The sequence below is a fragment of the Carassius auratus genome, chromosome 32, assembly GCF_003368295.1.
Source record: "Carassius auratus strain Wakin chromosome 32, ASM336829v1, whole genome shotgun sequence".
NCBI lineage: Eukaryota > Metazoa > Chordata > Actinopteri > Cypriniformes > Cyprinidae > Carassius > Carassius auratus.
This window is the reverse complement of record NC_039274.1, coordinates 17,615,184-17,669,165: the sequence shown is the minus strand read 5'-3', so window position 1 is coordinate 17,669,165 and position 53,982 is coordinate 17,615,184. Positions and strand designations below refer to the sequence as shown.

Below are 53,982 nucleotides of genomic sequence, written 5' to 3'. Positions count from 1 at the left end.
GTTAAATATTTTTGGCCATTTTATAACAATTTCAATCAGCAACGAGTATTTGTTTTGCATATCAACACTCTGGTGTCTAGTAAAATACTATTTAAACAAGATTGATTATTTTATTTTTTCTTTCTTTTTTGTTTCATTGGGGAGTGTTATTTGCTTGTTTAAAGTGGAAAGCATAGAAAAATGGACTTTAAATAAATGACACAGTCATTTTACTTTATAGTGTATGAATCACTTTGCAGTATTATGTGACAGATTTATAAGTCACATTTATTATTTAGTTAGCATATACTGTATTCTGAAAGGGCTTTGAAAAAGTCACATTTTTTACAAGAACCAACGATTTCTGGATATCTGTTTGATGGCACTCGTAGCATTAATCAAACCCCTTTGCTTTAATAGTTGTTGTTACAAGAAGCCATATCTAAATGATAACTTTCAGCGAAGGTAAATGTTTTTGTCTGTTTTTCCAGTTCCCCTCAAGTATATTTATTTTTTTTATGCTAAAGGCTTTAGCATACCACACTTTAATCTTCAGTTGCATATACCATGCTATAGCAGAACATCAATCATGATGACAATGTGTGTTTGAACTACGCTGTTGGGCTATTGAGTTCATTTCTGAATCCTGAATCCAGTTTACGCCAAAATTAAATACACTAAAGACTCAATATTTATACATCATTAATTCAAAGGAGTTCCCTTCCCCATGCACTGTTGAAAACATTTCACTTGCATTACAGAAAAGGCACAGACAAACAATTACACATATAATGATATTTCTCAGCAAAATATGCCTGGTATTTTATTCTAGCCGGTTTTCAGCATTTTGGCACACAGGTGGCATGTCTAGTGGAGTACCAGAAACATGTTAACAACTAAACTAAATTATTAAATTTACTATATAACTATATTTACTAATTTTCATCTGAAAGAAGAACTTTTTTTTTCAGTAAGCTATGTGTTTTCAAGGCTTCAAGGTTTTATTGAATGCTATCTCTATACAAGTGCAAAGTAATGCATTCTTGGTCAGTCTTTTATTTTGTAATTTTAAGAGCAATAAACATATATTGCAATGTTAAGGAATTCATGTTTTTTTTCAATCAGATATGTAAATCAACATGTATAAATTTCTAGAAGTCAATTAATGGGGAGATAATTGAAATCGAATCGGTCTGGAAAAATGAATCGTGAGATTAATCGATGCATCTAAAAAATAATCGCTAGATTAATAGTTTAAAAAATAATAGTTTATCCCAGCCCTACCCCATACTTGGCTGTATGTCACGTTCACTTAAATGCAGGACTAATATAACAAATATTTGATTGGTTTTCAGATCAAGCTAGAAGACAAGTATAAAACCCAAACGTGTGGACTTTGTGGAGACTTCAATGGAATTCATGTGTACAATCAATTTGGTTGCACTTTATTTTACAGTACTTGAATTTAGATGTACTTATAGTGTACTTACAGTGTATTTATCTGAGGAAGTTCTGGTAATACAAGGTAACTACATGGGGTAGGGTTAGGTTTAGGTTCAGGGTTATTATCTAGTTATTACATCGTTATTGTAATTACTTTAATAAGTAAATACATTTACACGAGGAACAGGATTGTTAAATAAAGTGCTACCATTGTCCCCATTACACAAACATCTTACTAACTCCATTCCAGTGAATACAAAATCCTCTTCATTCTCAACCACTTCAGTTTTATGTTGCTTTGTGAATGGCACACATTTTCAATCAGGTATAAAATTCACATTCGATTTTTTTATTATTTAATAATCAGGAGAAAAGCAGAAATGTTTAACTCTGTAACCGTTTTTTTTTTAGGTGATATCATACAATATTACTGATGGCTTTGGTTGGTTCCTTCACTGCTTACTGTAACGGGTCATGATTTTATTAGATTTTGCTTTGGATTCATAATTATATATATATATATATCTCAGGTAAAATGAAATGTTGCTTGATTATATATTTTTATTTAACTATACTTCAACACACTTAAGCACAAGGATTTGTAACTGCACAGTGCAATGTGCGTCATATATTTGACAATATCACTGGACAATTCTTCCCATTTTACACAGCTTAACCAATATTCGGTGCTTGTAATGGTTTGTGCACAAAAGAGTCATTAAAATAACGACATTAATTCTGATATGCTCTTGTATCTCTTTAATAATCTTCAAAATAAATTATATATCATGTGCATTTATGTAACTAAATTCATTCAGATAAAAGCATAATATATCAAACATCTTTAAGACACGGGATCACTACAACACAGATGTGGCATACTGCCCTCAGCAGAAAATCATCCTACATTCTCTATAACGTTCAATCCTGAATGCTGATTTAACAAAGACAATTAAAATGTTTGTTAGATTTACTTGCTACTGTTAAGGGTTGATAGTGTGCTTATTTACAGGCTCTTTTTGGTATAAAGTTTTACATTGTTGGTAGATTTAAGTGCCAGATCTGCAGTTAAAGCTCCTCGGCCATCTGTAGCAGGGAGTTAATGGCAGCTTCCTTGTTTCCCTGTTGGGCCTCCAGAACGGTGCGGATCACCTCCTTGTCCAGGTTGGGGAACATGTCCTGAAGGGCTTTAAGGTCTTCTTCACCGCAGGGGACGCTCTGTGACGTTACGGCAGGCACAACTGGCATTCCCATGGACACCACACCTTGGTTATACATCCCAGGGACACCTACATTCACATTTGGACAAAAGAGAAGAATCTGATTAAGAGTGAAAGTACGTCTGGTGTATCGCCAGAGCGAATCTTAATGGTAACCTATCAGTAAAGACTGTATGCATGAAAGAGGCTTATATCTCCAATAATACGTCTTAGTGAGATGCTATTTAAATGCTTACTGTTATGATCAAAACATATAATGCAATGCAATACCATTATGAATGCCTGATGAACATATTTGAGAAAAAAATAATAATTCTGGATAATCAAAGTGAATCTAAGCTGCTTCAGTCCAGTAAGTGCTCATCTGGAAATATAAAGTTATTCTTGTGTTTACTTTATAAAAATCAGTGAAGATTTCACAACAAAAAGACAAATGAAACAAGCTGAAGGCAGACGGTTGTACAACTATACCAAAAGGCCTTTTACTTGCTAAAAAAAGCATGTGTCAGATTGAGAGAAATAGGCATTTCAGCTAAATTTTGATCTATGTTGATCATTTAGAGGCTTTAATAATTTGCATGCCAAATATGATACAGAAGGGTTAAACATAATGAAGGGCCCTAAAACTGCATTTATAGACACTTCCTGAAAATAAAGCCGTTGTCGATCGATTGCGTCATCCCTAGTTATCGTCACAGTGTTAAACAAACCTGCTATGGGCACGTATCCAACGCCCTGTTGATAAACTGTAGGCATCAGAACCACAGGCTGCTGCTGCATCATCATTCCTGCAGGTATCGACTTTGACAAAAAAAACAGGGAAAAGTTCATATAAGCTAACATGCTGTTTTTTTTCTGTGCTTTATAGTATTTTACAGAGCATGCAGTTTCTGAAGTTTCATGCACCAGGTCATTTACTGTCTGCATTGAAAGCTCTGCATGACACAACTGCAGGAAGTGAACAATTACAACTTTACGAGCAAAAACCAACAGCTTTATCTTTTCTCTCGTAACACCTGGTCAAGACACGGTGATTCTCGGTTCATGTGTCTAGAAGTATTTTGTGAGTGAGGACTTACAGCAAAGGACATGACAAGATTAATCATGCCTTCTTTGTCATCCCCCTGTCTCCCGCTCAAGCTGTACCACTCGTCCACGACGGTTCCCTCTCGCAGGTTCTCTGGGATCGTCACGTGTGTCCAAGCGATGCGGTCGTCCAAGGAAAACGCTCTCTGTCCAGCAACACAGAACAATCATCACTGAAGAGCACTTACTGCCAGAAAAGTCTCCATTACATGTCATCATTTTCAGAGTTTTGTTTGTGTTTGCTTGCTGAAGTTTTTAACTGTTTAATTTAAGATGACAGTGCAGTTACACAAATAAGTACTGTGTAATAGTATTAGCTACATTTACTTACTAAAGGGTTAACGTACGATATGATTTAGGGTTAGTTTCCGTGTTAAATCTCTACTTTATAGAGCATAAAATCAGTCATTGTTAATCAATGTGCTGCATAACGGTTCAAGACATCAATAAATAACATCATAAACAAAATAACAGACAAGAGCATCAACATACAATAAATCATCTATGATTCAAACCAGAGAAAACAGATTGTGTTGATATAAATCACATCTAACTACATTACCATAAAATAAAGTGTAAAAGCGACTATGACGTGACTAAAATATGAATAGTTTTTAATGAACTAAACTAGACTACATTGCCGAGACTTTTAGTTAAGTGAAATCTGACTAAGAAAAAGTAAAGGTTGACCGAATTTTAATAAAAAAGGACATATGACAAGACTAAATGGAAAAATATAAAAATGTATTTATTTTTTACACCCATTAAGATTGCTTCAAGGAATTTGTGTAAAAAAAAAAAGTTGCATTCAATATTTATAGCTTCGGATGAGAAAGACAGAAGACTGAAGTGGATAGATTGCAGTGACGCTTGCACCCTGAGCAAAACTGAAAGGGTTTTGTAAGTGATAAGAAGTAGTTTGAGTCTGACCTCATCGAATATCTCCAGGTAGAAGGAGTCGACCCCCGGCGGGGCGGTGCACTGGATGACTTTGTTCCAGCGAGGGTTCTTTGCTCCGTTGTGTGCGGTAGGAGTCTCATAGACGGCGTAGCCAAGTCGAATCCTGCAGTAAGGGTCCATGCGTGTCATCCCATAGTTCTTCGCAAGCTTCGCCTGTAAAGAAAAGTCTAAGATAATGCCTTGTAATGTAAAGGCCTGTGCATCTCCTTTCAAATATCCAGAATAATTATTATTACACACCTAAAGTCACAGATAAGACAATGAACCATTTATGTAGAAACACAATGTTTTTAACGGAAGTGCATTGCTCAAGTAACTGCACAATCAGAGTAGCAACCACAGAAAGATGTAAATAGAACCGAATAACTTGTCACCTGACGGTGTAATTATTATTATACTTTATATATTATTATACCTTCAACCAGGTTAGTCTCTGGAGAAAGCAAAATTATGGATAGAGGACTTGTTTCAAGTTGTATACACATTTTTATCAGCTCCCATTCACTGCAGAGCATCCATTGGAGATTGTAGCGTTGCATCAGTGTCTCATCAAACTCATCTACATCTTTGGCGTTCTGAGGGCGAGTTCATTTTCAGAACATTTGCGGGAATGCGTTCCCCGTCCACCATTAAAGCAGCACTGTGACGCACCTGTACCACGGTGATGCTGAGGCGGCCAGCTGTCGCTAGAGATCCTCCGAACTGCAGCTGTCGGGCCGCCTGGGCGTCGAGCTGCACCTGCTCCTGCTGCTGCGTCGGCCCGATTCTCAGGAAATCCTGAGGCAGCTCACCAATGCACACCTGAACAGAGAAGAACGACACGTCTGGGTTCTGTGCAGTCAATTATAATACTTCAGAATCACACTTTTGACATGTAATTACAGTCATGGTTTCTTTGATTAACTCAAGTGATTACTGACTGCACAAGTACATCTAATAACGGAGCTTTGGGTGGATGATTAATAAAGACAGACATTATTTCTTTAGATATTATAAAGAACATCCCTGGAGCAACATTTGCCTCCTGGTATGTAATTAAAACATTTGAATAAAGAGATTCTATAAAGTTTAAAAATGAATCTGCAAATAAATAATGCTAATAATTGAAAATATTAAGGTTGAACAGAACACTAAAAGCACAGCGCTGTTGAAAACCCTACATTTAATTATAAGCATGTTAATCTAATAATGCGATTGGTCTAAAATGTGGAATTTTTTTGGGGGGGGGGTTGGGAAAAACAGTCACAAACTCTTAAAAAATAAATAAATAAAAAGAGGGAATAAATTTCGCTTTAGAATTAATGGAAATTCCTTTTTTTTTTTTTTTACAGTGTATAATACCTTGTTTCACATTGAGAGGAAATGCCATATCTCTTGCTTCTTGTAACAACAAGGAAATTATATTTTACTAGTCTTTTAATAATTCCCAAAAGGACTCCATTCAGCTTGAATATGCAGCTATACATCTCACAGTAAACGCTTACAAAAAATATGCTGCCAATTTAAAATATATTAAAGTGTAATAAATAAACAAATAACATAAAATTACAAATAATTTATAAAAAAAACATTATGCAATTCTAATTTAAAAAAAAAAAAATTTTTAACTGAGTTTGACAGCCCTGATTTACAGTATTTGTTTGTTATTGCCCCCGTGTGGACTCTTTACTATTTGATATTTCCTAAAGATGAACAAAACACGGTTGAACATGCTACTGTTTTCGGCCTAACGTTAATACAATACTGATATATCTGTCTGTCACGATTCGGTTGTTATGTGTTCCCAAATTTACGACAAAGAACAACGTTCAAGTAAATGAGGAAATGAATCTAGTGTTGACCTGTTTTTAGAAACTTAAGTCTATGGTGTTGACGCGCACACAAACGGCATCAAACATTGTGTTGTTCAGATCCCACTTGATCTGTAACATCTATAACGTTAGATGAATATTGGTGCGTTTGTGACTCTGTTCTGCGCGACTTCCTATGTTTGTTTTTATTTGGAAAAATCATTCTTATGCTACTAGAGCAAGCTAGCATTAGACTGTATTAAACCCCCTCTCACCTGTCCCCGCTGCGTGATTATTGTTGTCGCCATTCCGAGGTTATTAGATGTCGGACAAGGCCTGACTTATTTCCCAAATTTCCCAAAACAAAATGCAGGAATAATTACGTCAGAATGCAGCGATCTCTAACGATATGTAGCAGCGAAGATCACTTCCGGAAATAAGCAACCACCCTCTCAGACTCCGCCCCCTTCCGAACTTCAGAATAAAAGTCTCTTCGGCGTGAAAATACACAGAAATAAATAAATGAATGAATAAAATGTTGTTGTGTTATATTTGTACTTTCCAGAGCAATAGCTAATTTATTTTCATGGTCTATTTACTAGATGAATGCTAAATAATCTATTGAGGTACAGTTTTGTTCATAAAAGTACCTAAATGTGTTTAGAATACATGAGAGTGATTGAAGAGTAACACAAATCATAGAGGATTTACAATAAAGTAATTAAAAGTACACTATTAGCATATTAGTTGAGGATTTTATTCAGGACCAGTAAGGAGAACATCAATATTTCACCATTAAAAACCACCATGTGAAATTAGGAGTAAGTACATTGCATTACTCATAGCTCCGAAATGGAAAAGTAGAGCATTTGTGGCAATTTTAAACACACACTTTGGAAGGATGTATACAACTGTTACCCCCATTTCGTATGAAATCGTTTAATTCTAGAAGAAGAAAAAAGATCTAATTTGTGTATATAATATTAAAATAAGTTATTTTTATACATCAATTCAGATATTTAAAAATACCACCCCATCTTAAAGCTTTTAAAATTATAAAATGTTATTATTATTATTATTTTTGTAAATATAAAACAGAACTGATCTACTTTAGACTGATCTACGTTTTTGTTGTTGCGTGACTTAAGTCTGCACTGGACAGGTATCTCATCAATAATAATTTGCCCGTTTTGTTGTATTGTAATAAAAAAAAATGAAAATTAAAACACCTTTTGCTTTAATTTCAAATGTCTGATGCCCAGGAAGGTGAGTCTTAAGCATGACATCTGCACGTATTTTGTATTTTTTGTTACAATTTACAATTCGAGGATATTATTACCATACAGTAGGAAAATGTATATGATTAATATGAAACCGCTCCATTATTATTATTTTTTTATTCCTGCATATGATGCTATAAGCATTAATATGATTGTTGCCCTTCATATCTCATCGTAAGATCTGATTTTAAGCAGTTTTATGATTTTGCAGATGGGTGAGTATATCTCTTTAAGAAATCTCACGCGGAACCCGGAAGTTGTACTCATGCCCAGTGCAGAGCATCTTCGCCGCGAAATGTTATTGTTGTCATACAATAACTAATGTTCATTTGCACTGTTCCTCTTCCTTAACACCTGAACCATGAACAGGTCACAACCCAAACGCTCCAAAATATTAAGAATGGCTCTCTCGGACTCCACTCGGTCGGGAAAAGACGAGTCCTTTATCCTGAGAGCGACTAAGATTGCTGTGGTTGTGGCTCTTTACTGGTTCATCTCGATTTCTATGGTTTTCCTGAACAACTTCCTGTTAGACAGCAAGGAGCTGGACGCGCCGGTCTTCATCACTTTTTTCCAGTGTGTTGTTAGCGTTATATTGTGTTGGATCTTGCACTTTCTCTCTAAGTTATGTCCTGGATTCGTGGATTTCCCGTCTTTGAAATTCAACTTGAGAGTGTCCAGAGAGATCATGCCGCTGACCGTCGTGTTTATCTGCATGATCACATTCAACAACTTGTGCCTGAAGTACGTGGGAGTTGCCTTCTACACCGTTGGCCGGTCGCTCACCACCGTGTTTAACGTGGTTCTATCCTACGCGGTTCTGAAGCAGACCACGTCCTTCTACGCGGTGCTGAGTTGCGGAGTCATTCTCGGTGAGAGGAACCGGCCAATTAAAGGGACAGTTCACGACAAAATAAACATTCTGTCATTTACTCGTTCTTGTGTGGTTCCAAACCTCTATGAGTTGCTTTCTTCTGCGGAACACATTAGAAGATATTTTGAAGAATGTTGGTTAACGCAACAGTTGTCGGTACCCATTGACTTACATAGTGTGGAACAAAATACTATGAAAGCCAATGGCTACCGTCAGGTCTTTGGTTACCCACGTTCTTCTGTAACTCTATAGTTCTCCCTGATAGCACACGCACGTCACAGAGACATCTATTTGACGTATGCATTTTCACATTTATTTTAGTTTTTTTTCTCGTCTGCAATTTGTCAGTAGGATGTTTCAAATCAGATGGCGAATAGACTTTTCGAAGACATATTTAAGATGTTTATGATATGAAACTAAATGCTTTCTAACTAAATGCTTTAATGCTTTCTGGATGAAGAGATCTTTAACAGACATATTGCGGACATACGTGTGCTGTCTGGGATAATTCTTTGATTTTAGTCCAACAACAAAAAGTGCACTGTGCAGTAAACATTTAGCATAAACAATCATTTAAAAAAATATAGAATAAAATATCGTTCCTGATGTGAACGGGCCTTTATTTTTCCTAATTGCAATTTAAAACCGCAGATGATTTATTTTTTTCCAGCTAATGAACAGTTAAAACTTTGACAACCAATCACAATCCATACACTTTTAACGAGTTTGAGCATATAATGATATAACTGCAGCACAGGCTTAGAATAAACAAAGCATTACCGTCCATTGGTGTGAATTCTAATGTAGTTATAGTTATCTTGGTTGCACTTATTTTACAGTATGTGCACTTACTACCTAATTAAGTTCTGTATGTACATGGGTTAAGCTTAGCTGTAGAGGTTGCTCTTTATTTTAGAGAATGTGCACTTACAGGTGCATCTCAATAAATTAGAAAGTCGTGGAAAAGTTGAAGTGAAACTTGTGTTTTAAATCATTTCAGTGCACACAGACTGTTTTAAGTCTTTGGTTCTTTTAATTATAATGATTTTGGCTCACATTTAACAAAAACCCACCAATTCAATATCTCAACAAATTAGAATACTTAAAAAAAAAATTGAATTGTTGGCCTTCTGGAAAGTGTGTTCATTTACTGTACATGTACTCAATACTTGGTAGGGGCTCCTTTTGCTTTAATTACTGCCTCAATTCGGCGTGTCGTGGAGGTGATCAGTTTGTGGCACTGCTGAGGAGGTCTGGAAGCCCAGGTTTCTTTGACAGTGGCCTTCAGCTCATCTGCATTTTTTTGGTCTCTTGTTTCTAATTTTTCTCTTGACAATAGCCCATAGATTCTCTCTGGGGTTCAGGTCTGGTGAGTTTGCTGGCCAGTCAAGCACACTAACACCATGGTCATTTAACCAACTTTTGGTGCTTTTGGCAGTGTGGACAGGTGCCAGATCCTGCTGGAAAATGAAATCAGCATCTTCAGAAAGCTGTTCAGCAGAAGGAAGCATGAAGTGCTCCAGAATTTATTGCTAAATGGGTGCAATGACTTTGGTTTTCAAAAAACACAATGGACCAACAACAGAAGATGACATTGAACCCAAATCACAGACTGTGGAAACTTAACACTGGACTTCAGGATACTTGGGCTTTGAGCTTCTTCACCCTTCCTCTAGACTCTAGGACCTTGGTTTCCAAATTAAATACATAACTTGCTCTCATCTGAAAAGAGGACTTTGGTCCACTGTGCAACAGTCCAGTTCTTCTTCTCCTTAGCTCAGGTAGGACACGTCTGATGTTGTCTGTGTTTCAGCAAATTCCTTCACACGTCTATGTGTGGTGGCTAGTGATGCCTTGATCCCAGCCTCCGTCCATTCCTTGTGAAGTTCACTCAAAATCTTGAATTAATTTTGCTTGGCAATCCTCATAAGGCTGCAGTTCTCTCGGTTGGTTGTGGTTTTCTTCCACACTTTTTCCTTCCACTCAACTTTCTGTTAACATGCTTGGATACAGCACTCTGTGAACAGCCTGCTTCTATGCCAATGAATGTTTGTGGCTTACCCTCCTTGTGAAGGGTGTCAGTTCTGGACAACTGTCAGATCAGCAGTCTTCCTCATGATTGTGTAGCCTAGTGAACCAAACTGAGAGACCATCTTGAAGGCTCAGGAAACCTTTGCAGGTGTCTTGAGTTGATTCGCTGATGTCTCCATATTCTAATTTGTTGAAATGTGAATTGGTGGGTTTTTGTTAAATATGAGCCAAAATCATCACAATTAAAAGAACAAAAGACTTAAACTACTTCAGTCTGTGTGCATTGAATTTTTCACAATTTGAGTTGAATTACTGAAATAAACTTATCAGTAAAGTAAATAGTTGTTGTTTTGTAAACCAGGAACTAGATTTTTGTGATCCCATCACGGTGATTATGAAGATCCCGTTCATCAACACAGTGGAGCCTGGAAGTGATATGCTTACAGTTTATGCTTTGTTTTTGTTTGTTTGTTTGCCTCCAGGTGGATTCTGGCTGGGTGTGGACCAAGAATCTATTGCAGGTTCCCTTTCTTGGACCGGTGTCTTTTTCGGCGTAATTGCTAGTCTTTGTGTATCTCTCAATGCCATCTACACAAAAAAAGTGATGCCGGTGGTAGATGGAAATATCTGGAAGCTCTCCTACTACAACAACCTCAATGCCAGTGTACTTTTCATTCCACTTATTGTCATTTTAGGCGAACTGAAAAGCGTGTTGGAGTTTAACCGACTGACACACTTACATTTTTGGGGCATGATGATTGTGGGTGGAGTCTTTGGCTTTGCCATCGGTTACGTGACCGGACTTCAGATCAAATGCACGAGTCCATTGACACACAATGTGTCTGGCACAGCCAAATCCTGCGCACAGACCGTGCTGGCAGTCATCTACTCTGCCTCCAGTAAGAGTAAGCTCTGGTGGACAAGCAATATGATGGTGCTGGTGGGATCCTTCGCCTACACCTGGGTCAGAGGAGTCGAGATGAAGAAAGTTCAAGTGCCTCCGGAAACACAAGCCACAAACACTCTGAAAACTAAAGAGGGTTTAGCGGTGTGAAAGTAAATTTTAGAATAAATAGAGACTGATTAGCAGGTCTATATATAGGCTACATGTGTATATTTATATGAACATTTGAATGTTTGATGTATATACATGTATTTTCTAGTGTAAATGATCATTATTAAAACCCGTTTTTAAGGGGACATATGATGTGATTTCAATTTTTCCTTTTCGCTTTGGAGTGTTTCAAGCTCTTGGTGCATGAAGATCTGTAAAGTTGCAAAGACTAAAGTCTCAAATCCAAAGAGATATTCTTTATAAAAGTTAAGACTTGTCCAGACCCCCCGAAACGGCTCGTTCTAAAATGCCCCCACATCTCTACATCACTATGTGGGAAGATTTGCAGAACGCTGCTCAAAGAAACAAGGTGTAGCTTTAATAGTTCTCTCTTACACTATTAAAAAACAATCAATACAATAGTTTTTTTATAGTATTATTTATGCATTATTATGTTTTTATTTTATTATTTTGAATAAGCTTTGATTGTTATTTTTTAAGTTTTCTTTTAAACTTATTTATTATTTTGCAAATTTGTTATGTGTTAGGAGTCTTATTAGTTTTTTAAGCCGATTACTATTTTCAGTGCTTATAGAAAAGAATCACCCCCCTTTGAAATTATTGCATTTTGTTTCTTTGCAGCCTGAAATTAAGACGGACAAAGTTTTATATATATTTTTTTACGTGGTGCACACATTAAATCCAAGTGAAAGATAAAACACCAACATCACAGAATAAAAAAAAAAAAAAAAAAAAAACAATCACTGAGGTGGAAAAAGAATCAGCCCTCATAAAAAATGACTTGTAATCACCTTCTCAATGGCACACAAAGCCATTTATCTTGTGGTTATTCTGATCAGTTCAGCATAAAAAGTGCTTTTCTGGAGTGTTTCACACCTAGGTAGTGCAACTGAAGCAAACAAGCAGCTACGAGTGGCAAGGCACTGTCAAAAGATCTGTGGGATAAAGTTGTGGACAGGCACAAGTCAGGAGATGGAGACAAGAACATTCCAGAAGCAGCTGCAGGACTTCATGACAAAGAGTGCTCATTGTGTGCATGAGGAAAATCTGCTGCACTCTGCCAGAAAGTTGTCAATGGGAAGAAGGTCTACTTTCCAACACAACAATGAGTCCAAGCACACAGCAAAACTGAGCACAGAGTGGTTAAAGGAGAAAAGCTGAATGTTGTTGTATGATCTAGTCAGAGCCCAGACTGAAAGCCTACTGAAAATCTGTGGAATGACTTGAAGACTGAAGTCCACAAACACTCGCCTTCACATTTAACTGAACTTGAGTGAGCAAATATTGCAAAGTTTAGATGTGCAAAGTAAGTAGAAACAAATCCCAGACGATTAAAGGCTGTAATTAAAGCAAAAGCTGCTTCAGTGATTCCTTTTCCAACTCACTGGTTCTGTTTTATTAATTATTATTATCATTTTTTTTTTCTGAAATGTTGGTGATTTATTTTTCACTTGGTAAATGCAGTAAATACAGCTGGATAAAACAAAAACTGTATCCTTCTTAATGTCAGGCTGCAAAGCAATGAAATGTGATTATTTTAAAGGGTCGATTCTTCCCACTGTAGGTTTAATTAATTTTTATTGCCTTTTTAAGTCAGTAATTTTTGTAGGCTTCTTCAACTTATTTCAGTTAGTTACCAAGGCAACATTTCTAATGAATCTTTTTTTTTTTTTTTTTCACTTTCTTTTCGGTACCTTCTTTTCAGCATAAATCGATCATTGTCACGTGACTTGGCAGATATGCTATTTACATGCATTAATTAGAAAAAGGGTCAGCAAAAAAAGATATATAAATTTGTTTTAGCATTTTAAACGTGTGTGTGTGCGCGTCTGTGTGTGTGTGTGTGTGTGTGTGTACTTGCATTGTGTTTTGGATTTTTATTTGTTTTACAGACTTACTGAATAACGACCCTGGTCTTGTTCTACTGATTTTGTCTTTAGGATTCACAGTTATTTAAACATTGCTGTTTCATCCTATTATCAGCGAATCATACCTCATGTACTCTGAACATGAAAAGAAAAGTTTCAAAGTCTCAAAATACTTGCAACAGTGCTATCTGGTGGTTATAAATGTTACTAGGACAGAACATGACGTGTGGTGTCCCATACTCTGAATTTGTGCTCTGCATTCAACCCATTCAAGTGCACACAGACATTTCAGGGGTTCGGTGCCCTGCTCAAGGGTCTCACCTCAGTCCTGGTTTTGAGGGTGGAAGAGAGCACTAGTCCATCCACTTACAATCTCTGTCAGTACCGAGACTCGAATCTGTGACCTCTGGGTTACAAATCCGACTCTCTTACCATCAGTCCACAAATGGAGGTGGATAGACCTGTTTTGAGGGAATGCTTCGCAGGTTTGTGGATCCACTGCACGTGTCAGAGCCTGTGAATCAGCATGAGTGCAACCAATTATGCAAGGACACTAGACCTCTTTCAAAATGTGCGTCTGCATGAGTTCAGCAAATTGCAAAACTTCAGGCGGTTAAACATCAGCTCACACTGTAAAAAACAACAACAACAACCTTTAATGTTCTGCTGTGTTCGGCATTTAAAAGATTTGCTGCTGTGCTGACGAGAAGAGCTTCACTCATTGAGCAATAGCTGTACTTCTGTATCTTCTGACGTGTAGCTGTTTTGATAACATTCAAGAGTTAATAATACTCACTTTTTTTTACCTTATTAGTAGTTTAATGCATGTTAGGTAAGACAAATGTAAAACCGTGTATTGTCAACCTGTGCTAAATGTTTGCTAAATGTATGCTGCACACACAGATTGCCGTCAAAACTCTCTGCAGTTAGATCCTATGAATTATACACTGAAGCTTTGTCCTTTACGTTTTTTTTTCTGCAATATGCATACTTTAAGACAAGATTGATCAAGTAAGGGACAAGATCGAGCAGGTCTTTCTTGCACTGCATCAGCCAAGCACATAAAATGCTGAGGTATATTCAAAGCATATAGTTGCTTTATGTACGCTTTCTAGACTGTATATTTATTTTTACAGACTGTAAAATATATAGAGACTATAAAACTAGCAAGACACAAATTGTTAGTGTAAAAACTCATTTATTGGTTAACTGTACAGTAGCTACAATAAATACCTTACCATATATACAGTAATAAAGTCACTTTTCTTTCTCTTGTGTTATTTTACTTTAAAATACTGTGTTTTAGTGAAAACTATGCTTATTACCCGTTAATGGTGGGAAACAATAAAAGGGCATTCCCAGAAGTAGCATGTGACACATCACATATGATTATATTTTGTATAATTTTTATTGATTATTTTAATATTGAATGTGAGTTGCCTTTAATGTTGTTTTATCTTTATGTACAGTATAGTGCATGGACAGGCCACTTACAGCCATGAACTCCTGAACAACCTGTGATTTTACAGTGGCTATCAGTACATTTGGGTGTAAACAATAATAATAATTGAACTGAAATATACAGTTATATGCTGTAAAATATGATCCCGTCAAATAGTTTCTGTTCAAGCGGCTCTCCTGTGATATTTGAGTGTCACGTGACTGGCAGAAAGCGAGAAAAGTACTTTACTCCATCAACCCTCGGTTATTCTTAATCGGTGCGCGTGACAGACCTCCGACAGGAGAGGGCGAGATTTCATCAAAATCAGTCAACAGGTGAGACAGCGCGTACAAAATCGGAGTGTGCTCGTGGGACGCCGCCTTTATCCGGAGCATGTCGCTCTCTCCCTCTAGTGAAACTAATGGACCGCCTTCACGCGCCTCCAGCTCCAGAAACAGGGAGAGATTGCTTCACACACGCACTTCAGCCTCCTCCGCGTTCGCGTGTGCGCGCTCCCGCTAATTCTCCAACCCTGGGGGATCGAAGAGGAAGACACTTGTGGCACAGAGTGATGAAGAGCAGCTGCTTGTATTCACCACACAGTGAAACCATTCAGATTTACTGAGCGCTGCACTCGGATCTCCAAAGTTTCAAAGAGCCGACCGATGTGGACAGATGTGCTGATCCCGATCTGAATGTTCTTCAGTCCATCATCAAGGTGAGCGAGTCTAATTGGACATCGGTGCGCGCGCGCAGCGCACTGCGCTTATTTGGGGGTCTGAACTCATTCGTGTTATTACGCATTATGCAATATCAGGTATGTAAGCACAGAGCCGGACTGAAACGCGTTTATCTGTGAGAGAAAGAGAGAGAAACTCCTCTCACACCATGAGGCTATTTTAGTTAAATACTTGACACTTCTAGTGTGCGTTTGCGAATTTTCCGTAAGCTCGCCTCTTCTTTACACCCAGAGTGTGGTGCAATGCTGACAAAGCGTCTAAGCTGTTCTGATCTTAAAGGAATGCTTCACCCTCCCAAAAAAATCAGTCATCATTTACTCATCTTTATATTATTCCAAACCAGTATGCTTTGTTTCTTCTATGGAACATCCTATTTCAATGAAAGTCAATGGAGTAGACAGTAGTTTTTGGAAATGTGAATAATGGTGAATAAATGATCATACAATTCTAATTTTCATGTGAACTAGCAATTTAAGCATTAACCATACAATTAATTTTTTTTAAGGGAGCACAAAGTCTATGTTAATGTCTGTTAAACTATTTAATATACTGGATGTGAATTACACATTTCCCAATTGGGGGTGGGGGGGATGTTGATGTGGATCAATGATGATTCAGAAAGAAAACCCTCCGGGAGCTTGCTGTTGTCATTCATGCACATCTGATTGACACATAAACCACACACTCTTATTTTAGTGTTGTGGGAATTTCAGCAGTTTGCTTCGTGCATTCAGTTTAACAGTATAAAGTTAAAGAGGTCAAACTTTATCATTCAGCTGAACTGCATCATAGACACTTATATTTAGCTGTTACTCTGTCCATGCTATAAATCCACATTCATGAATGAGAGGGTTTTTTTCTTGCAACTAGCCAGGTAACATTGTCTCATTTCAGAGGCAGCCAAAATTAGAATTTAAAATCATATTGTATATTTATATTTATTTAGAAGTTAAGCCCCTCCCCCATGTTTCACACCCTGTTTGTGACCTCAAAACACTGTTACTGCAGCACATGATTTGTGAACTAATGCATTTTGATGTTTGCATCACATGCAGCTCCATATGTTTGGCTTTTTCTGGCGTGGTAAACTTGCTCGGGAGCGCACCCGGTACAGTGTGGCGCAAGTTCCCGCAAAACATGAGTCATAGTAAAACATTGCAGTGACTTGTAGAAGCAAGTTTAAATGGCATGTCTGCTTTAGCAAATGTGTTTTTAACTCATGCTTTCTCATATTAACACTATCGTACGGTTTATGGCAGGGTTTAGAGTGGATACATTATTTAAAAAAGCAACAGAGCATGACCCTTTGAGCAGCGCTCTCTGTACAACATAATAAAACAATGTTTCATTCACACTCATCTGTTTTGGATAAAACTGAATGTGCTTTTGGTGCCACCCCATAGATTACCTTTAAATGTGAAATATGCAAGAAGCAACTAGGAAGCAATCATTTTGCAGAAATGTCGGCACATGCACGTTTTTCCAATAAGCCTGATCTGGAATAATCATTGGTAATTAAAGCAGGCTCACGGGCAGTGTAACGAGTTATTAGCTCTAAGAAGAGCAATAAACATGGATTATTCAGCCACATAGAAATAAAATACTGAACTGGGGAAAATCAATCCCTCAGCCTAGAGACGGAGAAGCAAGTAGATCAGAGAGCAAAGAGATGCAGATGCAGAGAGAAAATAAAGTTCACGAAAGGAATGGTTTGGAAGCAAAAGGATTTTCTTGGACCTGAACTTATAAACAAAGATAGAATAAGTAATATAAATGAACCTCCTGTTGAGAAACATGCACATATTTGTCTCTGACAACAGTAAGAGTCAGACAGAGAAAACAGCAGCATGTTGGAGGTGAAAGCTGGATTAAGCTCAAGATTCAAAAAAGAAATGCCGCAGAGCTTTTTTTAGAAGAAAGATATGCAGAGAGGAGAATTTCAAGACGTGACTCATCAGGAAGACTGATGAAATCGTGTTATGTTTCACAGGAGAAAGTTGTCTGCCAGTTTCCAGTCTGTCAGGGTCACTTTATACACTGGTTCAAGGCAGTGCGGATCAGCTGAGATTCTAGCACAATTAAGACAGTGTCTCTCTAGATGACTTGAGACAAACCTGCAGACTCCTCTTCTGTCACGGGTCTGTCACATTCCCTTCATTAAGAGTAGACGATTTTCACAATACACACACATTGGTTAGACTGTATTTTAAGGTGTCCTTGTTGTTATAATAGATTTAAGTACTATATGAGTAATATTAATTAACTAATGTACTTACGTAATGTATAGTTAGGGTTAGGATTAGTGTTTGGCTCAGGGTTACTTGCATGTAATTAAGCATAATTAATAGTTATCATAATAATAATTACATGCAAGATGACGTACATAAGATGATTCTCTTGCTGTCACTGTCAGGAACTTTTTGTTTTGCAGAAGGATGGCATTTTTAATGAACTTTCTTCAAAAAAGTAATGTATCAATACATAGATTTTTGGTTTGAATATTAGTATTGTGTGGTAACCGTTTTCTAAAAGGTTCTCGAGGCGTGCTGTATTGTGAATAAGTAATGGCACGGAGCAATTCACAATACAGCACGCCTCGAGTGCCTTATTGCTTACATAACTTGCTTTAGTGAGTTAATCAACACATCTAAATAAGTGGACTTATTTAAACCACATCATAAGATTATTAAACGGTTTAAAAGTGTGTTACTTAAGTATGTTAAGTGTGTTAAGAAATAGTCATGAATGTGTCTCTCTTTAAGTCACTTAAGTGTTGTTTTTGCTTTGATATTATATTATCTGCAAGTACAGTTTTCAAACAAATATACTTTTAAGATGAAGTACGCTACAAGCGCACATTACTACAATTAAGCGCACTTCTTGTGAGTTATGAAACGTATTCTCTTGCACAATCACAAGATGGCTTACATTGCCCACCTCTAAAAATGTATACTGCTTGAACATTATTTTGTAATTGTTTAATTCCTGTTTGCATCATTTTATAAAAGCAGGACAACAGCTTGGTATCCTCGACAGGAAAACATGACTGCTGTGTGAAGTGAAAATACTTACTCTGAGCTGTTACAATTGTCCGAATATACTCAGGAAATCAGTCTACACGGAGACGCAGTTATTCAAACTTTCACACACATGCACACAGACGTTTGCATGCATGCAACATACACAGATACGTATCACACTATTAGCAAAAAACGAATGCAGCACTAGTCTGCATGTTGTTTCAGAAAGATTACAACAGACTTAACCCTGTGCTGTTCATGCATATCACTCACAGATACATGCACATGCAAATATTTCTCTCAGCATGTCTAATCTCAACAATATAAGGCTGTATAGAGTACTGTCTGGCTCTGTTAGTGAGCCTGGGCCTCTGACATACATCACATACTGTCAGTTGGGGTAAACAGGAAGGCCATGGATTTAAGGTGTACTGGAATTTTAGGGATGTCTTCACTTAATTTCTACTAGGAGAAGGATGAGAGATGTGCATATGAGCAGGCACACACACACACACACACACACACACACAGTTTTAGATGAGAGCATTTGCATTTCTGGTTTAATAAAGCAGCATTGTGTTGCTGCTGAAAGACAGAAGCTGGGCAGAAAGAAAAGCAAGTCTTCCTGTCTGCTTGTTCAGTTCACCAGACTTGTACAGTAACCTCAGTGCAGCAGCAAGTAAGAGCAGATCGGTTTCAGTTTTAGTGTGGTTTGTTGGCATGACTTCACTAAAACTGTACTTGTGCTGCCCAAGTGTTTGTTGCATAGCTGTGTGCACTGACTAAATATCAGAAGTGCACATAAGTAATATTAACTGAAATAGATCTTTTTATCTCATTTGTACTGTGCTCTTAAAAATAAAGGTGCTTCACGATGCCATAGAAGAACCTTTAATGGTTTTATAAAGAACGTTTCACAAATGGTTCTTTGTGGCAAAAGAAGGTTTTTCAGATTATAAAAAAGGTTAGAAAGAGTTTTTTTTTTTTAAAGAACCTTTGACTGAATGGTTCTTTGTGGAACCAAAAAGTGGTTCTTCTATGGCATCGCTGTGAAGAACCTTTTAAGCACTTTTATTTGTGAAATAGTCACATAAACAGTAACTTCCGCCATTTGTTAAACTGTCAAACTGCTCCGTTTTCAGCACAACAGGAAGCATCTGCACTGAGATAGAACAACCAACCGAGAACATTCCCTCTTTCTTTCCTTCTCTCCCCCTTTCACACACACACACACACACACACACACACACACTGACAGACAGAGGGCCACGAGTTTCACAGAAGGTCACAAACATGTTAAATGTTATGAAGTGAAACTGGAATATGCAATAACAATCTGCTTTCCATTTAATTTACAGATCCACAAGTGAAAGCACAACGTCAGAGATGAGCAAAGGCTGAAAGTATGAACGGCAAACAAACTCACAAAAACAAACAAAAGATTAAAAATAAATAAATCAAGTAAATTACCTTCCTGTCTGAATGTTATTAGAGTTTATAGAGTTACCTATGCTAGATCGTCTGATCTTTCTAATTAAGCTCTGGCTAATTTGGTTCCTCAAACACTTCATGCATATTTTTCTGTTTATTACATAGGGCAGATTTATCAGTAGTTGAAACCAAAATTTGCAATGCAGTCACCACTCTCTCAAAAAAGTACGCCAAACAAACATGCACACCCACGATGTACATGCATTCATATACTATTCATGGCTCTGAATATATTTTTAGTGAGTGCAACTAAACTTATGAACACAATTCTTAAATTCTGATGGAAAAAAAAAAAAATATATATATATATATATATATATATATATATATATATATATTATTTTTTATTTTATATACTGCTTTTTAAAGTTGCTTTCTCTAGGCACTTCACACATAAAATGCAAAACACAGAAAAAAGAAACAATAGACCACAAAATAGACACCAGAAAAATGTGTGTGTGTGTGTGTGTGTGTGTGTGTGTGTGTGTGTGTGTGTGTGTGTGTGCGTGCGTGTGTGTGTGTGTGTGTGTGTGTGTGTGTGTGTGTGTGTGTGTGTGTGTGTGAATTAAAAGCTCTCCTGAAGCTTCTTATAATAGACTCTTGTTCACAATTATTTCCATTATTCATCATATCTATCTCCACTACATCACAGGCTTTATGTATTCATTTCAATGTCAAGAGATGTTTTTATTGCACTGAGCAATTCATGTTATTCACTCTGCGAAGCGGCTCTGCTGCCCGATTATCTTCCCACGTAAAGCCTGTGTTCTTACATCGCTTGAAAACAGCAACAATTTAGATAATTCCCGCAAGGGTCAAGAACACTTGGCACGGCAGACTGCACTTTTTACCAAGTTCTCCACATCTCCTGTGCCGCAACCGTGCACCGCCCGCAGACCAGCTGTCTCTGTTCAGACTCACACACAACTCTACAGCTAATGTGAAACTCCAGTGCAATCATAAATAATACGCTCTCAATGAGTAAAATCAGTTACACATCATTATTATTAGAGTCAAATTAATATTCAATAATAATAAACAAAATAAAATTCCAGAGACACACACACACAAACATACCCACAGTAGTATAAGTCTGTAAAAAGAGTACAGAGAGTGAGAGAGAATAAAAACACCTGCACATCCACATGAACAAACAAGTCTGCCACATTACAGAAAAGTCATTTTCTGCATCACAATGGCCTCTGCTGTGGTTAAAAACAGCCACAAACAAAAAGCAAGCTCATTTTCACTTACAGATGCAGCTACTTTTGTTCAAGAGTTTGAAACGATGATAATATGGAAAGGAAACGTGTAACTGTAACGAAGCATGAAATCAGATATTGAAAGACTGACTTTCAACACTTTCAACACCATTACAATGGACCAAAGTGCTTTACATGGTAGAAAGAAATCATTATATAAGTCATAAAAAGTATGATCATAAAAGCACATCAAACTAACAATTTGATAAAAGTATAAAAATACAATACACATTAACACACACAAAAAAAACAACAACCAATCATACAGCAAAAGCCTTAGAAAAAAGGAATATTTGGAGAAATGTAGCATCACATCACTTGCTCATCAATGGATGCTCTGCAGTGAATGGGTGCCGTCAGAATGAGAGTCCAAACAGCTGATAAAAACATCACAATAATCCACAAGTAATCCACACCACATGTCTTGAAAAGAGAAAAGCTGTGTGTTTGTAAGAAATAACTCCGTAATTAAGGTGTTTTTTATCTTCAAACTGTTGCTTCCTCCAGTGAAAAAGTCAATCTCCTGTTATTTCGCACATCAAAATCCATCCACATATTAGTTTAGAGCTGTTTTCATGAACTGTGCCTTATCTGTGCAGATTTCCCTCCTGATTCAGAAAAAAAAAAAAAAAACTTTAATTGAATCGTATTTTAGCTGGAAGAAATAGGTTTAAGTTAAAATGTCTTGATGATTTGTTTCTTACAAACACACAGCTTTTCTCTTCTCAAGACGTGGTGTGGATTACTTGTGGATTATTGTGGTGTTTTTATCAGCTGTTTGGACTCCCATTCTGACGGCACCCATTCACTGCAGAGCATCCAATGATGTGCAAGTGATGCAATGCAACATTTCTCCAAATCTGATGAAGAAACAAACTCATCTCCATCTTGGATTATCTCGAGGATGAGGAAACTTTCAGTGAATTTAAATGAATCATTGTGACTTTCTCAGTGTTTCAAATGATTGGCTTCTTACACGTTTATTCACAAGCATGGCAGTGTTAATCATAAACCTTGAGTTGGAAGAGAAGCATATAGAATCTTAGTTAGATATGTTTTATTTTGTCTTCTTGAAACCAGCTAACCCAGAGTTTGATGCCATTCCTCTAGCATAGAGTGCCTCTCACTTCTCTTTACGCTTGTTTCTTTTCCCACGACAGTGAGGAGCCACGCTCTAACTTTGACAGCAATGATGAAACATCCAATAACGATAGTGAGATTAATAGTATCACTGAGATAGGCATCATTAGTGTTGAGCTGTGTCTGAATGAAAGCTTCTGTGTGAATGCTGTTATTTCCTCCTCTAATGAGTGTTGTGTATCTAATTAGATCTGGACCTTTATTGCACAGAGTCATAACAGAGAAAGATGATGTATTCCATAGCTGAAGTTACTCTCTCGATTGGAGTCAGACTTCATTATGTTGGGTTAGAAATATCATTGAAGCCCTGAGCCTTCAGGACACACACTCTGCAGGAGAAACTGAAATATTCAAAACACCTCTGTCATAAAACACCGGACAAACACACACACACACACACACTTCGATTAAACCCCTGTGAGGATCAATAGTTCTGGGGTTCTGTCACCAAGCAACAGAAGCTTCAGAAAACAGCTGCTTACTGACGACAACTGCACACATCCAACACACAAACACTCGCAGGTCTGTGAGTGTTTCATGAGTGTTTTAATTGCATCAGAGACAAACTAGAAGAGCTCAGAAGCAATTTTAGTCACAACTTCTTTACACTTCCGCATTCCTTACAAGAAAGGTGTTAGAAATTCCAGGTTATATTCAGCTATTTCATTATCGATCACCACAATCCAGCGCAGTAGTTGCTTGAATTTGTTATGAGAAATGCTAGATAGGAAAAAATGCATTTAATTAATTTGCATGTGAGCGATAAGCTCAATGCTTGTACTTAAAATCGACATAAATGGAGGTTTTTATTGGTTCTCATATCTGTTCACGTCATCACATCTAAGTGCGGATATTTAACTTTGTAATTTATTTTAAATTACAAATTTTATTTTTACTTAATTTATTGTAAGTTAATAATACAATTTTCATTTGTATTTGGGTGACAAATAAGATTGTAAAGAAAATGAAATATCCTTCAAATGGGGTTTTAAATCACAATACCAAATTCTTGGAAATTTAGTTTTTTATTCATGATGGTTTCATAAGTTTTTGAAAAACTTTTACACCATTTTCAGGAAAAGTACAAATAAAATGCCTCTAAAAATGCCATGTGCTGTAAAAAACAACATGATAATCATTATTATTATTTAGTTTTTATGCATATTGTTCACAGTGAAAAGTATTGTAACAAATATATATATATATATATATATTTTTTTTTGGAGATAATAATTCATAAATATAGTTTTTGGGTAGTCAATCCACACGACATTTTATAAACATGGTTCAACCCCTACTTGGCCTTACTCATTAACTTGTGTTGATAAGCAGTGTATATGCTTTTCATTTTGTATTTCCTGAGGTTGAAGTGCGGCCATTTCTCTGCCTGGCCACATAAAAGCTGCTACATTATTTTTGCATAGTTGGTTGCACCACATGACATTTCATTGCACCACAAACTGTGTTTTCTTCTCCGCATGTGTGTAGACTTATCTCAAACTGACTTGGCAGAGCAATAATTTTAAAATGCACCATGGTCCACTTTGTAGATTATTTTGGACAAGAACACATTCATGTTTTTAGATAAAATGGTTATACCAGGATATAGTGCATTATTCTCAATTGGCAATCAGTGCAATCTTAATATTTTACAATAAACAACTTATGAGAGCTAAATTGATGGGTTTATGATGTCAAGTGTGTTCACTATATAGTTTTGTTTTAATATTCGCTTTGATACTTTTTTTAGCAAACTGACAAAACACTCTCATATAACAATTTTAACTGTTATATGAGATATATAATTTCATCAAACATTGTCATGCAATCTGTGGTTATACTTTATTTTAAGGTATCCTTGTTACAGTGTAATTATATATTTTTGTACAGAGTAATATTAATTAACTACATGTACTTACTATATGGTTAGGGTTAGAATTGAGGTTTGGCTTAAAGTAACTTGCATGTAATTAAGCATAATTGATAGCAAGTGCATGTAACATGTAACAAGAAAACATTAAAATAAAGTGTTACCCAATCATCTTATGTCCCATTGATGGCTATATTCAAGGGTGGATCATCCTTATGTTTCTTTCCCAAAACTTATTTAATTTGTCCAGGGACATTACAGGAATGTAACATTCATAAAACTCTATAATAAAAGTTAGCATACATTTTAATAGTGCATATCGAATGGTGGGTAAGTCATGAAGAGGAGAACACTACAAGTTCCAACAGAGAAAAATGCATTTATTAATTTCAACCCCAAACAACAGACCAAAAGTAAGCATTAAATAAAAAAACTAAAAGCGTTACAGCGGGTGGCAAAAATCCTAAACTAATAAACTAACACATCAAAGTAAACTACGTGAAGCCCAATGTACAGTATGTAACGTGACATCTTATCGTGCTCTCTCCTCAACAAGTGAACAAAGAGCACAGACACACTCCACACTCAAATCAAATAACAAAATTAAATACAAGGGGTGAAACGAAGAAGGAAACTGCTTTACTGTACATGTACTCAATACTTGGTAGGGGCTCCTTTTGCTTTAATTACTGCCTCAATTCGGCGTGACATGGGGGTGATCAGTTTGTGACACTGCTGAGGAGGTCTGGAAGCACGGGTTTCTTTGACAGTGGTCTTCAGCTCATCTGCATTGTTTGGTCTCTTGTTTCTCATTTTCCTCTTGACAATAGCCCATAGATTCTCTCTTGGGTTCAGGTCTGGTGAGTTTGCTGGCCAGTCAAGCACACCAACACCATGGTCATTTAACCAACTTTTGGTGCTTTTGGCAGTGTGGACAGGTGCCAAATCCTGATGGAAAATGAAATCAGCATCTTCAGAAAGCTGGTCAGCAGAAGGAAGCATGCTCCAAAATGTATTGGTAAACGCGTGCAGTGACTTTGGATTTAAAAAAAAACAACACATTGGACCAACACCAGCAGATGACATTGCACCCCAAATTATCACAGAATGTGGAAACTTAACACTGGAGTTCAAGCAACTTGTTTTTTTCAAATGAAATTCATAACTTGCTCTCATCTGAAAAGATGACTTTGGATCACTGGGCAACAGTCCATTTCTTCTTCTCCCTAGCTCAGGTAAGACGCCTCTGACGTTGTCTGTGGTTCAGGAGTGGCTTAACAAGAGGAATACGACAACTGTAGCCAAATTCCTTAACATGTCTATATGCCTTGACCCCAGCCTCAGTCCATTCCTTGTGAAGTTCACTCAAATTCTTGAATACATTTTTCTGACAATCCTCATAAGGCTGCGGTTCTCTCGGTTGGTTGTGCATCTTTTTCTACCACAGTTTTTCCTTCCATTCAACCTTATGTTAACATACTTGGATACAGCACTCTGAACAGCCAGCTTCTTTGGCAGTGAATGTTTGTGTTTTGAGTTGATTAGCTCAACATAGCAAGATACATGCAAACTCCATTGGTGACAGAATTGAGAAAAAAACCTGGATCTGTATCTGGGGCTCTAGTTGTCCTGGTCTCCGCTGTCTTTCAGGGATGTAGAGGTCCTTTCTAGGTGCTGATCCACCATCTGGTCTGGATACGTACTGGATCCGGGTGACTGCAGTGACCCTTTGATCTGGATACAGACTGGATCTGGTGGCTACGGTGACCTCGGAATGAGAGAGAAACAGACTAATATTAGCGTAGATGCCATTCTTCTAATGATGTAGCAATTACATCAGGTGAAATTACATTAAGTGTTCCCGGTTCTGGTTTTCCTAATTAATGCAGCCTAAAAATCCTTTAACGCATTTGAATAATAGAAATGTGTTAGTGTGTTATGTGAAAGCTAGATAAAGAGGTGGGTCTTTAATCTAGATTTAAACTGACAGAGTGTGTCTGCCTCCCGAACAATGTCAGGTAGGTTATTCCAGAGTTTAGGAGCTAAAATCTATACGATGTTTGATAGGGAGCCAGTGCAGTGTTGACAGGACCGGGCTAATATGGTCATACTTCCTGGTTCTAGTAAGAACTCTTGCTGCTGCATTTTGGACTAGCTGGAGTTTTGTTTATTAAGCGTGCAGAACAAACACCCAATAAAGCATTACAATAATCTAACCTTGAAGTCATGAACGCATGAATTAACGTTTCTGCATTTGACATTGAGAGCATACAGTGGGTGTTGCACTGCATCGGTCCTTGAGAAGCTCATCCATTAAAAAAGTGTCTCACATGGCTCTGGGGTGTGAACAAAGTCCTCCTGTAGTGAATCTGCGCTCACAGTTGTAAACAAAGCTGATCCAGGGGAATGACGTATGAGGTCAGTTTTGGTTAATTTTTCTTACAAAAACCCATCGATTTGCTACAGAAGGCCTTTGTTCACCCCGGGTGAGACACTTTTTTTTTTTTTATGGATGCGCTTTTTATTAAACTTCTCATGAGCCGATGCAGTGCAACACCCGCTGAGTGGCATCAAACAACTTTAAAGATCAAAGACTCTGACTGCATTGTATGAAAGAAGAAAGTCATAAACACCTAAGATGACTTCAAGGTGAGTAATTCATGGGCTAATTTTAATTTTGGGGTGACCTAACCTTTTAAGGCCTGCTGTTTAACGGCTAGTCAGTTAATAATAGGCTGTGAGCAGTTAGAGGAACTTGCCAAAATGTGCATCCATAGTCCACACAGAACACAAGTCAAAAGGACGTTTATCAGTTTCTCAGGATTTGTAGAGAGCAGTCCGACCATGGCTCGCGATTCAGGCCTTGAGTCAGTAGGGTTTTGTTTTTTTTGAGACAGAGAGTCTTACTGCGGCTCCTCTATTAAATCTATTATTCTCTTCTCTCTCTCTCTCTCTATGAGGGCTGTAATTGAAAGTGTCCGCCCACCTCTCTGCAGCAACACACACACACACACACACACACATTCCACCATACAATGAGATCCTATATAAAACACGCTTCATGTAGCTTAATGGAGGCTTGTGTGTGTGTGTGTGTGAGTGGCCATGCATAATTTCCCAAGATGCCTTATTTAAAGATCCACTACTGTCTACAGTGTTTTCTTTGTATTTTCGGTGGTTTCTGACAAACAGAGAACTGAGACTAAATTATTAGACAGACAGAGGAAATGGCTGGCTGGGTGTTTTCATTTTATATTTATATTTATTAATAATATAATATATTGTATGTTTCTCTCTATCATCCGTATTGTTCTGTGCATTTCATTCATGTGGAATTCTCTGTAGTGGAATATAATTTGTGTTTCCATATGGAGAGGTTGATCACAATGGGATCAGAGTTTGTTGCCATGGTTTCCTGCTGGCCACCTTGCTACGACTGCATGAGCATGTGTGTGTGTGTGTGTGTGTGTGTGTGTGTGTGTTGTATCAATACAGGAAAGCATAGTGAGAGATAAGTGTGTGTGTTGTATGAAGGATAGACTGTGGTTTGGTACTTGTATGACCATTTCTATTTTAGGATGTGCTAACTTGAGGCTTTTTGTTTTCTGAAGAGGTCAGTTCCTTGGCAGTCTGAAACTCATTATGACATTTATGTGTGTGTGCGCATTATGTTGAATGAGTTTATCACTCGGGACATTTGGTTCGTCTGTCATCCGGTCACTAATATCTCAGAAATAATGTCGTAATCAGCGGCTTGTTTGGTCAAAGATCAAAAAGCCTTTTAAACACACACAAACACAAGCAATCAAACAAACAACACATTGTTCTACAGCATCAGCAGCTCTTTTATATTTTGTCTCAATGAAAATATTAATAAAATATACTGAAGAATAGCATATACTGAAGTTCAAACTGAATGTAATGTTTTTGACACTTAATTGCATGCTAATTGCAAATGAATGAATGCAGTCCACTTAAGTAGGACACAAGTACATTTCATATGTAATTTCATAAGTCTGTTGTAATTGAAATTTGAACGCTGAATGTACTACTAAACTAAAATATACTTTAATGTAATTTCTAATTAAACTTATTTTAAATGTTGTAATTACGCATTTCTAAGGCTGAAGTTGTAATTTAGTACATTTAAAATAATTATTATTGCAAAGTGCACTTTTTAAATGTCTACATGCATTTGAGATGTCTGTTTCTTAAAGGGGGGGGTGAAATGCTATTTCATGCATACTGAGTTTTTTACACTATTAAAGAGTTGGATTCCCATGCTAAACATGGACAAAGTTTCAAAAACGTTGTACGTTTGTACGTTTGAAGGAGTATTTTTGTTCCCAAAATACTCCTTCCGGTTTGTCACAAGTTTCGGAAAGTTTTTTTCGAGTATGGCTCGAATTTCCTTATATGGGTCCTAAGGGCACTTCTGCCGGAAGAGGGCAAGACAACCCTGCACAGATTGCCAAAAAAAAACAGCATGAAGGGACCAGTGGATTGAGTTTATTTTTACAGAGCATCAACGGAGTTGTGCAAGTGTTTTTGTTTGTTCCCTGCATTTCAAAGATGCTTGTTTTACAAACAAGGCCCAGTTTGACGACGGATTTGCGTATCGTTTATTTCTTAAGGATAATGCAATCCCATCGAAAAAGGGTCAAGATCGTGTGTTGGAACCGCATGCGGTGAGTAAAACTGCTTCAAATATCTCTGTCTCCTTGTTAGTGCGTCCCCTCCCATGCCGGAGACCCGGGTTCGAGCCCCGCTCGGAGCGAGTCGTTGCTGCTGCTGCTCTCGTTCAGTTTTAGCCTCTGGATCTGATTCTGGATCATAAATAAACGGCTGAATCTGACTGTAAGCCATGGTTTGTTTTGGATGATGGTTTTTCCCTCACGGTGTCACAGCTTCCACATGCTCTCAACGCAAAAACCTACTGGCGCTCGTGATTCTTTAGCTCCGCCCACACGTCACGCCTCCAGGCGCTCGTGTTTTTCCGGGAAAAATCGGTACAGACTATCTTTCTCTTATGAATATAATAAAACTAAAGACTTTTTGGAGTTATGAAGGATGCAGAACTACTCTATAGGTACTCAAGATTAACAGGATATTGAGTGAAAACGAGCATTTCACCCCCCGTTTTAAGTGCACTTAAGTGACCTCACGTTGTGTCAATCATGTGTACACACTGCCTCCGAAACTTTGGTCCGACATACAACAAATCGGATCAGGTTCTATTGTCTGCGTTTTCGCATCTGTAGCATGCATTTCGATAGGAAAGGATGGTGAATACGAAAAAACTGAAAAACGCATGCGTACATTTCGGTCTCGGTGTGCAAAAACCTTCAAAATAAATTGAATCTGCAAGTACAGTTTTGTTCAATTTATACATTTGAAGTACACTATAAACGGCACTATAAAAAATTTTAAGTGTTAAGACACTTGAGTACACTTAAGACACTTAAGTACTCTTTTTAAGTACACTTAAGTGGCCTTTTATGCCATTAATACTAAATTAACTGCAAATACTAAATACGTATACTTTTATTTTTTATGTACTTTTAAGATACGAAGTATACAAGTGCACATTCAATACTACTAAGCGCACTTCTTTTTCACAAGGATGTTCAATGTGATCTTCTCCTTACAGTAACAATCTCTATTGACAGACAAAAGAGAAGAGGAAGATCACTGGAGGAGAAGAGAAAGACAGAAGGCTGTTAGAAAGCAAAGATAGAGGAAGAAAAACAGAGATATGATGGATCCGTTACCTATGGATTCAGGAACAGTGGACGAGTTGGTGGACTTCTGCATACAATCCTTTGGTGAGTCTGTAAAGATACAGTCCTACACAGTAGATGAAGAAGTTTGGCTGGAACATTTAGCCTGATGAATTAGAGCAGTTGAGAAGCAGAAGTTATTGCTGCGGATCTACAGAAATGGTGAGTCGGCAAACAATAAGAATGCTTTTTATGAACAAAGCTTACCTGGTAAAGCTGGTCAAGGAAGTTGACCAAGGAAGTCACAACAAAAAAATGTAACATTTAGTAACATTTTAGATTAGGAACATTACATTGTTTATTAGCATGCATTCTAGCATACTGGCTTTTTGCTAGTACTTATAAAGCACATATTAATGCATGACCCTACCAATATCTAAATTGAACTACTCCAAACAACTACCTTACTGTCAATAAGCAGCAAATTAGGAGTTGGTTGAGGGAAAACCCTTAAGTGTTAATGAATATGTGTTGCCTAATCTAAAGTGTTATTGTTTATTCTTCATTTATGTTCTGTGATGTTTGTGTTTTCAGACAGTGAAGGCAAAATAAAAGATCCCTCCTTTGTGAAAATGTTTCTGATGATGCATCCTTGGTACATATCCTCCACCGATCTGTCCAAGAAACTGCTGCTAAAGTATCCTTTATCTACAAGTAGTTTTCACACAATCATACTTGACCGATATATTTCAACATCATTAGGTGAGGTTACAACCCATGTTGCATTTACTGGAATTGACTCTTAGATCCTGCCATAAAGTGCAAAATTGGATATTTTGGGTGAATATGTAAGTCCTATTGTAAAGTTAAACATGCAAAACTAAATAAAAGAATACTTAATGCAAACCTATAAAATCTGGACTATGGTGTTGATAACTTTCTATTTTTTGTTAGTGTTTTATCTCTTCTTTGCATGTTCTCTTTCATTGCTGGTGTTAAATTAAAATGAAAGGATAATGTCATGGTATAGAGTTAAGTAGTCAAGTTAAAACTTTACACACTTAACAAATATACAGGTCACAGGAAGGCAGCACTGATGAGCTCAGAGCCCAAATATGCCACCTTGTAAAGTAAGACTTATCCTGTGTCACATTGCTATTCTCCATGGGATGTCGTATCCGCTCTTTTGTATTGCATTAGCTGTTCTGACTTTTTTTCCATGTAGGTTCTGGATTTCCGAATATCCAGTAGAGTTTGATCTGAATCCTGCTTTGGCTGACCAGATTAAAGACCTGAGAGAGAACTTGAACACTGGCGGCAATGAAACACAGAGTCAGCTTATCGATGTGGAGAGTGTGTAAGTGCACAGACACACACCTACACACTCATTTCATGCTCGCAGTCCGCAAAGGTTAAGCGGTTCACAAAAAAAAATTAAAAATCTGTCATCTCGCACTGCTGTTCAAAACAAAAAGACCATAAAAGGGGATGCCCTGTTTTCCACATGATCATGGGTGGTAACCGCAACTGTTAAGGACAGAAAAACAGTCCACATGATCTTGTCTTCTGCTGTATTCTTCTAAAAATAAAAGTTTCTAAAGGGTGTTTTCACAGAAATGACATAGATCCACCATTTTTGGTTCGCCAAAGAACATTTAAGTGTTCAATTCTTAAAATAACCATTTGTTTCTAAGTGTGTAGAACATTTTAATGATGTAAACAACTGTTTTCCACTATAAATAACTTTTTTGGGTTTTTTTTTTTTTGGAATGGAAAGATTCCATGAATAGTAAAGATTCTATGTGAAATCATATATGCCAATAAACAAACTTTTTTTTGTTAGCGTGTAGCTTTCAAATGTTATTTCCGCACTTTCAAATGTGGCAAAATCAAATCCACAAGTTTTGCTCCATAAACTGAAGCCAGATAAAATGAGTTTGTCATGAAGGTCAACTTGTCAGATTTCAGCATGTTAGTCAGCTGCCAACAATAGCAACTTTAGCGCTATCTGAAATAACATATTTTTCCTGCTGTAGGCCCTCGTATAAATGGAAACGTCAGGTTACCCAAAGAGTTCCATCAGTGTCAAAAAAGAGAAAAATGTCTCTTTTGTTTGATCACCTGGACCCCTGTGAGCTCGCTGAACATCTGACCTATCTGGAGTACAAATCCTTCTGCAAGATAATGGTACGTTTGTGAGTAGAGGTTTTGCTCTCATTGTTGGAGTGAAAGTGCTCTATTTGTCCTCAGAAGAGATAGAAATAGACCAAATAATGCCCTAATTAAAATCTAAAAGTGCTGAAAGATGTCTGTCATGTCCGGGTGGAGTGTTAAGCTGATGCATTTATTTTTATCTTACATTAAGAACTGGATGAGAATGGCTCACCACGTAGATTTCCATACAGTCCTGAATGTGCAATTGAGTGCATGTGTTTGCATTTAACCCTATTTCAGTTATCTTTGACCATCGGAATGGTATGAAACTTGGTAGAAAAATAAATAAATAAATATTAATTATAGAAATGATTTGAAAAGATTAAATGGTTTTCACTGGAAATTAATTGGAAGAGAATTTATTTATTTATTTCGGGTACAGAGTAAAAAATGTTTTTGGAAAATATATATTTCATGTAAAAGTTTAAAGTTATCATTTGTGCATTTATAAAAATAAACTTCTTTAACTTCTTTTAGTAATTTTTTTTTTCACTTCAGCAATAATCTGCCAAGTGTCTTCTCTGAAAAGAGACCAAACTTTAATCTGTGCTCCAAAGCATTGAATTTACAACACTTTAACGTCTATGCTCATAAAGTGGTTAACAGGTAATTAATGGAGCATAACTATTCCATAAATATAATACAATACCCTAAAAATACAAAATATTAAATATTAAAACCATTAAACTAAAATATAGTACATTCATTTTCTTGCATTAAAAAAAAAGTAACTTTTGACCGCCATGTAAACAACACTAGACGGTTAATAAAAGAAAAACTGGACTTTTTAAAAGAATATTTAGAAAATTCATAACTTAATAGGAACACACATGAAACATTCTTAGAACATGTTTTTGTTATCTGTGATAAAGTCATTATGGAGTTATTCCTCTCTCGTGATCGGTGGCCATCTGTTGAATGTGTGTTTCAGTTTCAGGATTACCACAGCTTTGTGATGCACGGCTGTACGGTGGATAACCCCATCCTGGAGAGGTTTATCACGCTCTTTAACAGCGTCTCGCAGTGGATTCAGCTGATGGTTCTGAGTAAACCCACCGCACCGCAGAGAGCGGCTGTGATCGCACACTTCATACGGGTCGCACAGGTCAGCAGAAACTCAACTTAGTCCTACTTTATATTAGGTATAAATGTGCTTCTGTTGAAAAATGTTGGGTACATTCTATTTACTGTTTTGCAAAACACTTTTGCCCCTATTGAGATGGGACGTGGGTAATGCTAGGGACAGGTCTCATGGTATGATTAGGTTTGAGGTCAGCGGTGGAATTATAGAAGTAATTACAGAAATTAATTGTGTTTTTAAATGTACACACAGTGTAAAAAGTTGTAAATAAAGATTATTAGAGTACATTTGTACAAGAAAATACATAATTCTATATGTCATGTTTAATGTGTTGCTGTTTCTTTGAAACTCATTGTACACTTTACTAGCAATATCTGAGTGAAAGTTGTTTCTACACCAGTTTTTTCAGTGTATAATGTAAAACATGTGCATTTAAAGTACATAAACACCCCAAAAATGAAAATTCTGTCATCATTTACTCACCCTCACGTCTTTCCAAACATGCATACGTTTCTAGCTTATGTTGAACACAACTTTAACTTTAAAGAAACAAACACACTCTTAAAAATAAAGGTGCTTAAAAGGTTCTCCACAGCGATGCCACAAAAGAACCATTTTTGGCTCCACAAAGAAACATTCAGTCAAAGGTTCTTTAAAGAAAAGAAACTCTGAAACAGAAAGGTTCTTTAGATGTTAAAGGTTCTTTATGGAACCATAACCAAGTTCGTCTATGGCATCATGAAGCAGCTTTATTTTTAAGAATGCAGTTGTTGGTCCCCATTGACTTCCATAGTACGGAAAGTCAAGCATTCTTCAAAATATCTTCTTTTTTGTTCAACAGAAGAAAGAAACTCATACAGGTTTGGAATGACATGAGGCTGAGTAAATGATGATAGAATTTTCATTCCTTTAATATAAAGTGGGACCCTACTTTTAATCAAACTTATTTCCAGAATATAGTGGTGAATTTGGGCTTGTTAGTGCTTAGTCTATTAGTTTCCTTGTGTGGTTGAAATGATCATTTATTCTGGTGTAGACCTTCAGTACAATAACAGCTTAGACCCATGTGACTTTTCTTCTCTTTGAATTTTTTAGAAGCGCAGTGGGGCTCCATCACCCCCTGCTCTTCTTCCTCCTGATGATCCCTTGTTCTCTTCCTTCTTATGGGCCCCTGAGCTCTTCCTCTTCCAAAATATCACTTCGACTACCGCTTTATATCTTTCTGGTCCTTCCCTTTTCTCTTTCACAAGGTTTCCTGTCTAATTCCTTTTCATATTGTGTTATCTTTTTCTTTAAAAACCTTTCATCTCTCCATTCATCTCCTAAAAGCATATTTAGGGGCCAAGCACCAAATTATTGCACTTATTTATATTTGTATTAGGGGTTCAAGCACAAGTGACAGAACGTAAGTCAAGTGGGATGCTTTCAAATCCCATAGTCAGGCACACATCCATCCGACACTGTAAAAAATGATTTTGCAAGTTTTAAAATTAAGATTATTGGAGTATGTTTTTACAAGGAAATACTATTTCAGTCTTTCTCCTTTAAGATGTCACGTTTAATTGAAATTTCAATTTCAAATTGCAATTTCAGATTAACAATGGTTTCAAACTAAATCCTCCAACTTTTGCATTGTAGGTGCTGATTTGATAATCAAATTTTACGTTTTAGCTAGCAACTGTTTCTGTTAATACACAAACGTCAGTCCATACAGCGGGACATTGGAGACTGTGTGATTAATTACAAAAATACAACTAAAAACCCATAATAAAGAAGCAACAAATTAATTAAGGAAGTCTATAATCTGGTGGTAAAATAGTCAAATCTATGTTTCTACTATTTTCTATTTATAAGTCTCTTATGGACTTATTCTTTCAAACCTTGAACCTTTTCACAAATGAATGAATGAATGAATGAATGAAAGTACAATAAAATGTAATTTAGCATACATTCTTAATCAGATTTGTAGTTTCATATATAATAAATGTCAGTTTACTGTTCGTAACTTTATGTTTTACGTATGTTTTTGTTCTGAATGATTAAAAATAAGACCGAGATCCATGGAATCCATACATATAACCACTATACTAAATAAATACCTTCAATTTGTTACATTCACAAGTTTTAAGAAATTTGCATGAGTGTGTTCTTTGCGAACTATTTGTATTATTTTAAATTAACGTCAGATTTTGATGACTTCATCTTCTCTTTGTTTATCATTAATTCATACTGTATAGAAACTGCTGCAGCTGCAGAATTTCAACACACTGATGGCGGTGGTCGGGGGTCTCAATAACAGCTCCATCTCTAGGCTGAAGGAGACACAGACACACATCAGCAACGAAACCAATAAGGTACACAGCTGTCAGAATGCACTTAACATATACATCAGACCCAGCACCTTTATTTCCGACAAGTACCAGTTCATCTGAATATCCTTCTCAGATATTTAACAGCTTGTTGGACCTGCTGACGTCTTGTGGAAACTACAGTCAGTACCGGCGCCGATTCGCTGAGTGCACTGGTTTCCGATTCCCAATCCTGGCTGTAAACCTCAAGGACTTGATAGCGGTTCATGTCGCTCTTGTGGACTGGACAGACCCACAGAAGACCCGCGTCAACTTGATTAAAACTCAGCAACTCTATGCAATCCTGCAGGAACTGGCTCTCGTGCAAAGCAATCCTCCTAACATCGAGGCCAACACAGACTTACTCAATCTTCTTACAGTGAGTGCGTCTGTCTTACGTAAACCATTTCAAGAGGAATGGAGTCTCTTCATGTGATTAGGATAAAACTGACTGATTGAATGGGTGTCTACTTGTAAAAACTGTATTTTTTAGGTCAAACTGTAAGTTAGCAAGTTTTCTCAAGGATTTTCCACAAAAGTTTATGATTCTGACATGTTTTTTAAGGCCTAAATATAATACCCAGAGGTTAAAAGCTAAACATATGCTATAAGCTTCCAACAAGTTATTTAATATTCCAATTTTATAATAAATGGAATATATCAATTTTCCCAAGAGTTTGAAAAAGCACAATTATAAACACAATGAAAGTGTCCAGTGAGTAGATCAGTTTACTTGTTCGGTGTGATCATGTCTTACATCCCAAAGAAAATCTGTAGTCCAATTTAGCCCCAAGTAAAAGCTGTAAAAAAATTATAATAAGAAGAAGAAGAAAAAAAATTCAAAAGGTGGATTTATTAATGTATTTAATGTTGCAGAATAAAGCGTGAAAATATCTTAAGCTTGTGTTAAACACAGACAATATTTCAGGCATTTGACCAAAACCCCATTGACTTCAGGACGATGGAACTGGACTCATTTCTCAGTTTTGTTTTTAAATGAAATATGTCATCCCTGCAGCACTCAGTTGAAGATGTGTGGAAGACTGGACTTAGACTTGCATGAGCTGCTTGAGCAACAGAGCTCAATGTGTTGAGCATGTAGAACGAGAGCTGTTTTAAAGTTTATTGTAAAAAATCTCTGGTCATGTTTGGCTCTGATAAGTCACAGCTCAGATTTAGCACAGAACAGGAAAGACATCTTCTACAGTATATGTTAAATACAGCATTCAAACATCGTTTTTAAATTTCTTTTCGTGCTTAATATTTAAAAGCAACTGTTGCCATGCGCAAAGTTGTTTTCTTAACATCACCATATTCCTAAATCTGTTCCATCTGTTCGCACACAACACGGAAAACAATATTTTAAAACTCTTTATTATGGAATGTGTAATTCATTTGCTATTTGCCAGAGTTTTGTTGTTCTAACGCTGCAAATAGATAAATTTCACCATTGCTTTAGCATTGCATTGGAACTAAATATTTTTTAGTCCTCCAAACGTGAACAACTGTACATAGAATCTCCTGAATAATTACCGTAATTACTGCATGGGGTGAACATACCATGGTAAAATCTAACCATTTCAGAAACTACACAGGAACATAAATGCATTCAGTAACAACGTTTTGATGAGTCTCTAAACTCTGCTTTCATAGCCCATTTGACGTACAGTGTTTTATGTTAGCTTGTTTCTGCCACTGAATATCTCACAACTTTTTATCTCACAATTCTGACTTTTTTCCAGAATTGCATCATATATACTCGCAATTGCGAGTTATAAAATCATAATCATAAAAATAAAGTTGCAATTTATTTTTCTCACTTTCTGAGATAAAACTCAAAGGTCAAAGAAAAAAATTATGAATTGTGACAAATAAACTCAAGAATTGCAAGAAGAAAAGTCCGAATTGTGAGATAAAAAGTTGCAAATTACCCTTTTTTTATTTATTTTTTTATATTCCTGTGCTGGAAATGGATTTCAATAGTTTTTACCTCTTTAATCACTTGCCATTTGGATGAATAATTATATGAACACACAAAGTATATATATGTGTCCCTGGAGCACAAAACCATCTTAAATCACTGGGGTATATTTGAAGCAATAGCCAAAAATACACAGTATGGGTTAAAATTATAGATTTTTCTTTAATGGCAAAAATCGTTAGGATATTAAATAAAGATTATGTTCCATAATTATTATTTTGTAAATTTCCTAAAGTAGAGAAATCAAAACGTAATTCTTGATTAGTAATATGCATTGCTACGAATTCATTTGGACAACTTTAAGGCAATTTTCCCAAAATTTTTATTTGTTTTCATTGAATCCTTATGTGTAGGTGTCACTGGATCAGTATCACACAGAAGAGGAGATTTATCAGCTCTCATTACAGAGGGAACCCAGAGCGGCAAAACCAGCGGTCAGTTATATTTGGTTAATTTGATATATTTATTCATGTTGGCGATCAATAAATACAATGCATTACGTGAAATGTAGATGTTTGGAATCATTTACAGTACAATAAGTAAACTCACAATATTAGATTTAAATATAAAGTGAACTAACAATACCTGCACACATGACTTGACTTTGTTTCTGGTTACTGCGTCAGAACTCAACCTCTTCCTCCAGTCCAGCTCCTAAACAACTCTCAATGATCGACGAGTGGGCAGCGTCGGTCAAGCCTAAAGCGGACCCTGCTATCATCAGCAAACATATCGAGAAGATGGTGGATGTAAGAGAAGAACAAACACTTTTCATTTGAATTTGTTTACACTTTACATCACTTCAGTTGACTAAGCCCCGCCCCTCTTAATTACTGCTGTAAACTCAGTCAAACTCTGCATCTTGATTAACCGTGCAGTTCTTGTAATTGCCCGAATGAGTTTACCTGATGGGAAGTACTTTGGACGGTAAACTAAAGTCAATTAAGCTTTATTCAATCAGAATCACAAGTAAGGGATGTCAAGTACAGGTATTAATTAAATTAATTACATGGGTAGACTGAATAATTTAAGCACAAAGTTACTTTCATTAGAAAGTGCGTTATTTCTATATTATATCGTATGCACGCCAACTAATTTCATATCATATGCACACGAAAACAGCGTATTATATGCACGCCGAACACATGCATATCATATGCAAGCAAAAGTATTAAAGTTTTAGTTTTTATTTGGCATACTATTTATACGTGTGTTCATGAGACTGACCTCTGTATTCTGTCAGTGGCATTGCATCTCGCTGTTTTTTAAGCATCTCACGACCTGAGCACATTTTTTTGCAGGGTCAAATATGTATATTTGTTGACACTGTCAAGTAACTGTATATTATATCATTTAACAGGCTCAGTATGTTCATTTACAGCTCATTCCACCAGTATTGTTGGTGATGCATGTTCATAAAGCTTTTTCTGTTTTCTTTTCAGTCTGTGTTCACGAATTTCGACACGAACGGCGACGGATTCATCTCACGCGAAGAGTTTGAGTGTATCAGGAATAACTTCCCTTATCTCAGCAAGTTTGGAGAACTTGATAAAAATCAGTAAGTGTATCGATGCCAAACAAGAGCACTGTTGTGTGCACAACTTAACATAAATGTAAAAAAAAAAGCTTCATTAGGTTTAACTCACTTTGCACTGTTTATTGGCTGTTGAAATGAGTGTCTGTTTTTCTCTCTCATGTCATGATCAATCAGGGATGGAAAGATCAGCAGAGAGGAGATGATTGATTACTTTATGAAGGCCAGCTCTTTGCTCAACTGTAAGATGGGCTTCATACACACCTTTATTGAGACCACATACGTGAAGCCCACTTTCTGTGAACACTGCACTGGCTTTGTAAGTATCATGCACTTTAGATTCAAAGCTTCCTAAATTATTGCATTTTGTATTTTCTAAGACAGACAGTTTTAGAAATTAGCCGTAGCCAGAGCAGATTTAGCTTTGATCTGTGGGATTATTTATAGCATGGTGTGGTGTGTAGCTGTGTATTGTTTGTTGTACCCCAGTCCCTTCCATTGAGTGTATCTGGTGCCTTCAGATCTACCTGTGTGTGTGTGTGTGTGGCCTCTGATGTTGTGTGTTTGTGATGTTTGTGCTCTCCCTTTCATCTGTTGTTTACCTGCTGGGATTCTCTCCCTCTCTCTTGATCGTAGTCCCTCCCTCTTCTCTTCTCCGTACTTTTTTCCACATCCTTTCTTTAGAAATAACTTATTTTCTTCTCTTTTTTTAAAGATATGGGGCTTTTATAAACAAGGATACAAATGCAAAGGTAAGAGAGAGCTGTATGTGTATGTGTGCGTGTTCGGCACAGTTGTTATATACTATATATTAACCACTATAAGCATATAATGTTGTAAATATCAATATTTCAGTGCTGAGAATCAGAAGCTGTAAGTACTTTAACACATTTAAGCCCACCAGCAACTATAGTTGCTGCAGTATATAGTTGTCATTTTCCTTTTGTAAGTATCTTTATAGATGTTATCCGTATTTTATTTCTCAATGACATGCAAGAAACCAACCAAATAAGGGATTTCAAAGAAAAAATGGTATTAACTTCCTTTCTGACACATGAGGCTGTCAACTTCCTACCCCTACTTCCAGGAAGCATGGCGATCGCAAATTAGGGGCCCTATCATACACCCGGCGCAATGCGACGCAAGGCGCAGCGCAAGTGTGTTAGCTAGTTTCAGTCCGGCGCCATTCGCATTTTCCCATCCAGCGCCACGCTGTTTAATTAGCAAATGAATTTGCACCAATTTGTGCGCCCATGGGGGTGCTGGTCTAAAAAAGAGGTGTGTTCAGGCCAACACTATCACACGACCAATTCGTACGTATTTTACGAGGTGGCTTATTCGTAAAAATTTGTACGACCTCTCTCATACGATTTTATACGATTCGTCTAACGGTTAGGTTTAGGGGAGGGGTTAGGTGTAGGTCATTCGTACAAATTCATACGAATTGTGCAACTCGTAAAATACGTACGATTTGGCAAAAATCATATGAAATTGTAGGAGTGTGGTCGTACGAATTCGTACAAAAAAGCCACCTTGTAAAATCTGTACGAATTGCCGTGAGATCGGGTTGTTCAGGCTTATTTCTGGCGCATTGCTATTTTAAGGAGCTGAACACAGACTGCGCCATAGACTCAAGTCAACTCAACTCAAACCTAGTCTAAAGTCAATGGCGCAGTATTTTTTTGTTATATAAAGGTTGCGTTGGTACAAAATGCGCCTATGTGCGGCTCCACAGTGCGTTTTGACTTTGCTTATTGCACACAGGGATGCGCATCACACAAACTTGTCAAATATTAAAAACAAAAGGATTACAGTGTAAAAGAATATTATTGTGTAGGCCACATAAATATACAAATGTAATGATGGATAGTCATTGCGTGTATTAGAATTAGGCGACATATTTGCAATTCAGCCTATTATTACTTATAATGATGAATGAAATTCTACTTCATCCCACGCCTTCTTCACTTCGGGAAGCTTTGGTGGATTCCTGCTTGTCCCATAGATGATCAGTTTCTTCGCTTGAGAAGCGTTCAGCTTTTCCACCAACGAATTCTTTCATGGAAATATTTATTTATTTATTTTTTAACTTATTCATACACAATACCCTGTTGGGTCACTTCAATGGCTGCTCTTTGTTCTGCATGATGTTCCATCATTTTAAGACAAATGGATTTGTTTTGTTTTCATATTCAAGAGATTATAAGCTAGATGCAGCCTTTTTTGGCTTTGCATCGAATGTTCTTCAACTTTAATGCATAATAAATTTGTTTTTGAATGAAGATTGATCTGTTGAAAGCAGTTATTTTGAGTCAGATGCCAAAAGCTGTCCTCCTATTCAAATTTGACATTGAAGGGGTGAATACAACATATTTGCCCACCGGCATCTATAGTTGCTGCACATTCAAATACAAAACAAACAAAAAAAAACCTCGGGGAAATTAACTGCAGATTGTTCACATAGGATACTCTTAACATGACTATATGCATGAAACCATTCAGAAAAAGTGTGAAGGTGGACCGTATAAATATTGCTTTGTCCTGCTGTTTAACACTTCCTCAAGATTTCATTTTGTGCTTTATTTTCTGATAATTTCCTCTGCACCAGCCTTTTATTTTATTATTATTATATTATCTGCAAGTACAGTTAAAATATACTTTGAAGATTTGAAGTACTCTGCAAGTGCATATTCAGTACTTAAGTACTTAAATTGTCTTTGAAGTATGGTTTAAGTACTGCTGAATGTATTAATAAATATTTACTATAAATTAAAACTTACTTCAATCATGTATTTAAATGAATCTGCAAATACACATTTGTAATGATAAAGCTGCAGGTAATAACACTTAAAATATATTAACTTTAAATGTAATATCAAATAACACACTACAGTTAAAATGGTAATGTGCTTTAGAATGTTAGTCATCACATTAAAATAAGTGTATTTCTCTAAGGCATCGCAAACGATGATTAAATCAACGATTAAAATATTCTACTACAAAGTGCACTTTTTTAAGTTACTTAAGTGTGAAACATTCATAAACGTCTCTCATGAACTAAAAGGCCTTTTATTTCATCATTATTATTATATTAACTGCAAGTAAAGTTAAAATATACTTTTAAGAGTTAAAGTACTCTGGAAGAGCATATTCAATACAATTAAGCATCTTTATATGTAATTTCATAATTACTTAAATTGTCTTTTAAGTAAGGTTAAAGCACCGCTGAATGTATTAACAAATACTTAAAATAAACACAAATAAACTTTAATGTTATATCTTTTTAAACTTGTATATCATGTATTTAAATATATTCACAAATACACATTTGCAATGATGTAGCTGCAATTAAGTACACTTAAAATATATTAACTTTATACGTAATATCAAATAACACACCACAGTTAAAATGATAATCGAGTACTTTATATGTGCTTTAGTATGTAAATCAACACATCAAACTCAGTTTACTTCTTTAAAGCATCACAAAAAAATGATTAAAATATACTACTACAAAGTCACTTAAGTGTGAAACAGTCATAAAAGTGTCTCACGTGAACTAAAAGGTCTTTTATTTCATTATGATTATATTTTCTGCAATACAGTTAAAAGAAGTGCATATTCAGGACAATTAAGCGCACTTCTTTTCACATTCGTCCACCACCCTAAATACTAACCCTGCCTCTCTCTCTCTCTCTCTCTCAGTCTGTGGTGTGAACTGTCATAAAGCATGTCATGGACGCCTGACGATCGAATGCCGTAAAAGAACGAAGAGCATCAGTCATGAGACTCCACCGTCTCTGCAGTCCAGATCCTACAGCTTCCCTCTGCCCAGCAATGCCCCGTCTAACCTGCAGAACCAAGGTACATTGTCTCTCACACACACATCTCATAACTGCAGAACCTTGTGTTTACTAGCCTCTCTGAGCCTATTTCTGCTTGTTCTTGGGTCTCTTCAGTCATCACAGAAGAGGATGTTGAAGCAGCTGAGCAGGGTGTATTTGACTGTCATCTCTAAACTGGTAAACCAACATTCTACATCACTACATGAATACATTTCTCAGAAAAAAAAAAACCTTTTTTTTTTAATTGTTTTATTGTATTTATTAACTCATATTTTTCTCTGACTTCATAAATGGTCAGCATGTCAACAAGGAGTCTTGTATTGGGTCATGTTTCTGAAGTTGAAGTCAATTTTCATCGAAGGAAAAAGATCTAGATTTAGAATTGAATGGTGGGGATGGACTGTGTTCGCTCACTCACACGGTGAGACATGGACATGCTGCTATCTGCTGGACTGTAGCTGCAACTGAACAGACCAACCACCTCTTCCCTGTGAAGTCTGAAGTCTGAATGTAATCTCACACATATCTCAAAATCTCAAGCATACTTGTAGGATTTAACATTATGGTGTATATTCCTCCCAGGTTGCGTGAAATACCTTGATTTTACTTTTTTTTTATAAAAAAAGAAAGAGAAGGAGGAATCATTGTCAAATTTCAGTGACTGTGTTCTGAGGTACAGACTTTTTTAAAGTACTTTTACTGTAGTAATAAGACATTTTTGTGTTTGTGTGTGTGTGTGAATGCAACTAAATTGGAGCTTGATGTCACCAAAGCAGTTGCAGCTGGATTTCAGTGTAAACTCATGGTGCCATAGATCAGGTGTGTTTGTGTCTGAAATATTATGCAATCAACTGTAATGTTCTTTAAAATCTAAATTCATGGGGGAAAAAAATAACTTTTTTTTTTTTTTTTTCAAATGAATCTGTCTTCTTGAGATAAAATAAGTAGTTGATACTCCAGCTGTAACTAATGCATCCATGTTGAAAGCTGATAAAAAAAAAAATAATAAAAAAAAAAATAATAATAATATATATATATATATATATATATATATATATATATATATATATATATATATATATATATATATATACACACACACACAAAGCAATTATATAAAATTAAAACGCCAGTTCACGTTCACATTCAAAGGCCTTCCCTTTACTCCACAAATATTGTGTATGAACAAGAATCTTAAACAAAACAATGAATTTCTAGTAATTTAAAGTTATTCACACCATAACTGAACATTTGTTTTGGTTCTTTCTCATCTGGCGCATGAATACGCTGGTAAATAAGATATCAGCTTTGGGACACATGTCCAGATCCTTTTCCAGCCGTTAATCTGAGCATTAAACACTAACTGATAAAGAGTCTGAATGAATTCAAAGGGTCAATCACTCATGATGGTTTGAGTGTAATCCAACTGATTAAACGGCTCCATCCACCAAAGGAGATTTTAATGATTTCTGATATCTTATCCTAGAATACTTAACTCTAAAGTCATTAAATATAAAAACATAAATGACATTTTTATGGGTAAATGTCATAACCATGGTCTTTTGCTGATGAACTAAATCTAATTTGATAATGATAATGCTGTAAGACGTTCTTGTGGTCCTGTGTTCAAAAGATGTTAAAACATTCCTTTAAAAAATAATGATAATAAATCTGGCTCTGTTGTTGTGAGATGCCAAAAACATAATCTGTTTCACAACACTTGGTCCATGTTTCCCCATTCTCTCTCTCTCTCTTTTTAATGCACTGTATGTTGTAGCATTAGCTGTTAAGATGTGATTTACAAAATTCTTCCGATGATCTGAGAAACTGTTGATATTAGTCTGAGAAATCTGACTCTATGTTAGTGAGGCATGTTAACACAGGTATCGCATGCATATTAACTGATGTATTGTTTTGTTTTTATATTTACAGAACAGTGTTTTGGCATTAATTAAAAGAGAAATTAAGATGTGTTTAAAATGAGAATGTAAATCTGTGGTGTTGCACAATGTAATACAAAAGATGACTTCTTTTCTTGGTTATGATTGAATGTTATTTTTCTCATGCAACTAACTTTTTTAATGTGCATGTGTGTGGGAATCTTTCAGTGACAATAAATATTGATATCAAAATATCTACACGAGCGAGCACATGATTTAAGTGTGACTTATTCAATTCAGTTTAGACTGCTGTTTAGTTTTTTAGATTTTTTTCAGAATCTAGCTGTAGCTGAATGTAGGATTGTCAGAAAAATAATCTAGAGATTTCTTAGGCCATATAGTTGCACTATTACGATTTTCTTAAGTTGTAGCGACCCCTAGTATTAGAAATTGATTATTAGACTGTTTATATGTTGTTCCAAGGCATAACATCTCAAAGTCAGTATTCTAATATTTATCTTAAGACATGATAGTTTGTTGTAGACTGTGGTGAACCTAAAACAAACACAAAAACACAAAGCATACAGCTGTGTTTGATTTAATGGCAAGGGCTTTTCTAGTACTAAATTAGAAATTTAGCATGATTCTTCAAGGATAAAAGTTGGAGTGATGATTGCTGGAAATGTTGGCCTATCTAGATTTTATCAAATGTGCAAAAAAAAGAAGTTGTAGCGCCCCCTAGTGTTAGACACTGATTATATTTGATATGTGTCCTCAAAATATTGCATTTGATATATCTGTTATAAGTAAATGTATTTGAAAACGCCATATATTTATGCAAATCACGTGGGAAAATATGGTTATCCTTATAGATACAGAAAGATGACATCACTGGTAAATGTAATATGTGTCTTAAATCCTTTTATAATGATCATGTTAGTTAACTGGTAAATTATAGACAGTGGAGTCCGCCATGTTTGCTGGAACACACTCAGAGACACTGAGTCTGTCAGATTTAAACAGAAATTCATCCACTTTTCACAAAGCCATGAAAGTCAATAGATGGTGAGCTAAACAATGTTTGTTTCATGAGAGTAAAACATGCTGTCAAAGTAAAAAGTTATTCATATTTAATTACATTGCAGCAGCACACAAATGTAACCATGGTTCCCTGAGTAGCGAACGAGACACTGCATCCTCTAGGGATCGCTATGGGAAAAGCTAGAGGACGCAGTTCGAAGTTCCCTTGAAAGGGAACGTCTTAGGTTACAATTGTAACCATGGTTAGCTGAGTAGGGAACGAGACACTGTGTCCTCTTGCTTTCCCCATAGCGATCCCTAGAGGATGCAGTTCGAAGTTCCCTTGAAAGAAAATATGTCTTACTTTCCGATTCTCCAGATGTGATCTTGATGTGATCTTGATCATGTAATCTACAGTATAAATGTCCTGACTTTATTTGTGATATATATATATATATATATTAGGGCTGGTAATTTAACTAATTTAATTATGGAGAAAAATAACTTGTTAAAATTATTAACGCATTTAATGCACTTGCCCTTCCTGCTTCAAATCGAACAAGCCTAATGATTCAATGAACCATTCATAAAAAACCAGTTACTTCACTACTGAATGAATCAGCCATTTGAACCAATCAAACAAATGAATAAATGACTCCATGACTTAATCATTAAGACATTTACCACCACCTACTGGCAGTTTTAGTTTATTATTTAGAGTATCATTTCATTAAATAAATAATTTAATATTTTCATAGTAATAACAATAAAATCAAGAAAATAAATTATTGAAGTTATAGTTAACCCACCCAAAAATGACAATTCTGTCATCATTTTCTCACATGGTCCAAAAGAGTGTATGTAATAAATTATATCAAACAAAATATTTCTTGCTGAACCTACTTTTTTAATCTCTGTTTGATGTTTTGCACAACAATGAAAGAGAGTATTTTTTTTCCAAATTTGATGTGTGATTAATTAATTAATTAATTAATTAATTAATCACCACAACATGTAATTTATTAGATTTAAAGTTTTATTCGCTTACCAGCCCTAATATATATATATATATATATATATATATATATATATATATATATATATATATATATATATATTGTTTTTGTTGTTGTTTGTTTGTTGTTTTTTTAACCCTCAGATTCCAGATTTTTAAATAATTGTGTATTGGCCAAATACTGTCAGATCATAACAAACCATACATCGATGGAAAGCGTATTTATTCAGCTTTCAGTAAAAGTATTAATAAAACAAATTACCCCTTATAACTGGTTTTGTGGTCCAGGGTCACACACACACACACACACACATATATATATAGCTACTCTTCAACACTGTTTTTTTTTTTTTTTTTTTTCTTGAGGTGTGCTTTGGATCATTGTCCTGCTGGAGTAGCTTTCTGGCAAAGGCAGTCAGGTGCTGATTTAATGTCTGCTTCTGTATTTGTACCCTGACAAGTTGTCCAGGGCCTTTGGAAGAAAAACAGCCGTGCAACATCAAAGACAGCCCATACTTCACGATGAGGATGAGGTCGTTTTCTGTACGACTGTCTTTCAGTTTACACCAAACCAACCTCTTGTAGTTTTTAGCTGTTTATTTAATTTACAGTATATAACAAACCTCACCAGGACCACTAATAAGAGGCTCTTCTGGTAATTGTGTTTATATAATGTGGTGATAATTTTGTGAAAAATTATGCAGAAGGTTAAATTGGGGGTTTGTTTCATTCATGAGAAGAGAAAATCAGGTCATAGAGGAACTGCCTTTTCATAAATACTTAAAAATGACTAAATCTGCAGTTCAGAAGCATTCTGGACAATAGCATATTACATGCACTTGTGATCTGCACAACTGCAACAGTACCAACAATGTCCACTAGATGACCATATAATCATTAAAATGTCTGGGTATTGGCTTGAACACTGGATTTCAGAGTCCTCTTTTATTTTCTGAGAATATATTCTGGTACAGAATCACACTTACAGCATCACACTCTGACTATAATACTGTTTAAAGTGGATTTGAAGGGGAAAACCTTTCAAATGTTTAAATATTTCTATTTAGTTTTATGCATTTTAATGTATTTTATTTCAGGTTTAGTTTTAATCATTTTAGTACTTCAACTTGACTTGGCCATTAACTGATATACATTTTTCATCTAATATTTATGTTTTTTATTTTTATAATTAAATTATATTATAGCTTTATTTTTAGCTTCATTTACATAAAATTATTTTATATTTCAGTTGATTTTAGTTAAGTGTTATTTAAATAGTTTTATCGAATTAATTAATATTTTCAATACATTTTTTTGAATGATCATTTTCAGTTTTACATTTTAAGTCATTTTGTTGTGTGCTTTTATAATTTTATTTATTTATTATAATTATTATTTTAAGATATAATTTATTTTTGCAAGTTTAGTAACAACATATTTATTATTATAATTTTTTTTGTATCTAATATTAATATATACTATTTTTATTTCAGCTTTATTGACACAAAACTATTTTTAAGTTTTAGTAAACACAAACAGCACAGGTCCAGAAGAGCTCTGGTTGTTATTTCTTCATCTGCAAGGTTTCAATAAGAAATGCATGCTGATTTAATTTACATATTCTATAAAAATAAACAATTATCTAATAGTAGATATTCTGAACCAACTCATACTTTTCTGTCTTACACTACTATTGTCATTTGGGAATCAGAAAGGCTTTCTGTGTGTTTTTGTGTTTTCATGTTTTTCTATCTCGGTGGTGACTTAAATCTGAATACACAGACTTGGGGGAACTGAGGAAGATACAAAAGAAAATACAGTTTGTACAGTATAAAAACAATTACGCCTTTGGAGAGTCCCTGTAAGGATAGTGTGTGTGTGTGTGTGTGTGTGTGTGTGTGTGTTTGGATCGACCTACCCCACCTCGAATCACTCCTCCCCTGCATCGTGGTGTTGGGTTAGTTTCAGGGAGGGTCACCCCATTCTGCTGCCAGATGGTCAAGCCGTAGGACAGTCCTCTATCTGTAATACTGAGTCTAGAGCAGAGCCGCTCCCAATCCTAGTCGTTATATCACATCTCAAGAGAAAGACTGTGTATGTGCTGACATGAGTCAGGAGTGTTTAGGCTTACACACACATTCATTCACACACCCACTGTACACTAACATAATTCTTTAGATGAGGAAACCACTTTGGCTTTGCTGTGAAACCCCCTTATTGGGACCTTTATTTCTAGTCCATATGAATCTAGTCTCTCTACTCATCCACATATTAGTCTCGAAACAGGATTACTGTAGCTACAGTGAGGAGGAGGCTGCGAGCCAGAGGGCAAGAGAGATCCAAGCAAGCGGGTGAAGGAGAGAAAAGACAGAAAGACAGGAGGGGGTGGAGAGCAGTAGCGCATGCGGGGCGGAGGAAGGGGCCGGCTTTAGTTTAAAGTGAATGGGTATTAAAGACGGAGAGCAGCTCAACCTGCCCCTGTAGGAACAGCACAATGTGAGCGTCTTACAGCAAGCTGTCAACGGAGGATTGCATTTCGGTGGTGATATATTTGGGTGAAGCGAAAAGAGAGAAGGGTGAAAATACTGGCGTGAGCCTTGGACGTTTGTGAGGAGCTGAGATGATATCTGGGAGGTGAGGCCCATGGGGTTTTTGACACAAGCTGCTTGCATTTTCTGTACACTGTGAAAATTATTGATTTTGAAGAATCTATTTAATTCAGTGTGTGCAAATTATTCATAAATTTAGCCATTCCCGACTGAATTTTTGTTGTTTTTGTGGTTTTCAGTGCATATGTCCATGCTGTGTTTCTTGTGCAGTTTGTGGAGGACACAAGCAACGGAGAGGCAGAGAAGAGGATGTGTCAACACAGTAAAGGGAAACACATTGTGAAGCAGAGGAAGTGATGTCTGAGGTTGAAACTGTGCTCTGCTAGCTTCACACGTCTGCACGTCATCGCTGGCTTGTACATATACACACACACACACACACAGAGCCCCGCAGACCTCAGCTGAGGATGTGCACTAGATGAAGACAGACAGAGGACATGGAGAGGAAGGACACGAGGGAATGAGCGCAGAAAATCATTTCAAAAGGTAAGGATTTCTGTCTGAATTTCATGAAACGAGGATGGTGAAGTTTGCACAGATGAAGTTATTTCCGCTAGCGCTGCTGCTGGTGTTCAAGGTGGAGAGGAAATTCAAGATGCACTGTAGAGCCTCCATCAGTCTCTCTCTCATTTAGGATGGGGGAAGGGTTGCTCTCCGGGCTCTAGGGATACGTTGATAATAGATGAGAACAGAGGGAGTGGAATAAGACGATCTTATGTAAGCATGCTCAACAAAAGACACGACTGCATGGTCTCTGACCCTGTGAAACTGATGTTAATGTGCGTAGCTGCACCTTGACGCATTTGTTCGGATGTGGTGTGATGATGTTAGCGATGCATGAGTCTTGGGTTTTTTCTTCTCATCCTCTCCTTTCTCAGTTACCTCAGTAACACATGCGCTCGTTGGGTTCATTTGATAGTTTTCTGCTTTGTGCTGTGAAAATCATAATTCAGAAACTATCTGCCTGCTTCAGATATATCAGTGTGTATTAGGACACAATCTTCCCCAATTAAAAAAAAAAAAAAGTGCTGTTTAGTCTTTTTTTTACGGAAATAATAAACTTAAGTGTGAACTGATTATAATCTTTTCACTTAATTCCATGTTACGTGTTAGATTAGTTTCAGTTTATATTGAATGCAATTAGCTCACCTTTAGAGTATGTTTTGACCCACGTATGTACATCTTTATATGCAGTTTCATAGATTGTAAGAATTCGTACGTAACAGAATGATAAACAGATGATTAAAAAATAAAAATAAATGTGTACATTTGAAAAGATGCTGAAACAAACGATATGGATGTACTGACAGCATCTAAAATATGAGAAGTATTAAGTACAAATATAGAAATGTAAGATATTTATGAATCATTTATATCATATTTCACTCGTAAATAGTGACATTTTTACCATTTTATAGATATACAGTATTCATATGAGTCATTTGACCTTATAACCAAACTTAAGCAAAAGCACTTATATAATAATATCCAATTATATAAAGTTTAAGACACAGTGACAATGATTTTAATTACGGTATACCGTCATCTAGATATAAACAAAACCCTAACCATTTCATTACAATTATACAGTATATGGATAAACGTAACAGACTGACAAGTGTGACAGCATTAATTTATGACATTATCCGAATAAAAGCATGATGTGTGGCATTCAAAATGAAGGAATGAATGAATAATGGTTCAAAATTACAGATATTTTATTTATGCCAAGATTTTAAAGTGTAGTTTGTTTCAAAATATGTAAACTCGTGTAAATGTAACATTTCACACAGAACAGAGTCAACCGATTAATTCGAGGTCTGTAAGGTTTTTTTTGTTGTCAGTTTATCAATATTGTATGTTTTAGTGTCTGTGCAAACATACGTAAATATATGTGTGGTACAAACCTATTTTACATCATATTAATATGAATACATGAGAATATGTTGCCATTGTATGCACAGTACAGACTTATTTAAGGTCTGTATGTATAAAAACATGAGACATACAGCATCATTTCTGATGAATTATAAGGATTTTTAAATCTTAGAGAATGCAAGAAAGAAGAGCACTCAAATTAGCATGTGATCAGTACGTCTTAGCATTTCTGTGGTGCAAAGAGTCGAAAATCAATAAAACTGCTGCGAGTATCTGTGGGAAACTCCGAGCTTGATGCCATGAACGCCAACTGCTCAGTGAGATAACACTATCAAAGAAGAGCTAAGAAATGCACAAACATTTGCACCAATGTTGAAACTTTTGCTCAGACGTACAACAGTGAGTTAAGGAGGATGAGAAGGTTTCTTATAATAACATTATTCAGCACAACTAGAAACAAATTGCATTTTCCATTCTGTATTTTTATTTTATTTTATTCCATTGATCTTACTCTGACCTGCTCTTACATGCAAGTGGAGCTAAATATATTAAAATGGCACAGTTAAATATTGAATGCATTGACCTAAATGATAGGAAGCTGTGTTGATGTAGATGCATGATGCTTTATATACTGTAAGAGCTGGTCAGGGACACATGACAGGCCACAAAAATATCCCACACTGACTGGAAAACATGATCGCGTATGTATTTTACATGCAATGTGATTCTACCAAGTGTACATCTACTTACATTTACATTAAAATGCACAAAATTGACAGTGTCTAAAGCGCTGAAGTGTTGATCTTTTCATAAACAACTTTATACACAGTATAGTTCACCCAAACAAGCTGAAAATGAACTCAATCTAAGATCTAAATGAGTTTGTTTCTTCATAGCCAACAGAATTGGAGAAATATAGATTGCATCACTTTCTCACCAGTGCAGTGAATGGGTGCCGTCAGAATAAGAGTCCAAACAGCTGATAAAAACATCACAATAATCCACACCACTCCAGTCCATCAGTTAATATCTTATGTGTGTCTAATTTGGTCGTTTGTTGTTTCTCATTAGTGTATGTTTGCAGTGTAAACTCTTATTATATGATTACTGTGGTGTCTGTGACATAATATAAGCATAGCATATGCTTGATTAGCTGCTTGTTTGACTGCTGTTTGGTTTTGTGAGATATCTTTGAAATGTTTGGCTGTTTGGTGATAATTACAGGAAACCGAGAGAAGCCGGGTTGTCATACATTGTGATACCGAGAATCCTTGGGGGCTGAGAACTGAATTTACATTTTAAAGGCACTGACTGAAGATAATCAGCACACATTATGCACAAAATGCAAAAGAAGAAAGGAAGAAAGTGTGAACTCTAGTGTTCTAACACTTTTAATCATCGCGTGGCCTACATTACTGAAGATTCAGACAGCTATTAGCGAGATATTAGCTGCCACAGCGTTGGCTGATGTGCCCAGTGCATTTTGCAGAAGAAGCAGTTTTCATTCAAATAAAGTGTGTTTAACAGCAATGTCTGCCAACGATAACGTGTCCTGACTCAACAGGGATCATCTTGCAGTATGTTTTATGATGGCACACATCACAATAAATGATAAATGGACGATGAACCGTTAGAGCAGTGTGAATTTTCGTCTGCGGTGAGGAAAGCAAAGACATCTTAAATGAACGCTCTCACACACAACTGTGGGCACTCGCACACAAAGAGGACGTTTGTGCGTCGTTTCTGTTTAATTCTGTCTGGCCATCTGACAATTGCTTGATTGTCTGATAAGATGCCTTTCAGTAGTCTCCATACATGTAAATACGGACTGGTTTGATCGCTCGTGCTGGATAAGCAGAAGCGCTTGTTTTATAGTGAAACAGTATAGTGTCTCAAAACTAATTTCAAGATGCATTTATAATAGTAGTTATTTGTTCTTGGTCTGATTACGCAAAAATATTCCATCTGGCTGGTTCTAGTATCATTTAGGCTGTGATTTACTAAAGGTAGTAATTTGATTGTGCATGTCATTGCATGCAAACTTTGTATACACTTATACACACATATATAATAAAGCGTGTAATGTGCTTGTAGTTTAGCGCTCTCCGTCTATAGATTTCACTCAGTGTGCCTCAAGTACCGTTTTTAGTGTCTAAGCAATTTTTACAAAATATTTGTTTTTCATTTACCAATTAGAAAACGTGTGTGTTTATGGTTTATGTTTATACACTAGATGTTTTCCAGATGAATAGCACTTTGACAGACAGATGTCTAATTCATCAAGACT

The 53,982-nt window shown here is 36.2% G+C and overlaps 4 protein-coding genes across 11 annotated transcripts in view; 3 read left to right on the top strand and 1 right to left on the bottom strand.

Moving 5' to 3' along the window:
• Positions 1-2,166: 2,166 nt before the first annotated feature.
• LOC113051729 (toll-interacting protein-like) lies at positions 2,167-6,930 on the bottom strand. 2 transcript variants are annotated; one of them, XM_026215720.1, is made up of 6 exons: positions 6,754-6,930; positions 5,340-5,489; positions 4,659-4,841; positions 3,722-3,874; positions 3,353-3,443; positions 2,167-2,711 (listed from the first exon to the last, which is right to left on the bottom strand). In XM_026215720.1, the coding sequence occupies exons 1-6, from the start codon at positions 6,784-6,786 to the stop codon at positions 2,491-2,493; spliced, it is 831 nt and encodes a 276-aa protein (XP_026071505.1). In that variant the 5' UTR covers positions 6,787-6,930; the 3' UTR covers positions 2,167-2,490. The 2 variants fall into 2 exon arrangements, with proteins under 2 accessions (XP_026071505.1, XP_026071506.1); XM_026215721.1 differs by having other exon boundaries at positions 2,209-2,711; positions 6,862-6,883.
• A 571-nt stretch (positions 6,931-7,501) lies between these two features.
• On the top strand, positions 7,502-11,860 carry LOC113051727 (GDP-fucose transporter 1-like). The gene is made up of 2 exons (XM_026215719.1): positions 7,502-8,630; positions 11,146-11,860. The coding sequence occupies exons 1-2, from the start codon at positions 8,120-8,122 to the stop codon at positions 11,715-11,717; spliced, it is 1,083 nt and encodes a 360-aa protein (XP_026071504.1). The 5' UTR covers positions 7,502-8,119; the 3' UTR covers positions 11,718-11,860.
• Positions 11,861-15,342: 3,482 nt separating this feature from the next.
• LOC113051726 (RAS guanyl-releasing protein 2-like) lies at positions 15,343-43,654 on the top strand. 2 transcript variants are annotated; one of them, XM_026215718.1, is made up of 17 exons: positions 15,343-15,765; positions 30,221-30,395; positions 30,885-30,987; positions 31,367-31,420; positions 31,516-31,647; positions 32,327-32,477; positions 33,436-33,609; positions 35,823-35,939; positions 36,031-36,312; positions 38,268-38,348; positions 38,541-38,663; positions 39,357-39,472; positions 39,626-39,767; positions 40,164-40,200; positions 43,154-43,312; positions 43,408-43,470; positions 43,592-43,654. In XM_026215718.1, the coding sequence occupies exons 2-16, from the start codon at positions 30,326-30,328 to the stop codon at positions 43,464-43,466; spliced, it is 1,800 nt and encodes a 599-aa protein (XP_026071503.1). In that variant the 5' UTR covers positions 15,343-15,765; positions 30,221-30,325; the 3' UTR covers positions 43,467-43,470; positions 43,592-43,654. The 2 variants fall into 2 exon arrangements, with proteins under 2 accessions (XP_026071503.1, XP_026071502.1); XM_026215717.1 differs by having other exon boundaries at positions 15,344-15,765; positions 30,240-30,395.
• Positions 43,655-49,638: 5,984 nt separating this feature from the next.
• The window catches only part of LOC113051725 (signal-induced proliferation-associated 1-like protein 3), a 50,003-nt gene continuing 45,659 nt past the window's right edge, over positions 49,639-53,982 (top strand). For 5 of the 6 annotated variants that reach the window (XR_003276944.1, XM_026215714.1, XM_026215713.1 and 2 more), the window contains exons 1-2: positions 49,639-49,842; positions 49,997-50,303. The gene's annotated coding sequence lies outside the window, so the exon portion shown is untranslated. The remainder of the gene's footprint in view (positions 49,843-49,996; positions 50,304-53,982) is intronic. The other variant, XM_026215712.1, reaches the window with a different exon arrangement.

What these genes read in the sequence shown, in the direction of transcription:
- LOC113051729 (XM_026215720.1), bottom strand. Translation starts at nt 6,786, where the DNA reads ATGGCGACAACAATAATCACGCAGCGGGGACAG. An exon ending in TAATCACGCAGCGGGGACAG is followed by an intron (nt 5,490 to 6,753) that starts GTGAGAGGGGGT and finishes TTCTCTGTTCAG; the next exon opens with GTGTGCATTGGTGAGCTGCC. An exon ending in ACCTGGAGATATTCGATGAG is followed by an intron (nt 3,875 to 4,658) that starts GTCAGACTCAAA and finishes GTTGCTGGACAG; the next exon opens with AGAGCGTTTTCCTTGGACGA.
- LOC113051727 (XM_026215719.1), top strand. Translation starts at nt 8,120, where the DNA reads ATGAACAGGTCACAACCCAAACGCTCCAAAATATTAAGAATGGCTCTC. An exon ending in GAGTTGCGGAGTCATTCTCG is followed by an intron (nt 8,631 to 11,145) that starts GTGAGAGGAACC and finishes GTTTGCCTCCAG; the next exon opens with GTGGATTCTGGCTGGGTGTG.
- LOC113051726 (XM_026215718.1), top strand. Translation starts at nt 30,326, where the DNA reads ATGATGGATCCGTTACCTATGGATTCAGGAACAGTGGACGAGTTGGTG. An exon ending in CCAGAGCGGCAAAACCAGCG is followed by an intron (nt 38,349 to 38,540) that starts GTCAGTTATATT and finishes TTACTGCGTCAG; the next exon opens with AACTCAACCTCTTCCTCCAG. An exon ending in GGAGAACTTGATAAAAATCA is followed by an intron (nt 39,473 to 39,625) that starts GTAAGTGTATCG and finishes ATGATCAATCAG; the next exon opens with GGATGGAAAGATCAGCAGAG.